At 41.0% G+C, this 71,325-nt stretch overlaps 2 protein-coding genes and 2 long non-coding RNA genes across 9 annotated transcripts; 3 read left to right on the top strand and 1 right to left on the bottom strand.

Moving 5' to 3' along the window:
• Window positions 1–41,508: 41,508 nt before the first annotated feature.
• Window positions 41,509–43,492, top strand: LOC140618039 (uncharacterized). Its single transcript, XR_012018179.1, has 3 exons — window positions 41,509–41,848; window positions 41,937–41,969; window positions 43,193–43,492. It is a non-coding gene; the product is annotated as an uncharacterized lncRNA (long non-coding RNA).
• LOC140618040 (uncharacterized) lies at window positions 43,123–44,510 on the bottom strand. Its single transcript, XR_012018180.1, has 2 exons — window positions 44,273–44,510; window positions 43,123–43,469 (listed from the first exon to the last, which is right to left on the bottom strand). It is a non-coding gene; the product is annotated as an uncharacterized lncRNA (long non-coding RNA).
• On the top strand, window positions 44,227–56,001 carry SNRPB2 (small nuclear ribonucleoprotein polypeptide B2). 5 transcript variants are annotated; one of them, XM_072799987.1, is made up of 9 exons: window positions 44,227–44,362; window positions 44,761–44,919; window positions 45,641–45,939; window positions 46,790–46,879; window positions 47,255–47,427; window positions 51,266–51,406; window positions 53,598–53,648; window positions 55,088–55,176; window positions 55,633–56,001. In XM_072799987.1, the coding sequence occupies exons 3-9, from the start codon at window positions 45,861–45,863 to the stop codon at window positions 55,790–55,792; spliced, it is 783 nt and encodes a 260-aa protein (XP_072656088.1). In that variant the 5' UTR covers window positions 44,227–44,362; window positions 44,761–44,919; window positions 45,641–45,860; the 3' UTR covers window positions 55,793–56,001. The 5 variants fall into 5 exon arrangements, with proteins under 5 accessions (XP_072656088.1, XP_072656089.1, XP_072656090.1 ...); XM_072799990.1 differs by lacking the exons at window positions 44,227–44,362; window positions 44,761–44,919 and adding an exon at window positions 45,159–45,369 and having other exon boundaries at window positions 45,641–45,935; XM_072799986.1 differs by lacking the exons at window positions 44,227–44,362; window positions 44,761–44,919 and adding an exon at window positions 45,160–45,369.
• Window positions 56,002–61,453: 5,452 nt separating this feature from the next.
• On the top strand, window positions 61,454–66,473 carry OTOR (otoraplin). Of its 2 annotated transcripts, XM_072799991.1 has the most exons (5): window positions 61,454–63,044; window positions 63,411–63,550; window positions 64,470–64,580; window positions 65,410–65,425; window positions 65,531–66,473. In XM_072799991.1, exons 1-5 carry the CDS (start codon window positions 62,930–62,932, stop codon window positions 65,674–65,676), a joined length of 528 nt encoding a protein of 175 aa, XP_072656092.1. In that variant the 5' UTR covers window positions 61,454–62,929; the 3' UTR covers window positions 65,677–66,473. The 2 variants fall into 2 exon arrangements, with proteins under 2 accessions (XP_072656092.1, XP_072656093.1); XM_072799992.1 differs by having other exon boundaries at window positions 61,465–63,044; window positions 65,410–65,672.
• Window positions 66,474–71,325: the final 4,852 nt, after the last annotated feature.

Raw genomic sequence — 71,325 nt, 5'->3', positions numbered from 1 at the left:
TTGTATCATTACGAAACTTCTTTCTAGTGATGAAAACTTCTAAGACCTACTTCAATCATCTTAAAAATGGCACAAGCCATGTTTAATATGAAGCTATTTTTAAAGCCATTTGGGGTGTGTTTTTTTTAAGATTTTATTTATTTATTCATGAGAGACAGACACAGAAAGAGAGAGAGAGAGGCAGAGACCTAGGCAGAGAGAGAAGCAGGCTCCTTGCCAGGAGCCCGATGTGGGACTCGATCCTGGGACTCCAGGATCATGCCCTGGGTGGAAGGCAGAAGCTCAACTGCTGAGCCACTCATGCATCCCAAGCCATTTGTTAATAATAAGGAAAATAGCACTGTAGAAAGCTAAGATCTTAAGGATGTCAAGGCAGCAGACACTTGGGGTAAGGTGTTATTTTTCTGTGAACTGAAATTATTCTGGCTATTTCTCATCACTGCTTCCCTTCATCTCTTTTACAAAAACAAACAAACAAACAAACAAACTAGATCACTTGACCTTAGTTCAAGCATCTTATTAGGTTTAAGGAAAACCATGACCTAATTTCCTTTATGGGTATTTATTAAAGGCCCGCTATAGTTCCAGGTTGTACCAGGCAATGCTCCGTCTCTGGTGGCCAGACTCTTGACTCTCATTTTCTGATGTGTGATGTCACTGGTGAAGGCAGTTATGGTGGTGATGTCACTGGTGAAGGCAGTTATGGTGGTGATACTCTCAACTTTGTGCAGACTGTAACATCCAAATGGGAGTTGACATGCCAGATTAAATTGGGCAAGGCATCAATAAGAAAAGCTACAAGAAAAGATAATCAGTCTTCAATAGTTTAGGTAATCTTTTCTTTTTGAAATGGCTTTCTATGATTTATATGTAAGGTAACTGCATCCTTGCAGGGAATTTATAAGCATAGGTAGTAGAGTTCATGGCCATGGCTGGAGTAGGCAAGTGGAGATGCCACTGGTGATGGTGTGGCTGGCCGTACTGTAACTATGATTAAAGTAGTAATAGCAGATAGAATTTCTTCTTCCTAACTAGTCTAGCTGTTTATAAATGCAGGCACTTGGGTTGCATTGTGAGATCTCAAAGATGAGTTCCGAGAAAATTTCCCTCCAAATTCTTTTGAGTTCTCAGGAAGGGTGTCTTTCTGTGGTAGTACTCACTTTCCCAGACGCTCAAGGGCTAAGAAGACTTTCTGGAGCAGTTTCCCTGTGGATCTGCTGCCTTTAGAAGGATCAAGTCAAGGCCGTGGTAAGCACAAGGGTCATTGGTGGAGACAATGACTCCCTGCTCTAATCTTTTGTTTCTGTGGCTTGTTCAGTGTCCACCACAATGGTCTGGGGTGGAGACGAGAGAGCATTTGAAAAATTGGTCTCTCCTGATGTATAGAATCAGACAAATTTGGGTCTTGGCTATAGCATTTGTTAATTACATAGACTTGAACGTTGACGTTGGGTTCCTTCTGAAAGCAGACTGAGAAAAAGCTTTGAAGACAAGTAGTAAACTTAGGAGGTTATTCTAGGGAGCACTAGAATGGGAGTGGGGAAGTGAGGCAGGGAAGGGAAGGAAACCTATACAAGATACGTTCATGAGTAATTGACTACTACAGGCAAGTGTGTCTCATTCTCCCTGGGGAACTCTGGGAGCCTGAGTAAAATATGCTTCTGTTATCCCACACAAGAGGAGAGGGAGCTATAGGTGTTGATCCACTGACATCTATCTTTGGGGGACTGAGGACTGCTTCCAGTGGCATTAACACTCCAGACTTTCCATTCTGTTCTGTGTGGGGCTGAGCTTACTTCTGTCACCAGAGAAAACCAGGCAAAAGGTGACAAGTGTTTGTGATAAGAAGCCACTGGCCTGTAGGTAAATCAGTGCATGTGAATGGTCAGGCTGCTATAAACATGTTATGCAACATCTCTATGCCTTGGTTTCCAAATGTGAAAAATGGAGATCATGCTAGCTACTTCTCAGGGTTCTTGTGAAGGTCAAAAAGCTAATGTGAAGGGAAAATGCTTGGCATATATCATTTAAAGTAGGCATTTAATATGTATTTCTTTCCTTTTTCTTGTGGACACTCCACAGCTACAAGAGCAAATAATCTTGCAACCAGGCTCTGTGCTTTACAGAACTGGGTGGTGGGAGCAGTGTGTAGACACTGGGCTAAGCAATGTTGATGAATAGCATAAAAGCATAGTATTGTATACTGGTCCATGGGGATGTTTCAATATATTTGCATAGAAAGATGAGATTTCTGCAGTTTCTTCACAAAGTTTTCCCAATGGCACCTCTTCAGTATAATATGCAATGTGTTTCAAAAGCTAAATTGCTGCCTGGCATTTTAAAATGGAATCTTTGCTTTGGGATCAGGCAGCAGAACATGAATAATTTGTGCCAATATATCTTTTTCCATTCTTCAGAAAATAAGTACTTTCTGTCATTAACCTAGCAGATCCCACACTTCCTTTCAGCAGGAAAAAATCATCTCTTCAGACATACTGAAGAGATGGCTGTCACTCTTGCTTCCTCCATTTACAGATGGAGAGACTAAGACTAGTGGGTACATTCTGGTAAATGGAGTATGAACCCACCTTGGAAAAGTCAGGCTCCAGTTATACCAACTCTAGTCCTCATGAAATTGTAACATCCAGAGCCTCATAAAAGAAAACAAGAACATTATACTCTGTTTCTAAAACCCGACTCTGGTAAATGAGTTACATGTGGCTTCAAATCTTCTCTTGGCAAGGAAGGAAGGAAGGAAGGCAGAGTGGCTTGCAGGCATTTGTGGGTAGGTGGTGCTCTGCTATATCTTTTGTTTTGTTCTGTTTTTAGGACATGTGCACCTGAGTCTGAGCATGTGTGTGCTTGGTGAACAGTCAGGGCTAGAGAATAACTAGGATCAGAGACCCAGCCTATCGGGTCTCTGGTTGTCCTCAGTTCAAGATTAAAGTATCAGTCAGGTTAGGCTAGGTGATAGGACACCCAGGTGGCTCAATGGTTGATCACCTGCCTTTGGCTCAGGGCGTAATCCCGGAGTCCCAGGATTGCATCCCTCATTGGGCTCCCCTCGAGAAGCCTGCTTCTCCCTCTGCCTATATCTCTGCCTCTCTCTCTGTGTATTTCATGAATAAATAAATAAAATCTTTAAAAAAAAAAAAGCTTGGTTATGCCAAAATAACAAAGACCCTTGAAATTTCAGCAGCTTATACAAACAAAGATTGATTTCTTGCTCCTTCTACATGTCCATCAAGGGTCAGCTGACAAACTCAGATCTGTGTGATCTATTTCCCTGCAGGACCCAGGGTGATCAGCAGCCATTATCTGGGATGATTCTAGAAACTATGGAAGAACAAGGAGAGATCTCTGGCTGGTTTGCCATTAATAATTAAATGTTCAAAAAATAATAATTAAATGTTCAACCTAGAAGTGACATACCTCACTTGTGCTCCTAGCTTATTGACAAGGATTGGTCATGGTTCCTAATCACCTACAAGGGCTCTAGGAAGTGCAATGCTAATGTGTGCCTAGAAAAGAAAGAAAACTGGAATAAATGGTTAACAGCAGTAATGACTACCACAACTTGAGTTGTGGCCACATAGTAAGGGGTCATCATTACCTTCTGCTTTTACAGATAAATGGCTCTACCTCAAAGACATAGTATCATCGTATTCAATATATAAAATTTTAGTAACTTGTTTCTAGATCAGCTCTGTTTAGTAGAACTTGCTGTGATAATCAACATAATCTCTGCATTGTCCAGTATGGTAGCCACTAACCATGTATAGCTATTAAGGACTGGAAATGTGGCTAGGATGATTGAGTATCTGACTTTAAAAATTTTTTTAACTTTAATAAATTTAAATTTAAATTACAATAGCCATTAGTGACTACCACGTTGGCCAACACAGGTATAGACCATTCAAGAGGTATTGTAGGTTTATTTTATTTTATTTTATTTTTTTGCTCCTTGGCATAATAACAATAAGATTGCTATTCCCTTGTATTTGTATTACATTTCATAGCTTTCAATGCGGTTTTATATATACTACTCATCTCATACAATTCTCCCAACATCCTTACAAGATAGATAAGGAAGGTAATATTATAATACCCATTTTATAAATATGAAAACCAAGGGGCATCAGGCTTACTCAGTTGATTAAGCATCTGACTTTGGCTCAGGTCAAGATCTCAGGGTTCTGGGGTTGAGCCCATGTGAGGCTCCTTGCTCAGCAGGGAGTCTGCTTCTCCCTCTCCCTCTGCCCCTTTATCCCCTACTTGTGTGCTCTCACTGTCTCTCTCTTTCTCAAATAACTAAATAAAATCTTTTAAATAAACAAATAAGTAAATATGAAAACCAAGATTCAGAAACTTTAAGTGACTTGTTCATGATAATTGTATGATGAGTGGTACAGAGACCAGTACCAAGACCCTAGGCAGATATATGCCTTGTTTGACATTTTTATACCTTGTTCAGAGCTAGCTATGCTTGTCCCTCAGTAAATATCTAACCCAACACTTGACAATATCAAGAACTTCAACACAAACCCATTTCTTTCTGTTGAAGCACCTATTTTCATAAGCATTTCCATAGTGCTTGCTTTTAGCATTACTCCATGTTAATCATAGACTAAGTTTATATTAATCTCATTCCTTCTTGAGGTGGTATCTGCCATTTTAATGTGGATTTCTTTGTTTTTATATCCAATTAAGTTGTGAACTCCTTAAGTTTAGGAACTTTTCTTTCTTTGGCAATTTCCTCAGTGACCCATAGAGCGACCAATTGTCCAAGTTTGCTTAAGAGTGAGGGATCTCTCAGGATGCAGGACGTTAGTACCCAAACCAGGACAGTCCCAGGCAAATTGGAATAGCTGGTCACCCAGGTGCCCAGCACAAGGCTGAGTTCACAGGTGGAACTGAATTGAATATTAAAATGGCAAAGATGTGTTTCAATTACAAGCCTTAGCATAGTCACCTGAGCATTGTAAATACTCCATAAAGGCTTTATTTCAATTTTATGACAAAAATAAAAGGCAATAAATTTTGCATATGTTACCTATGTTCAAATAGCAAACTAAGGAAATGGATTTTTTAGATGCTGTATGATGCCAGTAGACCTCTCTTTTCATATTTCCACATCTGGTTTGAATGTTGTTTCAAAGTCAAGAGTAAAAAGAAATTATGTATTGCTGATCTTGGATGCAGCAGGCATTGTTAACAGCACGCACGTGTGTGCGCGCACACATGCTATCAAATGATGGGCCATTCTCAAAAGCTTCCATTGACTTTAGACAACCATTCTAAAAAAAAGTTCAAATGTTTATTTTCAAACTTTGATGCTTTCTCTTATTCTTTGAAATAACCATAACCTTTTATGTCTCTGGGGAACAAGGCCAAGCTTCTGCCTTGTATATTTTCCAAGTCTACTCTTACAAGCAAGACTGGAGCTTTGATTTTGATCTGTGGGTTTGGCGGGGAGGGGCTCATTCTCTATTGTGCCTTGAGCTTCTGAATGCCTCAGTCACTACAGCATATTGATTTCCTTGACTTCTTCAAATGAGAAAGTGCCTTTTGAATAGCAATAAGGTAACTCTCTACACACCTCCCAAATAACAATCTCCTTCTGCATTTGTGCGCAGAATAGCAATGTCTTGAGTGTTTCTCATTACAAGAGGCAGTCTCATTGTACTCCAACTCACTACCACCTGGTGAATTTCCTGAGGACCTCAAATGGCCCTCCTTTTATCCAACTGCTGTGTTTTTGAAAAGCTGGGAGTTAAGCTAATTTACATAAGTCAAATGCTTTGGCCACATGTGGGAGGGACCTCACAGTAAGGTAGAAAGGGATTAGTCCAAGTGATTCACTGCTCTTCCCAACGTTGGAAATCCTGAGTCTAGGTCTCCTTTAAATATTTTACTCGTGACCAATTTTAGAGATTTGCCACTTTCATTCTTCAGTGATCTTCAATTAGTAGTGACCCTCAATACTTTAGCTTTAGTTTAGATATACTGCCACTGCAATGCCTAGAACAAAACCACACAATTAAGCAGGTGTGTCATTCACATGTACTGCTGAATGGCTGTGAAGGAGCTAAAAAAATGGTGTTGCATGAACTGCCTGCATAAAGTTGGGAGAAGCAGAAAGTGCCCTCTCAGGACCTCTTGGGAAAGGAAATCGCAAGAATGTCAGGGTGCTTTTGGCTTAGATCACACAGGAGGTGCAACCAGAGTAGAATTTTTAAGCAAAACATGTGCAAGGAATGTAGAGTGTTGAACTGAGAAATAAAATTAAGACCCACTAAATGGGCTGCAGGTCTTCAGTTTGGCATTTAAACTTTTGTAATCAGAACACAAACCCTCATTTGAGATCAGCTGATGCCCAGGCTGAACTCCCCAGCCAACTGAGCCAGAATCATTGGGGTGGGAGCCAAACATTGTTATTTTTGAAATTCTCCAGGTGATTCCAATGTGCAGCCAAGTCTGAGGAATAAGAGACTTTTGAGTAAAAGACTGCCACATTCTGAGTTCCTTGAGGAAAGGTCGTTGAGGGAAGTTTCTATGGTACAATGGAAAAATCTCCAGAGGAGGTGTGTGCAGGTGTATATTGCCAATTATATTGTATATTCCAATTACAGAATTTGCTTCTGAGGTCAGTGCTTTATTTCTAATCCTCATGACAATGGCATGAAACAGATATTCATATTAAGTCCAATTTATGAACCAGCCCAGAATTCCTCAGTTTCAAGTCTCTCAATGGAGGATCTGGCTGCCACCATCATTAACTTATCTCTTGCAAATCCATGAAGAATGTGTTCTTGCCAGACTTGTCAAGGTGCCCCACACCTTGGAGTATGAAGGCAGATCCAGGCTGTAGACTTAGGACTTTGTGCCCCTTCCATTAGTCTTCACTCTTACGATTCTTCGCTGCTGGGCACCCTCCTGATTGAATAATTGTATTTTCTCGTAATAAACTCAGCAACCCACCACCTTAAAGTGCTTTCCTTCCAGCCCAGTCTCATGTTCTTATGCTCCTCACTCTCACTGCCCTGGGGTTGAACCTCTCCCTCAGCAGGATTCTAAGAGGAAGTTTTGCCACTTGTTTTATTTTTGAGGAGAACCAAGCTGAGACAGTATTCTTATCCCAACAAATGCTGGTCTGTCAGTCTCCAAAGTCCATGGCTTCTACACTCCTTTCCCTTTTCTTTCCTGCCTCCTAGGACTGAGAAGAAGTGGATCTTCAGAGGGGTCTGGGGGCCCAGTGGTTGAGCGTCTGCTCAGGGTGTGATCCTGAGTCCTGGGGTAGAGTCCCATATCTGGCTCCCCACAGGGAGCTTGCTTCTCCCTTGTGCCTATGTCTCTGTCTCTCTCATGAATAAAAAAATAAAATCTAAAAAAAAAAAAAAAAGAAGTGGATCTTCATCCCTGCTGTGCCACTTACAGTATAATCTCAGGAAAGCCATTTGTCCTTTTTAAGCCTGTTACTTGGTCCAGAAAATGAGAAGGTTAGGCTATCACATGTTTTTAAACCTCTGGATTCCTTGGACCCCTTAAAAAGTTGGGTGAAACCTATGAATACTTTCTCAGAATAATGTTTTTAAATTGTATAAAACAAAATACATAGGATTACAAAAAACTGCACTTATATTGACAATGCTTGTCAAGGTGACATATATCTGTGTATATCTCACAAAATATATGTGATATGTTTCTTTACTCATGTCTTGAATAACTGCTTGTTTAATCATTATAATTATCTTATTAAAATATCTAAGTAGTAAAAAATAAAAAATAAAATAAAATAAAATAAAATAAAATAAAATAAAATATCTAAGTAGTGATGAGAATACTATTTTGGGACACTTATGAGAAAACATTCCTGAAAACAATTAGACTATAACGATCCCAACTGAAATAAACAATGCTCAAAGAATATAAATGATCATTAGACAAATTCATTGTGTGACAATATTTTAAATTAGACAAAGACCAGGACACTCTAGAACCACAAAAGTGACTGGACTCTCTCTCCCCTCTTATAACTGACTACAGCTTCTTTGCACTTATAACTTTAGCCTTGCTTTAATGCTTTGACCCTGTAGGTAAAAATGATGTAGATTCCCAATCACTGAATGACTCCCTTGTATTTGACAGGACCATCCAAAAGTACCTTCTCCCCCAACCCCCACCCATGGCCACTTTCTTCAACCTTCCTAGAAACACAACAAAACCAATCCTACAATAATCTCATCCTAATTCCTCCTTACTCAGACGTCGTGGCTTCTCTGTGTGTTCCTCTTTGCTGCAACAATCTAATTAAACCTAAATGCTTCGACGATAATAATATTTCTGGTGGTCTTTGGATGGTGGCCTTCAACTTATGCAACAATCATAATATATGACAATACCTGTGGTTTCTATCCATGACAAAATAATTGTGAAGTTGAGATTCAAACCCAGGCATTCTAGTTTTAGAGACTGAACTCTTAACCTCTATGCACCATAGCTTCCAGGCATAAAGAAATAAAAAGAATAAAACACCAGTAATCACATGCCAGAGATGGACTGTTAAATAACTAATGCTTCCCTCAAGGCATACATGAGTTAGAGAGAAATTTTAGCTGGTACCAAAAAACAACTGCAACAACCAGTCACAGAAGAAAAAGAAATAGTAACCACAACAATAATCCTCCACTTGTATAGCCCTTGCACTTTATTGGACCATCTGCATATTAGCTTCAGCACAGTGAAGACCCCAGCCAAGGTTTTCTTGAACATAGATAGCCTAAGTCTACCTATAGGATCTTAAAAAAAAAAAAAAAAAAAAAGACATAACGCCTATAAGAGAAGTAGATGGGTCATTCTCAGCTCATTGTTGAAATTCCATTATTTAGATTTATATTCAATCAAAATTTATTAAATGCTGTTATTGACTGAATTGTACCCTTCTCCAAATTTATATGTTGAAGCCCTAACCCCCAATATGACTGCATTTAAAGAGATAAATAATGTTAAATGAAATCATAAGAGTAGAGCCCTGAACCAATAGGATTGGCAACCTTATAAGAAGAGGAAGGTATGCCAGGGATATGCACACACAGAGCAAAGGCTGTGTGAAAACACAGCAAGAAGGTGGCCATCTGCAAGCCAAGGAGAGAGGCCTCAGAAAAAGCCAACCAACCAGAGCTAGGCATCAAACACCTACCAGCATATCTCTGATCATAACAATCCCTCAAAAAAAGGCAGTCTAGTTCCAAGTTACTTAATGAGAAAACTCCAGCTCCTGAAACGCAAGATTCAAGCAAGAACTAGGTCCCCTTGGTTCCTGAACTAGAGATTTTGCATGATACCACACTGCCTCTCTATGCACACAGGAGGAAATGCGATAGCTCTTTTTCTCTCTCAGCCCAGCAGAAATCAGATCCAAAGGGTCTTGTGCATTTGGTGAGGGTCTTTGCCCCGCCTCTTAAATTTCTCTGCCTAGCGCCCAGCATTGGGTAATTCTAATACCCAGTAGAATGAAGGCCACTTGCTATAAATCTCAGCGTGCCGGGTAAAAGCTCTGGGAGGAATGGACTTTTACAGCTACAATTTGCAGTCCGCCGTAAAGTACTTTAATTGCTACTCAGTATAGGATTTGCCCTGCGTGTTTTTCCCTCAAAGCAAAGATTAATGAGGAGCAGAGGGCTGAGCCCAGGCACCTGCTGGAGCTGGGAGCAGAGAAGCCCTGACCATTCACAAATGGATTTACAGAAACGAGAACTGAAGACACAGCAGGAAGTCTTCAAAATAACTTTCAGAGAAGCTTCTTTGATGAGCTGAAGCAATTCAGCAGCTTCTGCACTGTGCATTCGTGCTCATAAATCACCAGGATTTGCAGGCCTTGCAAGACGTCTCCCAGTATGCCGTTAAAAAAAAAAAAATTGTACTTGCTGCAATAGCATTAAAAATCTACTGTTTTTTTTACTCAGGTAAATTGTCCTCTTAAGGGACAGTTTGATTTTTGTTTCTGTTGATTATTGGAAGCATGCAAGCTTTTATTTTTTTTAAAAGGCTATTTATGGAACCACTCCAAAAAAATCTTGAGGAAGTCATTTTCCCTGGAGCATATACCCAGGAAACCTTTGAAGACAGTTTAAATGTACTCTTTTAACCTCTGAAATGGAGAGCATCCACAGCTCTGTTGAACCTAGGCTGTGAGAGTGAACCACCCGGAGAGCTTTAGAAATCCTGTTGCCTATGCCCTGCCACCCCAGAGATTCTGACTGAAGTGGTGCAGCCTGGGCATTTGGGTTTTTAAAAGCTCTCCAGAAGACTCCTGTGCACAATCAAGTTGGAAACTTTTGTTCTAAAACTTTTCTTCTTGAAGTGTGGTTGATCCATGGACCTGCAGCATCAGCCTCACTAGGGAGCTAGTTAGAAATGCAGAATTTGGGCCCAGATACACTGAATCAGTCTGCATTTTAACAAGATCTCCAGATGGTTCACTTGTTCAGCCAAAGTTGAGATTGTCTAGAACTCAGATAAAGAATGCTAGAAGCTGACCACATGTCTCCCTTAATTCAGGCTAGAAATGGTTTTCCTCTCTTATCCCCCATCTCCAATTGGGTACCAAGTCCTGCTGATTTTCCTTTCAAATAAAACTCCCTTGTGTCTCACAGTGTTATCCCCCCAAGAACCTTTCCTCTTCTTCAAGGGCCCTGCTAAAATAAATCCTTTCGTCACCTCTGCTCAAAAATGTTCAATGGCTGCCTCTTCCCCACCATTTCAAATGTGAATTTCTCTGCCAGACTCCAAGGCAGTCCCACATTTGGATCCAGGTGACCTGTCTAACCTGATTTCCCCAAGTGTCTCTCTGGTTCCAGCTGGTCTTTTCCCCAAGTCACAAGAGGCCAGCCAATTCTTTTTCTTGGCTCCTAAAAAACCATTGCCTTTGTCTTCCCCCTGCCTCTCCAAGTCTTATTCATCTTTCAAGGCCACTTTCTTTTGCTCCGGCACTTAAAATTTGAACCACTTAATTATGAGCCCAGCATCTTTTTACATCAGGGACTAATTTTCATGCACCTAAGGGCCAACTGACCATGGAGCTGTAAAACAGGACTAAATGCACCCTGGAGATGAATCCAACTTCTTCCCACTCAGAATAGGTTTGGGCAAACCTCTCTCCTCCCAGAAAGGTACCTCAGCTGATGCTACCCCATGACCGCACCTATGATAACACTTTGCTCTCAGCACTTCAGTCAGGCCAGGTGGTTTTTCCTCTTCCAGCAGACTAAGGGCCCTTGAGTTGAGTCCTGCAGCTTCTATGGGTCCAGTGTTGTGATCACTAACATAGCAGGTGGGTCCTGGTGCCACTTATGGGCAGATCATCTTGCAAGGTGGTGGTGGTGGTGGTGGTGGTAGGAGAGGAGGAGGAGAAGGTGGATAGAGAGGCAGGGACAAAAATTATCCATGGAACAATGGTAACAACAGCTCCCACGTGTTGAAGGCTATCTATATGCCAAATGCAGTTCTAAGTGTTTTGTATACTATTTCTTTATTAAAAAATCTTTTTACTCTAAAATAAAATAGAGATTCAGAAAGTCAAACAAAATAAATAATGAATATTACAGGGCAAATATCTTTGTAAACGCAATCCAGATCAAGAAACAGAACCTGGCTGGGTCCCTAGAACCTCCCATGTGTTCCATCCCAACCCAAACCTCTTATTTCCTTTCCTCATGAAACAAAGCCATTGTTTTGACTTTTTTACTGTAGTAAAACACATAACATAATTTAACCATTGAACCATTTGAACCATTTTTAAGTGGTGTACAATTCAGGGACATTAAAGATATTTGCACTGTTGCACAACCATCACCACTGTCCATCTCCAGACCTTGTTCACCTTCCACAACCAAGGTCTGTACCCACTAAACAGCACTTTATTACCCCCTCCCCACCCCCTGGCAACCACCATTCTCCTGACTGCCCCTGTGGATTTGGCTATGTTACTGAACTCAAACCTGTCTGTGCACCACATGCATGTCTGAGACACCAGTTTTGAAGCAAAGAAAGTTGGACTATCAGAAGGGAAGCTCATTCCCAAAGCTGCCTTGCCCTCTTGACCTAGGAACAGCTTATAAACAGGAGGAGAGGGTAAGGCCTTTCTCAAAACCTTGAAGAGAGACGACTTGCACCAATCTGGAGGTAAGTATTCTTCTACAATCAACGGGTAAATGGGGTGGAGGGGTAAGAAGGCAAAGTTCATTAAATAGGGAATAAAACAATGCAGAGCTAAGTTAATGAGGCAGCTAATACAACTATAGTTCTGCTTATGCTTTTAAAACAGGTGTAAGGGGTGCATGGGTGACTCAGTGGGTTAAACATCTGCCTGCCTTTGGCTCAGGTCCTGAGCCCAGGGTCCTGGAATCAAGTCCTATGTCAGGCTCCTGGCTCAGCAGGGAGCCTGCTTCTGCCTCTTCCTCTATGCCCCCACCTGCTCATGCTCTCTCTCTCTCTCTCTCTCAAATAAATAAATAAATAAATAAATAAGTAAAACAGGTCTAGGAACAAAGGGTCCAGCCTCAACTACTCTAGGTATTTCATGTAAGTGGACTCATACCATAGTTTTCCTTTTGTGAGTTCTTTATCTCACTTCACATAAGGTTTTTAGGGCTGTTCCAGTTGCAGCAAGGTCAGGGCTTCCTTCCTTTATAAGGCTGAGTGTTATTCCATTGCATGCACAGACCACTGAGGTTTCTCACGGCCAAACAGCTAGAAGATGGTGAAGTCAGAATTCAGATGCAAATATACAGAAATACAAATATACCTAGAAGTGCTTCTTCAACAATGACTTTGAGTTCATGCTGTCAGCACCACCACTGAAAACCCTGGATACACATTAGTCATTAGGGCAACTTTAAAAACAAAATCATTAAGGGGTCCCACCCAAAGCCAATTATATTTCTTGCTCATGGGGCTCTAATATGTTTGAAAAGCATTCCAAGGAATTTTAATAAGCAGCCGGGATTGAGAAACACTGCATTAGCCCTTCCTCTAACTACCCGAGAAAGCCTAAATACTATTTGATCGACATGTAAATCTCATTCGGGACCGCCAGTGAAAAAAATTCAGGAAGTACTACCTGCCTGTTGCAAGTTAGGGGAAAAAATCTCCATCAAAGTAGTTCTCCTGCACTTCAGATATGCCCCTGTATATTTGATGAATCTATGAGGCAGTCTTCAGTTGTCAAGGCAACAGGGCAGGCTGGAAAGGAATGACGAAAGCACCATTCTAGAAACCTTAACTCCCCACTGCCATCCTACTGAGCTGAGCCTTTCTGTCACCCATTCAGGCAAATGATTGATTAACTGAGCCCTTCCAGGCCAGATCTGGGGAGACTGCTATTGGGGATTAGTTGCTTGGTTATCATAACCTCCAGCTTCCAGGGAATCAGTGGGGGCCAGGGAGGTATCCACTGGGTCACAGCTGTTCTGGAGCAGTTGCAATTCCAGGTTCCTGCCAGCAAAGCAACAGACAACAGTGATGTTGAGATCAGGGCTCCTGGTGTTTTGTGCAGAAACAGAAAAAGAAGTTAGGCTTCGTTACCTACTTACCATTGCCTATCTTCTCTTTAAGCATAATTCATGGAGATGCATTCTGCTAGCACACCATTACTCACCAGAACTTAGTGGCAAACTCTTGGCAAAAATAGCCACAATAATTTCCTTTGCTGCATCCACATACCCAGGCAATGTGACTTTGCAGCATCTTCCATCAAGAGATGAAGGCCTTGAGTGCAGGCCAGTCTTATGATTTATGTGGCCATTAGAGGCAAGAGAACTAGTGGTGTACTAGTTCCAAGTGTGGGAGTCAAAGGGCCCCACACACTTTTTATTTCTTTTGTGGGATCCTGTAGATCATCACTATGAGAACAAGCCCAGGCTAGCCTTCTGGAGGATGAGAGACCCCAGGATGTGAGATTAGCAGCTGAAGCACCTCTACCCCAGCCAACTCAGCAGCTGATGACAGCAGATACACGAGTAAGCCCAGCCAAGACCAGAAGAACCAATTAGATGAGCCCTAGCCCTAAGCCCAACTAACAGAATTATAAGGCAAGAATATGGTTATTGTCTTAAGCCACTAACTCCAAGGTAGTTTATTACACAGAAATAACTGTGTGATATGTGTGTATCCGCTAACATAGTAAAGTTTTTATGTTCTATTAAGTTTGTGGGACTTCAAACTTGCCTGAGTGGATACCTATTCCATCATAAAGAAATGAAGTAAGATCTAATACCTACCCTTCAGAAATTAATAGACTTCTTCGAATAGTGGGAAATTATGGGCCTTTTGCCATTTGGACAAACTAGTCCAGACTTGCTGAGGAGTTCTAGGAAGGATTCAAATTGCCAAAAAAAAAAAAAAAAAAAAAAAAAAAAAATCCAGCTGGCAATGATCTGGAATGTACTGGAGGGATGACTTTGCGATTTGCTGGTGGAAAAATGATGGGCACAGCTGTGGAAGTCAATGAGAACTCAGAGATAAGGCATATATAGAAAGAAGGCTGGCTATTACATCCATGTTGGGGGAATGTCTACATTTGGGGACAGGAGCAGAAAGAATATGGAGAGCTAGAGAGACTCGCAAGAGGTGGACAGCAGGCTACAAGACTGGGACAAGGCGGTGTCCCATACAGAAAATTGCATACTTCCTAAGCTTCACTCTTTACAGTTCATCTATTATACTCTTGTGCTGTGGATTAAATTAACTATATCCTCAGCTTATGGAACATATGTTTATATGAGGCCCTCTTGTTTTATGGCTTTATTTCCTTATACTCCAGCCTCCATTCCTGTTCATCCCCCTTAATTGCTCGAACCATCTTTGGAAATAGCTAAAACATTTGGAGGTAAATCTGGTGACTAGGATGGGTAACTGGTCAAGGTGATTTGTTCCAACACCAGATAAATGGCCTCTCTCAGTGATGGCTAGTTGTAACCTGTAATCTTTCTTTACTCATCCAGCAGATATTTCTAGAGCATCCATCCCATGCCAGAAATATTCTAGGCACTCAAGACTTAACAGGGAGCAAGAAAAACATGTGGGTTTTTTTTTTCTTGGTTTGTTTCCAAGGACCTTATATTGTAGTGGGGCTGCATGATGAAACTATAAACAAATGTATTGACAGGATAAATTCAGAAATAGATTCAGCAAGTATGAAACACAGGAGGATGTGACTTGTTTGAGATGGAGGTTATTTTAGGTGGCATCATCAGAGAAGTGCTCTCTGATGAAGTTATTTTGGAGTCAAGACCCAAATGACAAGAAGGAACCATCTTGAGTAAAGCCAAAGAAAAAGAGTTCCATGCAGAAAGACTGGCAAGGGCAAAGGCCCTGAGGTTGAATGAGAGAGCCTCGCTCAAGGGACAGAACAGTTACCATAACTGGAAGAGGAAGATTGACAGGAAAGAGCAGGAGGGAAGGCAGTTGGAGAAGAAGGCAGGGGTAGTCCTGTGGGCTGTGGTAGGTGACCTGGATTTTAAGTAAGTACAGTGAAGAGGAAGTCACTGGGCATTTAGGGGAATGCCTACATTTTAGGGGAATCATTTTGTCCGCTCTGTGGAAACTGCATTATGGAGAACTAAGAGTGGCTGCTGGGTGCAGTGAGGAAACTGTGAGTACAGTGTGGAGGAATGGAAGCTTGGAGCAGGGATTGGCAGGTGCAGGGAGGGAAGAGGACAAGTTTGGGAAATAGAAATGAGTACACACAGGAGGCGCTTTCAAGTTTTTAGAACTCAACATTATGAGCCTCCTACATGAAAGCTTAACACAACACCCTTAGCCCATACATGCTATAAATACATAATGAAATAGACATCTTCAAAGGTGACATGCTTACCTCATCATTTAAAAAATTTCAGTGGTGAAAACTAGGCAGTTGATTTAATTATTTCAGCTCCTCAAATTCTTTGAAGACTGTGATGTTTCTGAAGGGAAATGATTCTGTTTAACAATGAGAGTTTTCAAATTTTCACTTACGGGCCAACTGAAATGGATAGTAATTTTCCACGTAGGCTTTTTCCTCCTTTCTGGAGAGAAATTAATGCTGCTCCATGGTGTCATCGTGGTAGAAATAAAGAGGTCCATGTGATATGAGCTGGACTGAGGGAAAGTTGCTTTGCATACTGAACGGGCAGCGGGCCGGCTGTTGAAAATCCTCTCAACAGAGTGACCTCCCTTTTGAGTGTGTGTTCTCTCTTCAGGGCTGGCTTCGTAGCTAATTTAGTGTCATTTAGCTTTATACTCCTTGAACTCAAGAAACATCGTATCTGACAGGATTAATAGCATATAAAATTATTGTGATTAAAGCCATTTCACTTGAACACAACCATCACTCTTGCGGTAGGCCTACAATAGATACTAAATGATTCTCGTCACAAGAAAACGCTGGGTAAACCCCAAAGGAGGGACGGTTAGTACTCATCAGAATATCAAGGTCCTGAAGAACAAAGAAAGGCTGAGGAACTGTTCCAGATTAGAGGAGCCCAAAGAGGAATGTCAACTATGTGCAACGTTGGATCCGAGATGGGCTCCCAGAGCAGGGGGTAAAAAATGCTATAAGGAGCATTATTAGGAGAACTGGTATAATTTGGATATGGACTGTATGTTAATAATAGTATCCCAGTGTAAAATAACCAGGATTTGGTCATAGTGTTTTAATTACATGAGGGAATGACCTTGTGCTTAGGATATGTGGGCTGAGGTATTCAGGGGTAAAGAGTTATGATATATGAAAATTCGGATGTGGTTCAGCAAGAAAAAACAGGAAAAATACAGAGAGACATGTGGCAAAACACGGTGAGTCTAGACAAAGGGTATGCAAGTGTTCCTGGTTTCATTCTTGAAACATCTCTGTGGGTCTGAAATACACAGTGTAAAGAAAATGTTTAAGAGTTCTTGAAAAAGAAAAAGAGGGGCGCCTGGGTAGCTCAGTCCATTAAGCGTCTGCCTTGGGCTCAGGTCATGATCTCAGGGTCCTGGGATCGAGCCCCCTTGTTGGGCTCCCTGCTCAGTGGAGAGTCTGCTTCTCCCTTTCCCTCTATCCCTCCCCCTTGCTCCTTTGCAAAAGAAAAAGAAAAAGCCATTTTACCTTACAGATCACCTCATAGACTGTAAGGTGGACCCTGGACGAAGGTCATAATTAGGTATTTCTCACCGTGACTATTCACAGATGAGGCAACTGTGCCAGGAGAAAGGGGAGCCCTGGAATTCCAGCAGGAGCTTCTGGGATCGTTTTCATCCAGACCTTCTGGGGGTTGCTGACTGAAGCTACTGTCTCACGTGATCAGCCCTGCTTTTCTGCTATCTGGGTTCTCTCAGGATCTTTCTGTTCTCCATCTGTAGCTGTTCTTTGGTTTTCTCCCCTCAGCTCCTCTTTTAATGTCAGAGGTCCCACTTTCTGCTCCTTGACCTCCTGGGCTTCATTTTCCTCAACTGTAAAATGATTGCTGAGGTCTTCCCCCGTCTAAAACTGCTAATTAGGGTGCTTCACAATATCCAATTCAGATCCCTCCTCTTGACGTCATAGAGAGCTGGAACAGGAGGACTGTCCATGAGAGGTGAAATCAACCACTAATCATTGCAACCTATGTCCAGCAGGTTCTATGTGCCCAGACCCATTCACAGTGGTTAAAATTCAGAATCCCCAATCAAGCAGACTTATTTTCAAATACTGGTTCTCTCTGTTCTTATTTGCTCTGGGAATTTGGACAAGATATTTAATCTGCCTAGAAAACCTCAACTGCCTCATCTGTAAAATGGGATCCATACTCGTACTTATTCCAAAGGGCCATTGAGAAGATTAAATGAGATAATACAAAGTGCCACATAGTACGCACTCATTACAAAACACTATTTCTTTTCTTTTCTTTTTTTAAAAGATTTTATTTATTTATCTGAGAGGGAGAGAGGGCATGTGAGCACAGGGAAAGGCAGCACGAGAAGCAGACTCCTCACTGAGCAGGGAGCCCATCCCAGGGCTCAATCCCAGGACCCCAGGTCATGATCTGAGCCAAAGGCAGATGATCAATTGACAGCCACCCAGGCCTCTAGACAAAACACTATTTCCAAATACTATTAATAATATTCTGCTATTATTTAGAATATAAGAAAAATCCCTTTCATCCAAGATTAATCCAATTGAAGTTCCATGGTTGAAGTTATACACAACCAGATAACAGTGCAGAAAGGCAAGAAATTTAGTGATAAAAGCTGTGTGGCAGAGATGAACAAGATTTTAGTAGATGAGGGAGGAAGGCCAGTTTGGGCTGTGATTGGAATTATTCCTGGCTTAAACACGCAAAGTACTATCATGTATGGTACAACTTAAAATATATGTATTACGGGTGCCTAGGTGGTTCAGATAGATAAGCATGTGCCTTCCACTCAGGTCATGATCCCAGGGTCCTGGGATCAAGCCCCACATCAGGCATCCTGCTCAATGGAGAGCCTGCTTCTCCCTCTCCCTCTGCCTCCTGTTCCCCCTGCTTATGTGTGCCCTTGTTCTCTCTGTCAAATAAATAAATAAAATCTTTTAAAAATATATTTACTATTTTTGAAAATTTGTTAAATGCAAAATTAATATATGGATATATCTAACTTGTAAATATAATTTCGTGTAATGCAGACTTCGAAAAGTCTCCTTTATTGTCTAACCAAATCTCACCCTCCCCCCCAGATATAATCACTAGTATCACTTGGGATGAAGTTGTTAAAGTTTTTCTTCTTCTATTCATTTTTGTTTAAATAGCCTAAAGCAGGGTAATAAAGGATCTAGAATTTACTGTCGTAGTGGTTCGTTGTTCCTTTTATCAGTATGAAATCCCTTTTGTCCCTTTGATGCTTTCTGATTCTAATTTGCCTAGAAATACTGCTCTTCAGTCCTCTTTTGGTAGGTTTTACATAGTAGAGTTTTTATATGTATTTATTTTCAACCTTTGACATAGTTATGGTATAGATACATCATTTGTCAATAGTGTAGATCTAGGCCTTCCAGTTCTGGCCAACAATTGATGGTATATCAATGTCTATTTTGCTGTTCGTCCCATTACTCAGTTTTTAATTTTAAAAATGCATTTTTAAAATTTCCTAGATCTCTAATTGATTGGTTTTTATGACTACAGTACCCTCTTAGATTTGCCTAAAATTGGGATTATAACCATCTAAAAGTTTCTTCTGCTTGCTTTATTAATTGTGGTTCTCAGTTTGTTGAGTTTGGCGAGCCTTTCCATGTTGCTGATCCACTCAAAACAGATTCTTGTCCTGATTTCCTCCTGACCTGACTCGTGAATATTTTGTCTGTTTGTCATGGCCCCCATGATTGATTATGCTGGATGAAAAGGCTCTGCTTCTAGGTGGAGTATACCACTATCACCGTCCAGGTTTGGGAGTAGATGGTGGGCACAGTGTGTGCTGGTAGGCAAGGCATGACATCTTCTGGACATGAGTGATTTCCAATAGTCCTTTTGATCACTTCCTTCTAAGGACTGTGTTCTGTCTCTCCCATCTAACTGCTAGATTGACTTTACCTGGATTAAGACTCCAATTGAGCACCATCTAGCTGCTGCGGAGGCAGACCGGGAAGAGAAGTTAATGATCTGGCTTGTCTGTTGGCATTTTCCCAACCAGTGATCCAGAAGCCACCCCACCCAGGTCCTTGTCCACCCTCATTTTTGCTACCTTTAGGCTTAGAAGTACCCCACATTTTAAAGTAGTCCTCTCCTACATGGGTTTTTACTCTTTATAGGATAATTTTATTTCCTTCTGATCTACTGAAAACACCCCTTCTTGATTTCCAAACTGATTATGTGTTTGTCTTTAGATATATTTTCCCTATAACTTCTATGATTGTGCAGTGGGAAGGAGAAGTTACCAAATATTGTCAGAAGCCTATCTCTTTCTGAATAGACTTTAAAAACTGTTTTTCTTTTAGTTTTGTCCTCAAAGAATGGAGGAAATAGTGTTGCATTTATTTATTACAAGGAGTTATCTTTATATTCTATCAGAGTTATATTTCAACCCCTGGAAAGCATATTGCATTATAGAGATGTTCTTCTTAAAAGAGAAATCTTTGAAGAATGCCAAGGGTTATCTTGGCAGAAATCCACAGTAAACAGAGCTCTGGCTGGAAGAAATCACAACATGCAATCTCCCGGATAAATGATCCTGTAAGAGGAGGTACAATTCTGCCTCTGCCAGCACCGTGTGTGTACGTGCTGTGTGCGTGCACGTGTGCGCGTGTGTATGTGTCTGTGTGTGCTCTTAATAGAAAATTTTATTTGTAATTTCATGTTAGTTAGTGGCCAGTTATTGGCCAAGGCTTGAAATTAAATTAGGAAACAAGTACAATGAGAACTTGTATCCATCCCATGAGGGAGTTCCTCCTAGGAAGAAAGGACAACTTCTGCCTTTTCCTTCATAAAATAGCAAATTCAGCATTCAGGTTCTACTCTTTTATATATAAAGTGTAGGTTTCAGAAGGAACTCTAACCATTTACTCAGACTAGCAACACTGTGCTCTCCCCTCTCGAGCTCACTTCACTGATGGTTATTATTCATTCTTATATTCATTGCATTAGCTCATTTTTGCTTTGCAATGAACCCCCCAACTTTTATGGGACTTAACAGCATTTATTTAGCTCAGAAGTTGATTGGGTATTTTTCCATGCTAGGTTTGGCTGAGCTCAACCGGGCTTTTTCATGCATCTGTAGCCAGTAGGTGATCTGGCTAAGGACTGCCTGGGCTGTTGGCTGGTGGAGCGACTGGCCTGACTGGTCCATCTGTCTCTCATCATCCAGCAGGCTATGTTCACTCCTTTACATGGAGGCTGAGTTCCAAGAGCAGCCTGAGGGCAAGCCCCAAAGCATGAGCTCCCTTGTCTTCAGCTCACCTCATTCTTGTTTATGCACCATTAGTTAAAGCCAATCACAAAGTAAAGACTACATTCAAGAGGTGACAGAGTGAAAGAAATTTGTGACCATTTGTAATCTATCAAGTTATATATATATTTTTAAAGATTTTATTTATTTATTCATGAGAGACACACAGAGAGAGAGAGGCAGAGACACAGGCAGAGGGAGAAGCAGGCTCCACGCAGGGAACCCAGGTGGGACTCGATCCCGGGATCACACCCTGGGCCAAAGGCAGGTGCTAAACCATTGAGCCACCCAGGGATCCCCTATCAAGTTATATTTTAATTTATATTTTAATTAAATCTGTTAATGTAGCTTAAAGATTTCTCCACAAACTTGAAGGTATTAAGAAAAAAATATGCTGGGAAATTACAGCAAGTACATAGTAATTTTTTATTCTGAAGTAACATGAGATTGGGCAGGGAAATTGAGTTCTAGACCTGGTCCACCATTTTTTTTTTCAACATGATTTTAGGCAAATCATTTAGCTAGGGAGCTCAATTTTTCCAATATTTAAAATGAGGGGGTTGGATTATCTCTGAGGCCTCTCTACTCACTTTATTATTAGTAAAAAGAAAGTTGACATTTATCATAAGAGTTTATAAAAAAAATTCTTCTGAATTCATGAAAATATAGGAATTTCTACGCCAAGAATATGAGTTCAGGGTATTCCCAGATTCAGACTTTGAATACTTAATCCCCAAAGAAAAACTTTCATCTTCTCTTGGACTTTTTTCTATCTTTCTACTTGGTCTCTGACCAGATTTTTTAAGAGGAGGTCAAACCAATAAATTTAGGCTTAACCTTCTTGCCTTGCTATGCTGATCTGGTCTCCCACATCAACTTTGACCTCACATCAGACTGTGTCTGATACCTTCTTTTTATTCCTAATAGTTTGCTCCTAGTTCTGTCACACATTGATCATCAATAACCATTGGTTGAATGAATTGAATACAAAGTTGCCAGTTTGCATGGAGTAGAAGAAGAATATGTTCTTTCGAGGACTGTAGCAGCATATTTCTTTGGGAAACTGGAAACAGTGCAGGCTGTACCTCTAAGCCCAAGTTAGAGGTTTTCTACACTCAGGAAGAAACTGGTATGATTTGCTGTGGCCGTGAGAGGGGGGGAAAGCAGGTTGTTTGGTAAAATGAGGAGCTCCATCTTGCTTTCTCCAGGACACGAGTGAGTGGTCCCATTCTGTTTAGAATAGAATACGATGGTAAGGAAATGAAAGTTCAGCTACCCCCTGGGCATCACTGATCTGGAACATTAAAGGCCCTTGAACTACAGCTCTTTAGGGCTGAGCTTAGAACTGGCATCAACTCCCCCAGCAGCAGGAACAAATCCATTCATGCAGCTGTCTTGGTCTACATATGTGCACGCCAGCCCAACTTCCATCACAGAATGAGCACCAGGAGGGAGATGGGGAGGAAAACAGGTCATGTTCACCCTAGAAAACTAGCATTTGGATAATCAGCAGGGGATCAGAGATTTTTTTTTAAGTCATTGACTTTGCATCCAAAGTCTGCCACTATTCTGTCTTGGGTTTGGGCCAGAATTATCTCTGAGGATAAAAGATGGAAATAAGCAACCTCATATTGTATGGGATTTCTCCCATTTACCTTAAACATGTAACAACAACAAAAAAACCCACGTTAAATAACAAAGAAAAAACCCTTGTTATTTTCACTGACTCACAACAGAACTATGAAATTTAATGCAAGATAATTTATTGATTAACTCACTGAAGTAGTTAGTAAAGATCACTCTTGCAGGGGGGAATATATATGATTTGGGAAAAAAGTGTATTCAAGGGATTCGTGTTCATTTTAAACCTGGAAGTATGACTACTAATGAAAAATTGAGGCCGAAGCTTCTGATTAAAATTGATTTAAGGGTGGCCTTACCCAAGCCAAGGAAATGCAGTAGACATTCTCATTATCTCTCATGCTTGGTTGTTCTCCAATTAATTAATTAACCATTAATTGTTCCGCATAAGACTCTTGTGAGCCAGGAACCTGGTAAAGGACTGCCATTTTCATGGGAAAGAACGTGAGACAATGGGATGTAAAATGATCTCTTAAGTTATAGAAGGAATCTATATTAGCACTTGGCACAGAAGGTGCATCCTCCAGGCTGCTTCTTCTGCACCATAAGGGGGCTTCTCCTGAATAAGCAGATGGTTGCTCTTTGTTCTCCATCAAAGGCAGCCCTTTTAACTTAAAGCAGGAAGGAGTTAGATGATGCACCAAATTATCTGCAGCCTTTCCAGACAAGCAATTACGATGCCATATAGTACCTGGGTTTCCAAATCTTGCCTATTTACAAAGGGTTTAAAAAGGAGAGAGAAAAATGGGCATATAGAACCATACAATGATCTTTATCTTCTTATGACTGGCTGCATCTGAACTGTTTATTTCCCTGCCTTCTAAAGGGATCAAGAAATTTAAAGTGGAGAACGCATTTTTAGTACGTTGTGCAGGCAATGCATCATGAGTGCTCAGCCATGTTCACATTCTTTTTCAACATTTTAAAATATTCTTCCAAATCATCTTGAAAGATTGAAGTAAATGAATATTTTGGTGGATATAATACACTGCTAGGCCCAAAAGCTCTTTATTTCAAGATTAAGGAGACGAAGAGAAATTACAATCAGAATAAATCCGGAAAACCGAAAGGGGTGGGTGCTCTTAATGAGTTGGCAGATAGACCGTGAAATCCCACCCTGAAAAGCAGGAACAACTTGGCTCCACAGCCTTACCTTCATTCAGATTCATGGAAGAAGAAATCAACAGTGTTTGAAGTGCCTCAGAGCAAGAATGAATGTGACAAGCACCAAGGGGATTACTGAAAGCATGAATCCAGCTTTGTGTGGCAGGGTTACTGAAATCCACTTTATTCACTTTTAAAGCATTCAGAGGGGGGAAAAAAAGAAAAAAAATACAGTATAAGCAGATGTTTCCTTTTCAGTGTTTTTAGAAAACAGTCTGGGCAATTGGACACAGTTGCTTCCTTGGTCCACACAAGCCATCATTGTTCTACAGGTGGTGGACCGTTGGATCCCCATGTGGGAATTTGCCCCAGTGTACTTCCTCCACCACACTCCATGGGCATTCAGGATTTAGACGTTTTGTGAATCCTGATGTTGCTAGGGAAAAGAAACCTTCCAGCTCCAGTTTAGAGGGATGAAGCTAAGGTCCCATGACCTTGGCCAAAGGATCAAATTGTCTTCCCAGCTGTAACAGGCTGAGTAGTGTCCATGCCCATCTTACCTCCATTCTTGTGTTAAAGCCCTAACCCCCAGTATTTCCAAGCGCTTTCAAGGAGGTAATTAAGTTAAAATGAGACCCACCTAGAGTGGGCCTTAATCTGTCTGGAGTCTTTATAAGAAGAGATTAGGACACCAGAGGCAAAAATACATTCACAGAGCAAAGGTCACATGAGGACATGGTGGTCATTTGCAAGCTATGGAGAGAGACCTTGGGAGAAACCGCCTCTCTGAGGACTTTCAGTCTCCAGAACTATGAGAAAGTAAAAATTCTGCTGTTTAAGCCACTAGTTTGTGGTATTTTGTGAGGGCAGCCTGTGCAGACTAGGACACCAGCTCTTGATTGTGTCTGCTGTTCAGCACTGACCTGCAATTGAGTGGACTTCCTGTGTCTAGGCATGCAGTAGGAGCTCAAAATTACTTGCTGAATGAATGAATGGATGAATGAATGAATGAATGAATGAATAAAATTGACATCCCTCTTCTTCAGTTTCTTTATTTCTCTAAAACATGCATAGTGATAGTGATAGTAAGATCCAGTCTTGAGCATCATGAGTTTTACATTTCAAGCAGTTCCCATAGAACTTGGGCTATTTTTCTCTATTATACCCAATTGGTTTGCAGTACAGAAAATCACACAAATTAAAAATTGATGAGACAGGTCCTCTCACATCTGGCTCATCCTTTAATAGTTGGATTAGGTTGTCTTATGATATTCTTTACTTCCACCACTGTCCACCCCTGGAGTCCCAGTGAATGAATCAGACTCCAAGAAGTAGAACTTGGGCCCGGACCGTGCACTGGGGAGGGAGGAAGAAAGGCCAAGTCCTCGAATACTTCAAGTACAGTAAGTAGTAGAAGTTTCATGATTTTCATCCTGACGACTCTTCCACTATGGACTAGATTTGACTTCTCCTTGCTCACAAAATTTCCTCAGCTTCACACGGTCACCTCCCTCCCTAGGAAATAATCTTCCACAAGAAAAGCCCCTAAGTGCCATTCACAGGGCCAGGCTCTGGGCTGTCTATATTTCATGATTATGGAGCCAGCCTGCCACACACTCCATTAATCTCTCCAACCAGCCTCAGACTCGGACTGCATGGAAAGTGTATCCAATTTTAACCTGTCTTCCATGAGGCTTTGTTTATGCAAATGGCACTGTCTTGGGGAGCCCTGTGCCCTTTTTGTGTTCCCATGTCTTTTCCATTTCATCATTACATTATTTTTCATTTGCGACTTCTCATTGTTGATTTGCCTACATCCTGCATGCCCTTTAGGTCAGGAGCTTGTGAAGGCACACCTGACGTTGCTTGCTGTTCTTGTAACCTGTCCCCAGGTGTGAGCAGAGAGTGCTTAATAACTAAGTGATGGGCTGGGAGGTGCTGTTCATTGTCTATCTCTACCTTTGGTCCTTCTGCCCATCTTTAGTACTTGTATTCTTGATTTTGTTTCCCCTTGATGGTTTTTTCTGAGCTGTCACTCTAGTGGAGCACATCAAAACGGACAAGTATGCCATTGAGAGGTAAGCAGACAGGGAGAACGTTTGATGTTTTTAACTTTGAAATGCTGTGTGCCACCAGGAAAAGCCAATAGGATAATTTTAGCTGTACGGTGGGTGAGGAACACACCACACAAGGGATATATGAGCTCATAAGAGCAGCCATTACAAGAAGAACTAAGATGGATGCCAATAAAGGGAGAGAAAAGGGGGCATTTCTCCCAGCCAACTGTCAGACCCGAAAACCGGGGGTGCCAGGGAGGAAAGCCCTGACAAAATAAAGGAGACGGAGGCTGATGGCAGAGAAGGAGAGCAAGACATCTAGAAAGTGCCACTGGAGCCAGCCTTCTTCTTCTGCCAAGGATGCTCTGCACTACTATGCATGGATCACTCCCAGAACCTGGGACACCGAACAGCGAGCTCAGGTACAGAAGATGACTGGCCCCAGGGCTCCTCCTTGCTGATTAGAATTTCCTTCTGTGTCACATTTAGATCTTTCATCCATTTTGAGTTTATCTTTGTGTATGGTGAAAGAGAGTGGTCTAGTTTCATTCTTCTGCATGTGGATGTCCAATGTTCCCAGCACCATTTATTGAAGAGACTGTCTTTCTTCCAATGGATGGTCTTTCCTCCTTTATCGAATATTAGTTGCCCATAAAGTTCAGGGTCCACTTCTGGATTCTCTATTCTGTTCCACTGATCTATGTGTCTGTTTTTGTGCCAGTACCACACTGTCTTGATGACCACAGCTTTGTAGTACAACCTGAAATCTGGCATTGTGATGCCCCCAGATATGGTTTTCTTTTTTAAAATTCCCCTGGCTATTCAGGGTCTTTACTGATTCCACACAAATCTTAAAATAATTTGTTCTAACTCTCTGAAGAAAGTCCATGGTATTTTGATAGGGATTGCATTAAACGTGTATATTGCCCTGGGTAACATTGACATTTTCACAATATTAATTCTGCCAATCCATGAGCATGGAATATTTTTCCATCTCTTTGTGTCTTCCTCAGTTTCTTTCAGAAGTGTTCTATAGTTTTGAGGGTATAGATCCTTTACATCTTTGGTTAGGTTTATTCCTAGGTATCTTATGCTTTTGGGTGCAATTGTAAATGGGATTGACTCCTTAATTTCTCTTTCTTCAGTCTCATTGTTATTGTATAGAAATGCCACTGACTTCTGGGCATTGATTTTGTATCCTGCCACGCTACCGAATTGCTGTATGAGTTCTAGCAATCTTGGGGTGGAGACTTTTGGGTTTTCTATGTAGAGTATCATGTCATCGGTGAAGAGGGAGAGTTTGACTTCTTCTTTGCCAATTTGAATGCCTTTAATGTCTTTTTGTTGTCTGATTGCTGAGGCTAGGACTTCCAGTACTATGTTGAATAGCAGTGGTGAGAGTGGACATCCCTGTCTTGTTCCTGATTTTAGGGGAAAGGCTCCCAGTGCTTCCCCATTGAGAATGATATTTGCTGTGGGCTTTTCATAGATGGCTTTTAAGATGTCGAGGAATGTTCCTTCTATCCCTACACTCTGAAGAGTTTTGATCAGGAATGGATGCTGTATTTTGTCAAATGCTTTCTCTGCATCCAATGAGAGGATCATATGGTTCTTGGTTTTTCTCTTGCTGATATGATGAATCACATTGATTGTTTTACGGGTGTTGAACCAGCCTTGTGTCCCGGGGATAAATCCTACTTGGTCATGGTGAATAATTTTCTTAATGTACTATTGGATCCTATTGGCCAGTATCTTGTTGAGAATTTTTGCATCCATGTTCATCAGGGATATTGGTCTGTAATTCTCCTTTTTGACAAGATTTGACAAGATTTGACAAGATTCCATCAAAATCCTAGAGAAGAACACAGGCAACAACCTTTTTGAACTCGGCCACAGTAACTTCTTGCAAGATACATCCACGAAGGAAAAAGAAACAAAAGCAAAAATGAACTATTGGGACTTCATCAAGATAAGAAGCTTTTGCACAGCAAAGGATACAGTCAACAAAACTCAAAGACAACCTACAGAAGGGGAGAAGATATTTGCAAATGACATATCAGATAAAGGGCTAGTTTCCAAGATCTATAAAGAACTTATTAAACTCAACACCAAAGAAACAAACAATCCAATCATGAAATGGGCAAAAGACATGAAGAGAAATCTCACAGAGGAAGACATAGACATGGCCAACATGCATATGAGAAAATGCTCTGCATCACTTGCCATCAGGGAAATACAAATCCAAACCACAATGAGATACCACCTCACACCAGTGAGAATGGGGAGAATTAACAAGGCAGGAAACCACAAATGTTGGAGAGGATGCGGAGAAAAGGGAACCCTCATACACTGTTGGTGGGAATGTGAACTGGTGCAGCCACTCTGGAAAACTGTGTGGAGGTTCCTCAAACAGTTAAAAATAGACCTGCCCTACGACCCAGCAATTGCAGTGTTGGGGATTTACCCCAAAGATACAAATGCAATGAAACGCCGGGACACCTGCACCCCGATGTTTATAGCAGCAATGGCCACGATAGCCAAACTGTGGAAGGAGCCTCGGTGTCCAACGAAAGATGAATGGATAAAGAAGATGTGGTTTATGTATACAATGGAATATTCCTCAGCTATTAGAAATGACAAATACCCACCATTTGCTTCAACGTGGATGGAACTGGAGGGTATTATGCTGAGTGAAGTAAGTCAGTCGGAGAAGGACAAACAGTGTATGTTCTCATTCATTTGGGGAATATAAATAATAGTGAAAGGGAATATAAGGGAAGGGAGAAGAAATGTGTGGGAAATATCAGAAAGGGAGACAGAACGTAAAGACTGCTAACTCTGGGAAATGAACTAGGGGTGGTAGAAGGGGAGGAGGGCGGGGGGTGGGAGTGAATGGGTGACGGGCACTGGGGGTTATTCTGTATGTTAGTAAATTGAACACCAATAAAAAATAAATTAAAAAAAAAGAATTTCCTTCTGTGACCTAGAATCAAAGAACTTATCCTCTAGTCTTTTTCCAATGGGCTCCTAATAGGATTGTAGAATCATGGGATGTTAGAGCTACAAGCAAGTTAGGAGGTTTTCTGGTATACCACAGCTTGTCATTTCTGGGTTTGTTTTCTAGTATGCTTCTACTGAGACAGAACATAGATAAAAATGCACAAATCATGGGTGGACAGCTCAGTTTGTGTTTCATTATACTGACATCACAAGCACCCAGATTAGGAAGTACAATATCCCCAACACCCTCAAAATCCTCACTAAGCCCCTTTCCATGGGTGACACCTTCCTACTCCAGGTTATCTCTATCCTTTTTTTTTTTTTTTGGTTATCTCTATCCTGATTTTTAATACGATAGATCTATTTGCCTGGTTTTGAAATTTATATAAATGAAACAAAACAGTGAGGCCTTTTTTATAGTTGGCTTCTCTAACTCCACATTATGTTTATAAGATGTATCCATGGTGTTGCCTGTAGTGATAGTTTGTTCATATCTGTCATCATGTAATATTCCATTATGTGAATTTACATTTTATTCAATGTCTTTATCCATTATACTTTTGAAAGCCATATGGGTCGTTTCTAGTTTGGGGCTATTACAAATGGCACTCTGAACAACACAGCATGTTTGCTGTGTTGCTATCACTATTGAATTTGCATGTAGATAGGTGGAGTTGCTGAGTCATAAAATATGCCTATCTCCAACTTCAGTCGGTGCAATCAAATAGTCTTCCTGGAGTGGCTGTACTAATTTGCACTTCCACCAACAATATTTGAGCATTCCAGTAATTCCACATGTGGTGTTGTCTGTCTTTTCCATTCTAGCTCTTCTGGAATGTGTGTTATAGTTTGCTTTTGAGATTCAAGGATTTGCAGTAAAGAAGCACCTGGCTGGCTCAGCTGGTAGAACATGGTGCATCTTGATCCCAGGGTTATGAGTTTGAACCCACATTGGGCATAGAGTTTAACTAACAAAAAAAAAAAAAATTAGAGTAAGACTCTTTTTCCTTAGAGGAAACAGTCAATACATGGTTAGTATATATGCCTTTGGTTTCTGATGCCTAGTGCCAGAGCCATCTACAGGACTCTATTAACCGGGAAGTATTTAATGCCTAAAATGGAATGCTACAAAACAAGTGTGAGGCCTTCAATGAGCTCACATTCAACCTGGGAAGATAAGAATCCCACATATAACACTAACAGGCCACATCAAAGTCCCAAAGTGTTTGGGACTCATGTTAGAACTCTCTTAATGTTTGTTAAATATTGGGTATTAATTATTAAATGCAAACAGTAGAACCAGTACCTGAGTACAGAGAGGGGAGACATGAAAGTGTATATGCTGGGAGAAGCTTCAGGAATGAAATGGGACTTCAGCTGGGCCTTTAAGTGTAAGATATTTGCAGGTGGAGAAAGCTAGGAAAATATTTCCTAACGTTTTCCGGGCAGATGGGCATGTACACTCGTGTGTATATAACCCTGAGTAAGTGTCTTAATAGCGACACTTACCAAAATTGCCAGCACCTCGAAGAGAGTCTCAGGGATCAGCTCATTGAATGCTTCAGAGAGTTGGTGCCATCCTTTAGGTTTCAGATTGTCCTCTTATATCTTGCTTTAGCTGTGACTTCAGTCATTTAGACCGAAAGGGCAAATTGGGGAAATGGCAGGAGGGAGGGGCTGTATTGAAAAAATGATTCATATACTGTCATCCACTGTTCAGAGTGGAAATGGATTCCAACGAATCTAGTCCCCATCTCAGATTTTGAAATATTGAATTAAATCTCTCATTTCTTGAAGGCACTCAAAAAGTAGAAATGTTAGCACAATTACATGTCACTGGAAAGGTCTCTAAGATTCATTTAACTGGGTGGGTATCTCTTCTAACCTCTTAAGTTGAAATCTGACAGATAAGGCAAATATTAATTTTCACTTTTTGTGTTTAGGAAACAAGACCTTCCAGACATCTCCTACAGAGAAACTACATTTCCTGGGCCTTGCTTGTAACTAGGTGAGCCCATAAAACTAAGTTCTGTTCAAAAAGATGTAGATAGAAGTATAGTTTGAGACTTTTGAGAAGCCTACTTAAGAGACAGTGAGATACACCTCCTCTCCTTCCTGCCTGCTGCCAGGAATGTGGATATAATAGCTGGAACTCCAGCAGCCACTTTAAATCATGAGGTGATCTTTTGAATGGAAATGGAAAAATAGAGCAAGAAGATAGAGCAAAACAATAGAGGGAACATTGACCCATGAAGACTTTGTGGACCTGCCCTAGTCAGCTGTTTTTCAGTTGTATTTTATATAATACATCTCTGTGAGTTCAAGCTACCACAAATGAATTTCTGCTGTTAGCAGTAGAACACGATTCCCCACTGATGCAGATGGAGAGAAATGTGCGATCCATCTTTCCCAACCTATAGATTAAGGCTAATCAGTGGGTCCTGATGGTGTTCCCTCTCCATAGGAATCCCAGTGGAGAGGGATATGCACCTAGCCCCATGTTTGGCTCCCTGCACTACTCATGAATGTCACTATCTCTTCAGTTCAGGATTGATCTCAGGAACTGGGGAAAATAAGAAATATCTCCTCACATAAGACTGCAGACCTCTGTTATGACCTTTATATTAGAGACGCTCCTGGCCTTTGAGAGTTATCCAGAAATGTGAGAAAACTTTTCTTCTAGAAAGTTCAGGTGGAAGTTTGTAATTTCCAAAGTGAACACAGGAATACCTCTGGTCCTACGTGAATTTCAAGATATTTTCTGCTTCTGGGGTGCTTGAGTGACTCAGTTGGCTAAGTGTCCCTCTCTTGATTTTGGCTCAGTTCATGATCTCAGGGTCGTAGGGTCGAGCCCCACGTTGGGCTCTGCACTCAGCATGGAATCTGCTTGTCCCTCACCCTCTGTTCCTCCCTCTGCTTCTCCTCTACTCATGTGTATTCTCTCTTAAATAAATATTATCTTAAAAAAAAAAGAAATTTTCCACTTCTCTCATCAAGAGTAGAGTCTACATCCTCTTCCTTTGAACCTGGTCAGGTCTTTGTGGCTGTCTCAATTAACGGATGACAACAGAAGAGATTCTATGTGACTTTGAAGGCTGAATCATAATGGTAACACAACTTCTGCCTGGCACATGGGCTCTCTCTCTCTCATTCTCCTGCCACATGCATTTCTAGTTCTGAGCTGCCATGCAAGAGGTCCACTCCCCTGAAATCACAGTGCTGAACAGACCACACACAAGGAGATAGAGATGCCCAAGAATATCAGGCACTCCAGTCCTGCAGCTGTTTGCGTCTTGCCAACCCAGGTAGGGGACATAGGAGTGAGGAAGTCTTCGAGATGATTCCAACCCTGCCACTATCTGATGTGAGGTACCTCTCAAAGAGCTGTCTAGCTGAGCCTAGTCAACCAAGAGAGCTGTGAGAGAGAATAGTCAAATGATTATTGCAATCTCAAGCAACTAATTTTTAAGATGATTTTTCATGACTATAGAAAACCAGAGCAGCCTAACAGCTGTAGGTCAGGCTCTGAGGTGCCATTCATTCCTGCTCCACATTCCAGGCTTAGATACCTGCAGAAGTGTCCCTGGTCCTTCCCCTTTCACCTGAACTCCCCCAAGGATGAGGACTCACCACCCTGAAACAGCCAGCCTGATTCTCAGTGAGCTCTACAAAGTGAAACCTATCTCCCTGTGACTTCTACCTCCTGGTCTTTTTTTTTTTTAAGATTTTATTTATTTATTTGAGAGAGAGTAAGAGAGCATGAGTGAGGGGTGAGGGAAGAAAAAGCAGGCTCCTTACTGAGTAGGGAGCTGGATTTGGGGCTCAATCCCAGGACCACAAGATCGTGTCCCAAGCCAAAGGCAGCTACCTAACAAACTGAACCACCCAGCTGCCCCTCTACCTTCTCTTAAATGAAAGCACTGGGACTGTTCAGAGCAAGCCAGGTTCCCCCTCCACAAGCAAACTTTCAATTATATAAAGACCTCTTTCTTTCTTCTTATGAATTTTTGTTTCTCTAAATTTTGCTTTTTTTTTTTTCCTTTTCAGTGTGTGTTTAACTGCTTCCCCAAAGCCCCTGAGGAGCTAGGAGAAAAAGTGATGGGAGGCAAAAACTCTCTGTAAGGAAATATTCAGAGGGCAGTGATGTAATAGAAGATAAAAATCAAGATTTTATATGAATATTATGTATTCACTAGAATTATAATTATGCAATATAAGTATATAAAATAGATCATGAAGTAATACCCCTCCATAGAAACATTATATTAGAAGTGTGATATTCTGCTTGATTTTCAAAGTTTCCTATACTATCATTAAATTACCTCCAAAGAAAAATAAATAAATAAATAAATAAATAAATAAATAAATAAATAAATAACTTACCTCCAAAGAAGAACATGGTGTGTTGTGGCCTAAGGAAGGCAGAGATGCTAATGCTGAAGAGATATCCTGCCTACATATGTATGTGCCTCACTTTAGCTCTCAAAGGCTTTCCCTACACCCACAAAGATATAAAATGATTGTATTCATGCCCAGTCAGCCTGCTCAAGGTCAGCTGGACCATCTGACCTTTGGCCAGCTCCCAGAAAATCAGTTTACCCAAAACAAGTAAACTAAGATTCACTGTTTCCAGACTGTCCATAGTTTTTCTCTTTCCTTTCTCCTTTCCTCATAAATCCTCTTCCTGTCTTGGTTTATTAACAGCTTTGGATCATCTCCCTGGCAAAGGGTCAATTTGCATGCAAAAAATCCCTAAATATATCTGAATAATTTTTTTTTTTTTTTACTTTTTTTTAGCATTAAAATAAAGTCAGTCTGGCTTTTCATTTTCTAGCATCAAAGATACAAAGAAGCTGATCAGCACTATTTATTCCAGTTTATTTAACATTGCTTTCCAACTCTAACATTCTGCTATAGTCCACTCATTGTTCCTGAATATAACCTATGAATGCCTTACTTGTCTATTTATTCCCAGAGCTTCTTCTATGTGGTTTTCTTTGAGCTTCCAAGCTCAAATTCTCCCACTTCTCTGCATTCCACAGAGCCAGGGCATGTACCATTTTGTACATTTCATAAAGCGCCTCTTGGATCAGTTACGCTTTTGAAGTGTCTTCTCTGTTCAACAAGTTTGTCATGCCTGTGAGAGTGGAGATAGTGTATTGCACATGCCTGCTGTCCCCACCATAGAAAGCATGCACTTAATACATATTTTTTATTCCAATAGAAAGAACCTTTCTTAGTCAAACACAACCATGAGAAGAAATGGAATCTACCTTTTTAAGCACCTACTATGCGTTAAACTTGTAGTAGGTTATTTCCTATTACTTTATTTCATATAATCCATATGCTTTGACAGCATCCTCCTTAGGCAAGAGGGGCAAGAGAAGCGCCTCCCAGTCCACGGGGCCAAGTGGTTGTAACCACCAGAGCCTATATCCCTTTCCTTCATAGATTATGCTCTGGATCCAGGGACATCAGAATCCTCTGTCTAAATGGCCTGGGTCCCCTTTTTAGGGCTTCCACAGACCCCTTCACACCCAAGCACAGACCTTGTCCAAGGGGTAGCCTGTAGGTGACTTCTTGGGGAAAGGGCAAGGGCAAATTAAGGAGAGAAGAATAGAGCTTAGACTTGCCAACAGGACTCCAGAGAGTGAGAGAGCATTTTCCAGTCTTCCTCCTTTATGTGTGTACATATACATCTGAAAGCTAGGAACTGCTAGTCACAGAATAGGAGTGTCACTACTTATACCACTTATACCTCATCCATTCAGCTCTTTCATTGTAAAATACCACATACTCTGTTCAAAGGGTCCATGACCATCAGGATGGAACCAGACTTTACTGCTGGGATTATGCTATGTGAGAACAGGAAGGAGCATTGAAGAAACCATTAGGGGTAGCCATTCATTTCATAGATAAAGACACTAAAGCCCAGCAAGTATAAGCTGATTGTTCAGCATACACAGCCAGTAGCCTGAACCAGGGCCTTGACTTCAGGGATGTGCTGTAGCCAGCTTGTTCCAACTTGTAAGAAATCAGTTGTTAAATTTGCAGGAATTTTTCAAGCCTGTGACCATGGTAGGAGTATTTACATCACAGGAATTGGCTTTCTTCTCTCCTCCCCTGGAGAGCTAATTGTTAGACATTTACTAGAGCAGCATTGGCCTTGATTTTCTTTCCTATGTCTTGAGACATTGAATAGAAGCTTCTTAGGCTCTAGGCAGTTCTCATCAGCCAGTTATCCTACACTCCCTTGCTTCTCACTTTGGTTGAATGATTCCTTCATCATAGGGCTTTCTGTCCAGATTTCCCCTCAGAAATCTCTAGACTTGTCTATTCAACTATCTGCTTGACATCCCCACCTGGGCATCTCACTGTCATATGAAACTTGACCTATTCAAAATAAACACTGGATTCTCCAGCTGCTTCCTCCAGTCGGCTTATGCCTCAACACCATTCACTACTCCTCCAAAGATGTGCATTGGAACCTAGGAAGCATCCTTGGTTATTCCTTTTTTTCCCCTTCATACTGTGGGATTCAATTATGCCCCCCAAAATGTGAGCTGAAGTCCTTACCCCTGGTACCTGTGAGTGTGAGCTTGTTTGGAAATCAGGCCTTTGCAGATGTAAGTAGCTAAGATGAAGTCACACTGGAACAGGGTGGGCCCTTCATCTAATCTGACTGTTGTCCTTATAAGAAGAGAAGGAGAGACACAGAGAAAGACCCAGGGAGGCCACCATATGATGGCTGAGGCAGAACAATGTAGCTACAAGCTAAGGGACATCGAGGATCACTGGCATCACCAGGAGGTAAGAGAAAGACATGGAGTAGATTCTCCTCTAGAACATTTAGCGAAAGCATGGCCCTGTGACATCTTGATTTCAGATGTCTCTCCTCCAAAACTATGAGAGAATAAGTTTCTGTGGTTTTAAGCCACTTTCTTAGTGGTAGTTTGTGTCAACCAAGAGGAGAGGCAGAACTGAAATAAAAAGAAAGCATTTATTTGGGGTCTCAGAATTACAGTTCAGGGAGCAGAGATTCAGGTAGTAAACTCACATTATGTCGCACTAGGGAACAGAAGTTAGGAGTTTTTAAAGATGAAATGGAATGCTTATATAGGTTGTTTATGAAGATTTTGATTCGTGTTGGTGACAGAAAACATCTCGGTAGACATAAATGGTTGCTAAGGCAGTCACTAAGCAAAAGTCTGTTACTGAAGCAAGTTGCAGAGTCCTTGGAATATTTAGGATTTGGCCCCATTCAAAAGTTCATGGTTCCACCCAGTGAGAATGTGCAAAGAGCCCATTTCCTTAATGGCCTCCTGGTTCCATTTTAAAACCCCTTGATATAGCTGCCTCCATTTTATTTCACTTTTCACAATTATTACAGCAGCCATAGGAAACCAATACATCTCACAATCTCAACCCTCTCCATGTTCAATCTACCAGCAAGATCTCTCAGTTACATCTCTAAATAAAACTCAAATCTGTCTTCTTCTCTGTTACCATATTAATTTAGGCCACCCTCATCGTCAGCATGGATACTACTACCATTTCCTACCTGGTCCAGACTTGACTCCTCCAATTCATTCAGAAAGATCCATTCAAAGCCTCAAATCATGTTACTCTCTTCTTAAACATGTGATTTCCACTGCTCTTAGTATAGTGTTTGGATGTCTTAACATGGATTATAAAATAATACCTGATCTTTGAAACTCCCCCTCCCCCTCACTCTCCCTACTCCAGCTCCAGCTGTTTTGTTGTTGTTTTTAGTTCCTCAAATTTGGAAAATCCCTTTGCAGGAAGTATTTATTCTGCCTAGGGAGGTCTCCATTGTCCCCCTCCTACTTACTACCCTTCTAACTGCCTGCTCTTTACACCTTCAGTTCTATAAAGTCTTTCCCTCCAACTTTGTGTTTTTCCTTTCTTTCTTTCTATGGAAGATTGCATTTTTGATGATAGTCATAAATAAGATCTGCATATCACTTACCTTCTGAGTGCCCAAGACACTGTGGCTCTGAAGACATCCCAAATATCCTCAGAAGGGTACCCTCAGGAGAAACAAGTTTGACCCCTATGCCATCATCAAGCCCCCTGACCACCGGGTCAGCCATGAAGAAGACAGAAGACAACAACACACTTCTACTTGTTGTGGATGTCAAAACCAACAAGCACCAGATCAAACAGGCGTTGAAGCTCTATGACATTGATATGGTCAAGGTTAACACCCTGGTCAAGCCTGATGAAGAGAATAAGGCATATGTTCAACTAGCTCCTGACTATGATGCTTTGGATGTTGCCAACAAAAGTGAGATCATCTAAAAAAAAAAAAAAAAAAAAAAAGTGAGATCATCTAAACTGAGTCCAGCTGGTTAATTCTAAGTACAAAGTTTTTCACCATTAAAAAAAAAAATATATATATATATATATATATAGTCATATATATATGACTATAATAATATCTCCCTTCCCACAAGCTTTCTACAGTGTGAATTTGTTATTCCCACACCAAGAAATGGAATCCAATTTCCTTTTTCTTGAATCTAGGCTGGCCTTAGGACTCCCTCATTAACCAACAAGAAATTGCTTAAAGTTTTGTCGTGTGACTTTCCAGGCTAGGTTAAAAAATGTCATGAAGCTTCTGCTAATTTTCTTGAGACATATGGTCTGGAGGATCCTGGCCCCTATGTAAACAATCCAACTCCCCTGAGACCACCAGGCTGGAAACACCATGCATGGATGCTCCAGTTCCATGTGAGCTCAGTCTTTTAGCTACTCCTAACACCAAATGTATATGAAGCTGGTTGGATCCTCTACATCAGCCCAACCACCAGCAGAGTCCCACTGAGTGACTACAGTCACTCCAGGAGGAGTAGAAGAATCACCTAGCCACACTCTGCCTGAATTCTTGACCAACAGAGCCAATGAGACATAGTCTCATGCAGCTTGTTACGCAGCAATGGTAATGGGAATATCCCCATAGTAGGTCTTCACAAGCATTTATTTATTGGTCTGACACTTCTAAGAGATCAGAAGCTCCATGAGACCCACTAGCACATCTGTGCTGCTTACAATCACATCTTCAGTAGCTAGCACAGAATTTTCTAGCCATTCAATAAAGATAAGATTACCCCCAAAGTTTTATTCCTGTTTTAAGCTATTTAAAGCTTATCATTGTACAAAGATTTCTGGGATACCCTCTGCTGAATGAAGCAAAGGGGGAGCTCTTCCACTTTCAGTCACCTGTAATGAAATCTGACATTTGCAATTTCAGTCACGAGGAAATAACTTATAACTAATTTCTTTCAGACTTCTAAACTGACCAGTCTGACTTAGAATCTTCTACTGAACTGACAACATGTATTATGTTATATTAATATCTTTCAGAGGCTGAAGTAATTTGGTAACATTAAATGTTAGAAAGCAGCTTCCTATTAAAAGTGGAAAAATAAAAGCCTGATTAAGGAGAGACTTTTCCATAGCAATAAGAGATAAATATTATTTCTTATTTTTCAACATCCATTTTAATAAACTCATTAACCTATGTGATATGATGTTTCTGCCAGTGGATATTAGGGAAATTTACAATAGTTGAACTGATCCCCATTCACTTTAAACAAAATAGAGTAGGAAGTACTAGCCTCATTTACATAATTGTTTTGGATTCCCTAGACAGAAATAATTTCCAGGGTTGTCATGTCCAAAAATAATCTGCAATTCAAACTAGAGGCTTCATTTTTTTCTTTTTAACTTCTTTGTGATAAGAATCTAAACTGTCTGATGTTGTTAAATCTTGCCTGAACTGTTCTATACATATCTTGGTCTCTTGTTGCAAGATGATTCTGACCACTCTAAAATTAGAGTATGAGCATGACATTTCTTTATTTTTTTAGAGCCCATCTCTTAAGATATGTGAAAATGCTACCAACCACAGATTCTTCTCTCAGCTAGGCCTCATGATATTTTCTTATATAGTCATCTAATATATGTGCCCAATAAGTCTAGGATTAAGTTACTACATAAATGTCATTCAAAACATGGCTACAGTTGACCCTAATGTGGAGGTTAGGGGTGCTGAACCTTCTTGCAGTCGAAAATGCACATTTAACTTTCAACTTCCCCCAAATTTAACTACTACTGTTGATCAGAAGATTTACTGATAACACAGTTGATAAACATATTTTTATGTTATATGTATGATATATGGTATTCTTACAATAAAGTAAACTAGAGAAAGCTATTAAGAAAATAAGGAAGAGAAAATACATTTACAGTGTTGTACTGAATTTATTAAAAGTAATCTGTGTATACATGGATCCACATGGTATAAACTTGCGTTGTCCAAGAGCCAATTGCAGTTATAAATTGATTACTTTGATTTTCCATCAAAAGTAATGAGCCATCTCAGCTACATAACCTCTTATGCACTCAAAGACAGTCCCAAATTGTGGAACTACTCATGTAAAACTCTTGGAGTTTCTTTTTTTAAAAAAATATTTTATTTTTTTTAACTAATCTCTGCACTCAACATGGGATTCCAACCCACAACCCTGAGATCAAGAGTTGCATGCTCCACCAACTGAGCCAGCCAGGCATCCCAACTCTGAAACTTTCTAAGAATTATTTCTCAGAGATGGTTTCAATTATTATATAAGGCAGGACTGGTTATGCTATGTCACCTTAACAAATAACCCCTAAGTCTCAGTTAATTATTTCTTGCTTACGTGACATGACCAATTTGAAGTGGCATATGTGTGTAGGGGGGGTTTCTACCCATTGAAATCACTCAGTCACCTAAGCTTGACAGAGATCCCATCTTGGGATGTGTTTCCAAGATCACAAAGCCAGGAAAAAGGGCACTTGACAAATTGTACACTAGCTCTTAATGTTCCTGCCTAGGGGTGATGTGTATCTCATGTCCTCAGACTTCAGTAGCCAAAACAAGTTACAGTACTGTGACAATTTTCAAAGGGTGTGGAGAAGTGCAAGCTCTCCATGAGCCTGGCAGGAAATAAGAACCAGAATGTTTGTGCACTGATATAATGGTTACCATGAACAAGGTGACTCTGAGCCTCATGAACGGTGAAGCAATCTCTCTCTTCAGTATGGCATATAAATTCCAGACTTTGTCACTCTCACCTAAGATTTATTTCTAAATGGCCAGTGGAAGGCAGTTAAAATAAAGCTACAGAGAAATAGTACTTCCTTTGAAATAAACAGTTGATTTGTGTTTGCATAAGAAGATAGTATTCTGAAAAAAAAAAAAAAAAAAGATAGTATTCTGTATCTGATAGTAGCTCCGTGACCTCAGAGCTAATTATTGTGAGATACCGGATAATCTGTGGATTAATTCTCTTAAAGAGGAAATGCTTTGGATCTTACTAGTCAAACTATCATAAGGGACCATCAGCATCAGCATCACCTGGAAGCTTGATATAATTGTAGATTCTTAGGCTGTATCCCAGATTTACTCAATCAAAATTTGATTTTAACAAAACCCTTCGGTGATCCATGTGTACACTAATGTTTGAGAAGCACTGGATTGAGATATCTGGGGTATGTCCATGAAATCGATGATATACCACGTGTGAAATTCCATAACTGAAGTCCAACATTTAAAAACGAACTTTCCTTTTTTAAATTTGGATTTTTCCAATTGTCATAGGGCTGAGACTAAAAAAAAATTACGGTTTTAAATCATAGAAGCAAAACGTGCTCTACTTAAAAATTGCTATCTGCATAACGTTTTGCTTGTTAGGTGGCCCTAATGAGTCTGGCATCTTATTTTTCCAGTCTCAAAGAGAATGGCGGTTGTGCGACATTATTACCTCAAGGGAGGTCAGATGACACCATGCTGAGCACAACTTGCACATATCATAATACTGAGCAGTGAGAAGTTCAGGTTCCCCTCCTACCGCAGCCCCACACATTTCTTTGGATTAATTATCAGGTCTTCAAAGGCAAACTACTCCTTCCAAACTTTAAGGAATGCATATATTATCATAGCTTATCTCAGATTCCACCTGTCAGGGGGAGATGCTATTATTCTTGTGGGTGTGAATGACACCTCGTTATTAATATTAACACAGTGGTACATATCAGGAATGATAGTCACTTCTGTTTTTTTTTCCCCTGAAAACAAGAATATTTCCAAAAAGAATAAAATGTAAGGGCTGATGTGAACTGAAATAATCATACAAAATGATTTCCTCCCCAAATTGCAAAGGTGGGGTGCTTTTTAGGAAGTTTTAGCAAACAATCTCAACCAGCTAGGAAAAGGTAAACCTAATTTAGTACTCAACAATAATGTCTGGGTTTGTTTAATGCTTGTTGTGAAAATAATTTCACTCTACATAAATTTCTTAATATAATCGCCACCTGGGGAGAGAAAGAAGCTACGAACAAATCGTGGTACACCTTTTGGCTCCATCTCACATAAATAAGCTAAAATATATCCACCAGTTTTATGATGCATTTTCCTGTAAACATGGCTTCATCTCAGAACTACTGCAGCAAGACCCTGAAAACATTTAATGAGAGACATAAAACATGTACAGATAAGGTAAGTAAATATTTGTGTATTCTGAGTCACTAAGAGACACCTCAGTTATCATCCTTGTAAGTTAGATGTCTTGACACAGTTTTATTCCCAATTGTTTGTAGACATTCTTCTGCTACTGCTAAAATAAGTGAATTTCATCATTAGTAGACACGTAAAGCCTGGCTAAGGTGTTATAGCGCTGCCTCTGGGTTTGGTTTGATAAAAAACCTGTTCCACAGGAACGTAAATCATGTTGCTTAACTGGAACGTGAGAGACTAGACTGAGCAGAACTCCGAGGAATACCATTTGCTCTTCTACTATTTTAGAAAATCATGTAAGATTTTGACACTGATTCCTGATCTGACCCTCAAGAGGTGAATTTAGCTCTAAAGGAATGACAGTTGTGATACAGAACTCAAACTGGTCCAGGCACCTGATGCGCAGCCAGCCGATGTCTGAGACACCAACTCTGAAGCAAGGAGAGCTTTGTTATCAGAAGGGCAGCCCAAGGAGAAGGCAGGGGACCATTCCCAAAGCTGCCTTGTACTGTTGAGCCCAGGGACAGCTTTTGTATGCTTGGGGAAGGAGGTGAGTACACAGAGGAGGGTGAAGGTTTCTTGAAAACTTGACCAGGGGGTGGGGCCTTGAAACAATCTGGAGATATGCCTTCTTTCAGACAATGAAGCCCCCTTTGGGACCTGGCAATCAGGTAAGCAGTTAAGTTCAATACAAATGTTAGCATCATAGGGTCCCCGTTGGGTTACTACAATCAGTGGGTAAACAGGGGGTGGGAGTGGAAACAGCAAAGTTAATGGTTAATAAGAGGCACAGAAAAGATAAATAAGTAGGGAACAAAATGGAACGTGGAGCTGAGTTAATAACGCAACTAACGCAACTATAGTTCTGCTTATGCTTTTAAAGTAGGTCCAGGAACCAGGTGTCCAGCCTCAGCTGCCTTATAATACATCTGACCAAGGTTTAGATATTCTAATGCTCTTAACATAGTTCTATAAACCAGGCCAGGCAAGGCTTCTCACAAAACCAGAAAAGCTCCTCTCTCCCCGTCATTCCTTTCTCACTCCTGTTTTCAATTACTGGTTTCTCAAAATCATTCAGGAAACTATGGAGGACCCTTAATAGGCTATCGGAAAGCCCAGAGCAACTGCCCAAGGACAGGCAAAATGCACTAATTCTTTTTAAAAGAACCTGGGAAATAGCCTGCAAATCATTGTCACTGAGTTGGCATTAGATGATTTCTTTCTTACGGAGTAATGTATAGTAGCTGTTATTTAGTTGTTAATGAAACGTGCTGCATAGTCTGTCTTTAGCTCTCTGTGTTTTCTGTGGTATTTTCTTCTCATCTTTGCAAAGTCCTACCTCATTCTCTTTCAATAGTTATGATGAGTTCTTGGCCAGAAACAGTTGCATAATACTGTCAGGTTATAGCTTATTTTCAGAGAAATAGTTTGGTCATCTTCAGTAGCATTAAACGGAATGAATTAATTGTTCAGATGCCCATAGTAATGTGCAAGGCAGCTCTTCCTTTGTTATTCAGAAATTATTTTCATTTTATTTAGTTTATATTCTCTTTTAATGTGTTAAGAATATGCCCTTTATATTCACTCATATTTCCTTAACTAAGACAGAACTACTTACATTTCTTCTAATATACATATGAAAATAATGCTTTTCTGTGATTGTGTATCATCATGTCCTACACTTAAGTGCATCTTTGTAGACTATCACATTTGTTTAGTGCTGCCTAATTTTCCATGAAGCTTCATTCACTCATTCAATACATGTTTATTGAGTATCAGTTACTTAGGGTACTTGAGTGAACAAAGTAGACAGAAATCTCCACCTTTAAGAAGCGTACATTATTTTCAAGTTGTTGCAACTTCAGGTGATCTTTTATTTTTATTTTTTTTTCAGGGGGAGAGGCTGGTTTATTGGGGGCTGTGTCTCCCCATTAGGAGCCACGTGTGCCAGCCCCTCCAAGGGTGGCAAGGCGGGCAGGTGATCTTTTAAAAAATAAAAATCCCCAGGACGCCTGGGTGGCTCAGGGGTTGAACGTCTGCCTTCCTCTTAGAGCGTGATCCCAGGTCCAGGCATCAAGTCCCACGTTGGGCTCCCTGCATGGAGCCTGCTTCTCCCTCTGCCTGTGTCTCTTCCTCTCCCTCTGTGTCTCTCATGAATAAGTAAATAAAATCTTAAAAATAAAAATCCCCATTTAAAAACCCAACCTATTCGGCTCCTTCATTCATATGTACAAATCATAACCAGAATTTAGATATAACATAAAACATTTATTTTGTGTCCGACAGTGTGTTCACCACTTTACATCTAGCTAGCTCACTTAATCCTCACAACAGCTCCAAAAGGAGGTACTACTATGATCCTTAGTTTACAGATGAGGAGAGGAGGCTCCGAGAGAGTACTTAAGGAGAAGTAGGAAAATTAATAAAGAGAAACCTCACTAAAGTGGACTGGGGAGGTTAGAGAGGGGAGTACCACTCAATGTCAATGACAGGAGGAACTGCCAGTCACAAACTCCGATTACAGACCAAACTACAGAATCCCCGCTGGTGAAGGATCCTCACTTACAGGGCCCGGCAGAAAAAAGATGCACACCGCATCTCCTCCAAGGAATTCATGAGCTCTGCCGGTCAGCCGATGAGCAACCCTCATCACCCCGAGATCTTGCTTTTTTCCAGTGGATTGTCCTTCAGAACGACCCCTTCCAATTTCCTCCTTCTGCTCCAGAAAGATAACTTTCCCTGGCTGTGTTTGTGGGGTTCACCAATGGTCTGACTGTACCTTGCTTGTCTTGAAGGTTACAATTCCCTGCCATTCCCCACTAAATCCACTTCTCTGCTAGTGAAATAAATTTCGTTTTCAAAAAAAGTCTATCAGAAGACTCGGGCTTAGATTCCCCTTGGCTTAGAACAGCCGTCCCATACCGCAGATGCTACTTCACACGCATTTGGGGAGTAGAGGAATGACTGCACGTACTTCTCGGATTCCCATTTAGTGAAGCATCAACAACTCGTATCATCCTGGAACACTCTGGGCATTTTGCGGGGCGCGAAGATGGGGAGGCTGGTAAGGAGCTTTTCCCTCCACCCAGCGAGTGCAGCAGGGGGCTCGGGCGCTCTGTGCTCGGGAGGTGGTTCCCGCGGCGGGTGGGCGGGTGAGCGCGGGGGAGGCCGCACCGGAGCCGGCCCGGGGTCAGCTCAGCCCCCGCCGCTCGCAAAGGGAAGTCAGCCCCGCGGCCCCCGAGCCCTGAGGAGGGCGAAGCCCACGAACTTCCCGCGCGGCTGGCAGGAGGAGCCGCCTGCAAAACTACACCGGGTCTTTCCTTCGTGCGGGGTACGGGGGCACGACGTCGCGGCTCGCTAAGGAGTCACCGCCCCCCCCCCCCCCCCCCGCGGCAGGACCCCGGGCGCCCGCGTAAGCTTCTTCCCAGTCCCCAGCCACCCCTCCCGCCCGCGCATGCGCAGGGAGATTCCCAGCTGCCGCCCCTGGAGCGGGAGCGCATCGATCGACTCTGAGCTCGACTGCTCGGCTTGCCGGCGCTCGATTGAGGCGCGTGGAGCGTAACTTCCGGTAGTGGCTCCGTTTCCGGCCTTCGGTTCGCCCGGGACCGGCGCAGGCCTCCGGTGAGTCGGGACGCGTTCTCCGGTTCTCTGTTTCCGCTCCCCTGGTGGCCGGCCGCCCCTCGGCCTGACGCCCGCTCGTGGGATCAGGGAGTGGACGCGGCCGGTGGCGGGGCTGCAGGCGTCCCCTCCTGGGTTCGCGGAGGGTTGGCGAGACGGTGGGGGGAGTCGGAAACCGACGCGCGGGTCCTGTGAGGCCCTGGGATTCAGAAGTCTTGTCTCCAGTGGGGCGGGGCGGGGCGGGGTAGCTGGCCGCGTGGCCGCGTCCTGGGGCTTCGGCCGGCCGTGCCTGTGGCTGGAGAGGCAGGAGGCCCCTTGGCTCCAGGTGCCCTTCACCCAGTGCACACCGCCGTTGAACCTCGCGCGAGGTCTTTCAGAGCCTCCCCGTTGGGAACCCGGCCTTCGGTTTGACATTGCGCTTGTTTCCGTGACCCCAGCCTTTCCAGGTTTCAGGTAAGAGGGTCGCAAGCCTGAGAAGCGTTACCTTTCCCTTGTTCCCGAACAAATGCAGTGCCGACCTGTAGGCTTCTTCCCTATGGGTTTCCTTTTTTTAAAAAAAAAAAAAATTTTATTTCTGTATTCATGAGAGACACAGAGAGAGAGGGAGGAGGAGGCTTCATGCCGGGAGCCGACGTGGGACTCATCTCAGGTCTCTAGGGTCACGCCCTGGGCGGAAGGCAGCCGCTAACTAAACCTCTGAGCCAGCCGCGCCGCCCCCCTGTAGGTTTTCTATACTCTTCACAGACGGTGGGTTTAAAATGGTGAAATGAAGGAATATGTGGGGCACCCAAGCAAATAAAGCAGAGTCACGGTTTGCAACTAAAAACAAGGTGAAAAATGAAACAGCAAAGTGTGTGTGTGCAAGAAAAGTGCAAACGACGAAGAGACGAGGGCGGAATGCCCAGCCCTGCTGTTTACTAGCTGAGGCCCTCCACTAGCCGTTGATGCCGCTACTCCAAGTGCTCACTGCCCATGTGAGAGCTTTGCTGCGACGCCTGTCATTTTGTCTCCGAGTTCTAGTAGGTAAATGCTGTGAAACCAGCCCCATTTTACAGCTTTGGGCCTGAGAGTTTAAGGAACTTGCCCGCTGTCAAGCTGCTAGGAATAAACATAGATAGCATTTGAATTCAGATGAGGTCGGTACTAGAATCGGAGCTCTAACCGGCATGCAGTACCGCTCTATCTGAGCCCCATGATTTCAAGTGGGTTAGAGTTGACCTTAGAGTCAGGACAGCTGGTGATGGTGTCTGTAAATCTAGTAGGGGTGAAAACACTTTCTAAGTGCGGACCCGTTAAGTATTGCTTGGTAAACTTCGTTAATAGTCTGTCTTAGTGATTTTTACTGGGCGCAGATTTGCTAGTTTGTTTCTCATTTTTCTTAAAATCCAAAGACGGCATTTTAAAATAATTTCATTAAATGGGGCACCTGGGTGGCCCAGTGGGTTAAGCATTGGACTCTGGGATCTCAGCTCAGATCTTGATCTCAGGGTGGTGAGTTCAAGCCCCAAGGTGGGTTCCGCCTACCTAAAAAAATAAGTGAATTAAATAATTTCATTAAAAACGTTATTTTGTTAGGCAGGTGAAGAAACTATTGCTTGTTGCAAGTGAAAAATAAATATGAAAATAAATGTATTGGATGAAATAATGTTATTAAAATCTGCCTAGGTACTTGGGCTCCACCCATGTTTTGAACCTGAGAACTGTTTTGTTTAAGAAGGAGGGGTAGCAAGTGCTGGAGAGGTTTTAAAGACTACTGACAAACTGGAATTTTCTGACATTTGGGATTGAAAGGAAATTGTGTAGATCCCTGTGTTGTATCCTTACATAGTGTGTGTGAATGCTCTGCTTATAACAGTATTTACTGTCTTTTTAGGCAATTTGAACAGTTTAACTGCAAACATGGATATCAGACCAAATCATACAATTTACATTAACAATATGAATGACAAAATTAAAAAAGAAGGTAAGTGCTTTTAAAAAAACATTTGTTTACAACCAAAGTGCATTTAATTACTAGCATCTTAAAAATTGTGCTGCTTGAAAACTTCTGATGTAGTAATCTTTGTCAGTACCTGAAATAATATCTTCTTCCTTTTTTGTGAGGATTTTAAGGCTTTTTAAAAACAAAAATAGGGACTGAAAATCTGGTGAATATGTTTTCACTCATAGATAAAATGGTTTGAAACAACTTAAAATTAGATAGTATAATGTGATTTTATTAAAATATGTAACTTTGTATAAATAAGTATGGTGGGGGGCCCTTGGTGCAGTGTCATTGTATAAAGAAATCTGTCGTTTCTTTCACAAATAAATTGTTTTCCCCTCTATTTTTGCTCAGAATTGAAGAGATCCCTATACGCCCTGTTTTCTCAGTTTGGCCATGTGGTAGATATTGTAGCTTTAAAGACCATGAAGATGAGGGGGCAAGCCTTTGTTATTTTTAAGGAACTGGGCTCATCCACAAATGCCTTGAGACAGTTACAAGGATTTCCATTTTATGGCAAACCAATGGTAAGATGATATTATTTTGGTTTGATCACTATTAATAATATGTTAAGTTTGTAGATACACACTTGAAACTTTGGCCATTTCTTTTTGCTTTTAATTAAGTGTTAAAGCAAGTTTAGGTTTATTTTTTTATTTACACATTTGGGTTTATAGAAAAGTTGTAGAGTTTATAATTCACTAGTTTATGTTAGTTCAGATAGGCAATAGCAAAATATATTGAAGTATACGATGTTTAAAAAATAGTGGCAGTATAGGCAATATTCTCATCTCAGGAACTAGAAGTTAACTCAGAAGATTGAAAAGAAATCTTTGTAAACTTGTAAAACAATACAAAACACAGAAATTATGGGTCAAAGAGGAAATCAGTTTGAAGTTTCAGAAAATCGCATAGTGAAATACCACATATCAGAAGCCGTGTGGCCTAGAAAAAGCAGTGATCTAAGAAAAATTCATAGTTTTAAATTCATAGGTTTTATTGACGAATAAACAATGAGCAGCATTGAAATAGTTATGCATAGAAAATTTTAATCTCAGGAATGACATAGTGAGATTCACATTTAGCTGCTGGGTGAAGACTGGATTATGGAAAGGCTGGGGCACTTGGGAACTCAGGAAGCCATTGGTGTAGGCAGAGATGGTAGAAGATTGGATTAGGGTGGAAACCGTGTAGAGCAAGGGGTTCTACATCTGTGAGTACGGGGTACCTTGGTTATGGATTCCTAGTGCTTTTTCCTGAGACTTGGGATGAGAAGAAACCTTGAAGAGCGAGCCACGGGCGCAGTTTCCCAGGCTGTGCATCCTCATTCTGATTCTGCCATTAACTGGCTGTTTGCCTGTGTTCATCTTTCACTACCTATAAAATGTAAGCAAATTGGCTGTCCTTGAGCTAATTCAGAGGTCAGCAAAAACTATATAGGACTGGGTAGTAAATATTTGAGGCTTTGTGGTCCACGTACAGTTTCTGTCGCATATTCTTGTGTCTGTGCATGTTGTTAACAACTCTTTAAAAGTGTTTAAAAAAAGAAAAAAAAGTCCTTGATTTATAGACCATACAAAAACAAGCCGTGGGCTGGCTGGAGTGTAGTGGCGATAACTGATCTAAACCCTTTTTTTTTTAGAAATGAAGAATTAGGCTCAGCAAGGTTAATTGCCAGACGAGATTATAATAATATAACCTATGGCAGTACAAGGCCTTGAAAGCTAACCTGACACCCAGTATTATGGTTTTCCCCCACCTTGAAACTAGGAGTTGGCAATCTGTCCTAAAGGGCCAAATGGTATTTTAGGCTTTGTGAGCCAAATGATCTCTCCTGCAGCTGTTTAACTCTGCCTTTATGACAGCAAAAGCAGCCATAGGTGTGTGTAAATGAATCATTGTGGCTGTTTTAGCAAGATCAAATTAGCAAGACCTAATTTACAAAAACAGGCAGTGTTGCTGTGGTCAGTGGTTGGAGGACCTTTATATATAGCACATTGTTTAGTTCGGGAGTGGGCACTTTTTCTCTGTTACTGGAGCAAGTTTTCTTTTCCTTTTCTATCCAATTCCCTTTTTCCCATCACTTCCCATCTGATGGGTACCAGCTGTGCGGAAGGCCTACATGCACTCTTTTTAATAAGTTGGAGTTTTCTGAAACCAGTTTGTCTGTCTTAGTAAGTACGAAGAAAAGGCATAATGGAGATTGCAGTTGGCAGGAACATAAGACTGGGTTTTAGTTTAAATTTAAAATTATGTTAATACGGAGGAACGATTTCCTGTAGAGGATTTTAGGGTTGTTTTGTTGAGTTGAAATGACAAGTTTGAATGTGCCTGTTTCTCAGATAAAGGAAAGCTAGAGATTGTTTGCTGTGTTTGCTGCTGGCTTCACTTTGCCAACTAATTATTTTAAATCAATGGAAAAAGTCCAATAGACTGATAATGCATTGAAAGTATTTTTGAGTTCCATTTTCTGCCTTCAGGAAGATAGCAGATACTGCCAAATTTCCAGCATCCTGGAAGAGGAGGAAGAATATTCTCTGAGCTGTCTTGTTTTGTGTTTATTTAGGTGGTTAGTTGCTCTTATGTTTTAACTCCCAACATACCAGATCAGAAACAAGCAAAATTTTCTATAACTTGGAACTTATAACAAAGTTATAACAAAGTTATCAAGGATATTTGTTTTTTTTTTTTTAATGCCAAAAACACCTTAGTAATATAGAACCACCTTCCTGTTATGAAACCTTTGACATAAATGTAAGCCTTGCTCCTTTTCTAAGCTGCGAGTGTACTTTTTTTTATCCCTTATGGGTGTTTAGTCTAGACCACGTTTTTTCAGCATTGGTACTTTTGACATTTTGACCTGAATAATTCTTGTTGTAGGGGGCCGTCTTGTTCATTGTAGTGTTTAATAGCATCCCTGGTCACTACCACATGCCAGTAGCATAACAACCCAGAGCATCTCCATTCAATAGCACTAGTTATCCCCTGTGGGCAAAATCACCTGGGGTTCAGAACCAGTAGTGTGGATCAGCCATTTAAGAATGATGATTGAGATCAGAGATTTTCACAAGTGACTGTGTGTTAAGGACAGATCACTTAAGATCTGTTCAGGTCAGGGAGAAGGTTGAAGACATAAGGGAGATGAGAGGGAGTCCTTGGGACCAAGTCAGAATTAATCTAAGTCTGTTCCTTCTGGTCAGATGGTGACATGTAAAACCAGCAGTTGCTTGCAGGGGTAAGTCCACTTAGGGACCGTATGGTATAGCAGTCCAGGGCAGCCAGGGGTACTGAGCTTTGGGTATTGATGTGAAGGACAGCATGCTCCTCTCTGTTTCCCCAGTACACTCATCTCTAGCTGAAGAGAAAGACTTACTTTTGGTTTTGACAGATTTACTGCTTTCAAACCCATGCTACTTTAGAAGGTCACTTCTTTCCTTTCAGACTGAGAGGAAATTCATATTCTGTAAGGCAATTTTAGATAGTAATTTGTAGGACTCTTGTGTTTTGATATGATCCAGAGAGATTGTTTCAGCTCATTCAGCTCCAGAGAAGAAATGCTTCCTAGAAATGGAAGTTGCAGTTTGCAAATAGATACACCCTAGAAAATAGTTTAACTCCTAGCAAAAATTTGGGGATGGGTGCTTGAATCTAGCTGTGTAATAATGCTTTAGACCAGGGCCATGGTATAGGTTCCACCATCCACTTTCTGCTTGTTAGAATTACAGAATCTCAGGCTTCACTCGGACCTGCATCAGAATCTGCAGTCTTACAAGCTCTCCGTGAAGTTCGGATGCACGCTAAAGTTTATCCTGGCATACTGTTCCTTCTGGCTGGCAGGAAGAAGCAGCAGCTGGCCTGGTTGCACTAGCTGCAATGCCATCCTTTGTTTCTTTTCAAAGCTTTTTAAAGTTTAAGTTGTTGCCACTATTAGTCATTGCATTTACAAATTATAGATGGGGTTCAGAGGAAAATCATTCTGACTCTTTAGTAGTTTAACTGTGGAAATAATAAATTCCGTATGATACATTCCACAACTGATCAGTACATCTTGACTCTCATTGAGCGTCCATACTAAAGAGTAGACAACTTTCCCGTGCATTTTTCTATTTTATGAAATTGAGAGCAACATTGGTGCAGATGTTTCAAAGTTCTATTTTTCCCATATGAGAATCTATGGGTTTTCTTCTAATAAGCATAGCACAATTTATTTTCATTTGGTGCTCAGTGTATTTGACAGATTTCCTTAGGGATATGTTTAAAACCAGCTTGTCGTGTATTTGTGTAATGAAATTTGAAATATTAATGAAGAGTGTAAACAGCCTTCAGCATAATGAATAGTAACCTGTCTCCATATAATTAAAACAGCGAATCCAGTATGCAAAAACAGATTCGGATATAATATCTAAAATGCGTGGCACTTTTGCTGACAAAGAAAAGAAGAAGGAAAAGAAAAAAGCAAAAACTGTGGAACAGACTGCAACCACTGCAAGCAAAAAGCCTGGTCAGGTGAGATGGACAAAAGTTCCTTGGTTTGTTGGTGTTAAGAACATGATGGAGATGTCTGTTTTCCACTTAGGAATGGTCTTTGAGGTGTGTGTCCTATGTGTGTTTGTTTAAAAGGTGCACTTGTAAGAAGCTGGAATCGGTGGAGTTCAAAAATTCCAATACTGGGCAGCCCGGGTGGCTGAGCAGTTTAGCGCTGCCTTTGGCCCAGGGTGTGATCCTGGAGACCCGGGATCGAGTCCCACGTTGGGCTCCCTGCATGGAGCCTGCTTCTCCTCTGCCTGTGTCTCTGCCGCTCTCTCTGTGTCTCTCACGATTAATAAATAAAACCTTGAAAAGAAAAGAAAATTCCAATATTTATATTTAATCACCAAATTAAAATATAAACTTTTATATATGCAGATCTATATTAAACAGTTTTATTTGAATCTGTATAACCTTTTAGTTCCATCATTCTTCAAAATATGTATTAATATCTTCAGGCTTATTTCTCAAGTTCTACTGCCCGTAAATAATGTTGTAGGTATTATCTTTAATTTTGAGTGCTACACACAAAGCTGCTTTCTTTGAAAATTCAGAAATTTAAAAATCTAATTTAAAATAACAGGTAACAGGGAATCCCTGGGTGGCGCAGCGGTTTGGCGCCTGACTTTGGCCCAGGGCATGATCCTGGAGACCCGGGATCGAATCCCACGTCAGGCTCCCGGTGCGTGGAGCCTGCTTCTCCCTCTGCCTATGTCTCTGCCTCTCTCTCTCTCTCTCTCTGTGTGACTATCATAAATAAATTAAAAAAAAAAATTAAAAAATAAAATAACAGGTAACAGTGAAATTATCATCCAAAAAATAGCTACTTCTGGATTGAAAGTGGTTAGAAATCCAGTTCAAAAATTTGACTTTTGTCTAATTGTTTAAAAAAAAGAGACTGGTTCTTGTGTTTTGTATATATATTTCTCTATAATTTTATATTTGCATATTATAGTTTTATGTATTTCTCCATAATTTTAGAGATTACAGGTTAAATTTTATGACACAGTCTTTAAAATTTAGATGAGATCTTTCAAAATTAACTGAAAAAGTTTGTCAGTAACGATGTAAATTCTTAATGTAAAATAAAAAGGAATAAGAAATCTTTCAAAAATAATATTTTTTTTTAAGTTTTTTATTTTAATTCCACTATAGTTAGCATAAGTGTTAACATTAGTTTCAGGTGTACAGTATAGTGGTTCAACAGTCCTGTACATTACTTCATGCTCATCACAATAAGTGCCCTCCTTAATCCCTCACACCTATTTGACTCATCCTCCTACCGTCTCCTATCTGGTAACCATCAGTTTGCTCTCTGTAGTTAAGGGTCTGTTTCTTGGTTTGTCTCTCTCTTTCTTTCTGTTTTTCCTTTGTTTGTTGGTTTTCTTAAATTCCATATATAAGTGAAGTCGTATGGTATTTGTCTCTGACTTATTTCACCAGCATTATACCCCCTAGTTCCATCCATGTTTTTGCAAAAGACAAGATTTCTTTTTCTCTCTCTCTTTTTTTTAATGGCTGAATAACTCTCCATAGTGATTATCTATCGATGGACACTTGGGTGGCTATTGTAAATAATGCTGTTATAAACTTAAGGGTGCATACATCCTTTAGAATTAGTGTTTTTGTATTCTTTGGTTAAACATTCAGTAGTGCAGTTACTGGATCATAAGGTAGTTCTATTTTTAATATTTTAGGGACCCTCCATACTGTTTTCCACAGTGGCTGGACCAGTTTGGTTTCCCACCAACAGTGCATGAGGTTCCTTTTCCTCTACATTCTCCCCAACGCTTATGGTTTCTTATGTTTCTGATTTTAGCCATTCTGACAGGTGTGTGGTGACACCTCATTGTAGTTTTGATTTGCATTTGCCTGATGATGGGTAATGTTTGTCATCTTTTCTTGTGTCTTTTGGCCATCTGTATGTCTTTGGAGAAATGTCTTCATGTCTTCTGTCCATTTTTAGTTGGATTGTGTGTTCTTTGGGTGTCTTACCTGTTTGTAATATACTTTGGATACTTAACCCTTTATCGGTTATGTCATTTGCAAATATCTTCTCCCATTTTGTTGGTCTTTTAAAAATTAATGTTATTTTTATGCAGTTATTAAAATTATAAACCTGCTTTTTTAGAGCAATCAGAAACCTTAACTCTTTTCTATTTTTTTTTAGGGAACACCAAATGCAGCAAATACCCAAGGAAATTCAACACCAAATCCTCAGGTAATCTTTGTATCTATGTGGTGCTTGCTTTTTAAAATAAAATTATAAACCAGTGAGAATAATATACAACAACTTGTATTGTCACCAAAAACTGAAAATAATTCCTTATATAAGACATTAAATTATATTACACTTTAATATAAAAACTCACTTTTCAAAGCATTTTAATTTTTTTGAGGGAGGGAAAAATGAAACCTGACTCTGTTCCTTGCTTTCCATAATGTTTCAGTGATGGAATCAAAATGACAGATTTTGAACTCTGTGAAGGCAGGGAGTGAACATTTTTATTTTCCCTAAAGTACCTGCAAAGCCCAGGGCTTTACAGATGCACAGGTGGGGGGAATTGGCCAGGTCGACGTGCTCTCTTTCCATACCGGTTTGCTTAAAGCAGTGAACCATCTTTTCTAATAGAGCAGCGTTGTTTTATAACTACCATTGATCTGGTTTCTGAGAACAAATATATGTCTCTTTATATAGAGTTTTTAGAAATCTCTTAGCAAATCTCCTTGCTCAAGGCCTCAAGGAGAAAGATTTAGTGGTTCCTCTTGGTTCCTGGGATGCTCGACAAGATCCTTAAGGCCAGAGAATTCCTTGCACCTCAGAGCTTTCCTTCTTCAATTTGAAGAATTTCAATTTATGTGTATTTTCCTAATGATCTACCTTTTCCTCCTTTGGAATCTTTCAGCAATTATAGTATAGTTTACAAATGCTAGCACTTAATTCTCTAAGCCTTATGTTATTTTTAACACATCATCTTTTCTCTTTATGAAAGACAGAGAGCCTCTTAGGTACAGGACGACCCTGTCCCTATAGTTCCACATGATCCCAGGTCAGGATATCAAATAATTAGTTTAACATCTGATAATGTTTGTTTCTACTTATTTGGGTATAACTAGATGCTCTGTATATCTCATTTACTTGGAGAAAAGGTTAAAAGTCACCAAGTAGTGGCTTTAAATGGTAGTTCCAAATTTTGTTAAATGCTGGGAGACTGTAAACAATAATGCAGAGGATTGAAATCTGAGTGTTATTATTCAGGTAACCAGCTGAATATGGGCGATGCTGCTGCCTTCTCTAGTTTTGTTAGGATCTTTCAGTTATGTAACCCAGCTGACAGAGTTCTCCCATTACAACTGACTCCTGATGCTTAAAACTTAAATATTGTTTTAAATGCTATTAAATACTTTCAAGTTAATTAGTTTTGTAATTGTCCAGATTTGTATCAGGTGATTTGAGTGTCTGCTGAGTTACTGTTCAGTTTATGTTTATTTCTCTGGTGTCCTTGCTTTTCGACTTTAGTGTTTGATGTAGTGCTACGATTTCATAGTCCTTAATAAACTGGAATGTCGCTCTCTGAAGTTCAGATTTTAATATAAGAGCTAAATGGCTTACTATACTTTTTATACTTAAAAGCTAACTGCCTTTTTTCTTTATAATAGGTCCCTGATTACCCTCCAAACTATATTTTATTCCTCAACAATTTACCAGAAGAGACTAATGAGATGATGTTGTCTATGCTGTTTAATCAGTAAGTTTTTTCAGAAACCAGTCTGTGTTGTGAAAGCCTCCCAACAGGACAAATAGCACCTGTGTGGGTTAAATCCGTTTGTGTATCACACAGCAGTAATTCCTATAGGTTCCTTGATTTGGTCTGGGATTAATCATGTGAGTTGAAGCCAATCTGCAGATTTAGCAAATAAAAAGCTAAATTACCTCTGATGTTTTACTTACCAATTAGAATTATTTAAACAAGAAATAAAGCTTAGATACAATGACAAGATTGAACTAGCTTATACCTACATTTTTTTCATGGTATTATTTATATTTTAGACTCTTTCACCCTATTCAGGATTCTTGGTAGGATATGATACTTTTCCTAGACTGGTATCAGAAAGTTGTTTAACAAATTTAAACACAGAATAGACACTTATGTATTTGATATCCTTTATATATTTACATATATAAATTATTTCTCCTCTTATAGGTTTCCGGGCTTCAAAGAAGTACGTTTGGTACCCGGAAGGCATGACATTGCTTTTGTTGAATTTGAAAATGATGGACAGGCTGGAGCTGCCAGGGATGCTTTACAGGGATTTAAAATCACACCGTCCCATGCCATGAAGATCACATATGCCAAAAAATAACATATGGCATAGTTGTCTTTAAAGGACTTGGTGTTATTTAAAGTGTTTGTCTTGATAACATTTGGTCAGGCCATTTTAATAGTTGGGATGTGGGTGAGTGAAAGAAATTCTTGTGAATTTTAAAAAATAACTTAGTTTTTGTTTAGCCTTATTGAGCTATGAAATATGAAGGCCTCAATTTTGTACAATAAACTTTTATTCGTATTCTATACATAATTCTACATTTATTCCATCGTCCTATCACCAAATGTTTATGCTAGACTAGAGCACCTCTTAAGATATATAAAACTAATAAGATGCTTTCCTAGTATTATTTTGGAGCAGCTAATGGCAGAAACATTTTTTTTTTTAAGATTTTATTTATTAGAGAGCATGGGGAGGGGGGAGAGACAAACGGAGAGGGAGAGAGCGAATCCTCAAGCAGAGTTCTTGCTGAGCAGGGAGCCCAATGTAGGGCTCCATCCCAGGACCCTGGGATCATGACCTTAGTCAAAATCAGATGCTTAACGTACTGAGCCCACCATGTGCCCCCTTTGAATCTTTGTAATAAAAGAGAATTAGATCAAGCTCTTGATTACATTTTCTGTAGTTATTTAATTTTTTTATTCAAATAAACTACTACCCTGGAGGGTTTTTTGTTGTTGTTTTTGGTGGTGGTGGTTTTTCTTTTTTTTTCCTTTTTTTTTTGAGTTGTATTACTGGTAAAAACAATGCCCTAGGTGTTAGGGGGAAATGAGACCTGGGCAGTATCTAAATTTTAATTTATACCTAAGGCTATGATTCAGGCATCTTTAGAAATGGACAATTTTTTGCATGTACAGTAAATTGATCATTTTTCTGTTTCAGTATTTCCTTGAACAGAAGTTTGAATTTATTCATTGTATACTTAATGGGAAGACTACTTTTAGACTAATGTAGATTTTTGTCCCATCACTCTTATGAATACATAAGGAGGAAAAAGCAAAATAGTTTTTTTTCCCTAAAGCTGCCACATTTAGAATCTGACTCTTACTTGTATAACTTTAACTTAGTTGTCAAGTTCATATACTCCTGTAAAATGTATTAATTACTAGAAAGAGGACTGTGCTCTTGGGATGATAGAGCAATGCCAGTTGGCTATTGCATTTTCTACTTCCTTACTCTCAGGGACTGTCCTTACCTTGTCTCTGAAAAGATTTCACAGATGCCCCTGCTTTGAGTGTCTGTATGAGAGGAAGTAGAAAGGTCAGTGTGGCTGGAGAGTGAGAGGGGGATATATAGGTCTTTTTAAGGACGTGTAACATAAACTCTGAAATGGGAAACTTGAGATTTTTTAAAATTTAGTTACAATAAAATTCATTTTTAGTGGTTTTTGGTGAGTGACCCAATTTGATGAGTTTTGACCATTGTATACAGTTGTGTAATAACCATAATGAAGATACAGAGTATTCCATCACCTGTCTGAAAGGAAGGCTCCCTTTGCAATCATCTGTTCACCAGCCCCCAACCCCACCCCTGAACCTAGGCAACCACGTTCTGTTTTCTATCACTATAGTTGTACCCTGTCTAGAATGCTTTTGGGGGTGTCTGGCTGGCTCAGTCTGTGGAGCACACAACTCTTGATCTCAGGGTTGTGGGTTTGAGCCCCATATTGGGTGTAGAAGATTACTTAGAATTTTAAAAACATTGTTAGAATGCTTTTGAAGTTCATCTCTATTGTGTGCAACAGAACAGTTGTAACCATGGACAGGCATTTGGGTTCTTTTAATTTGGGGCTGTATAAAGGGCTTATGAACATTTACATGCAAATCTATGGACATGTTCTGTCAGAAGATTTTGATCACAGGAGTGACACCTGATTACTTCTGAAAGCTTTTTATTTTGATATAATTTTCAATTCATATCAAAAATGCAGAAATCGTATGCAGCTCCCACAAATGTTTCTGAACCATTCAGGAATTCTGCTGCCTTGATCCTCTATTACCCCTTAATATTCAGTGTGTGTTTCCTAAGTACAAGACCACTCTGCTACAAGACTGACTGCCATAGGACCAGCAAAATCAGGAAATAACATTAAGCCAGCATTCAATCTTATATTTTGCTCATGTCCCAAAAATGACCCACAATTCCAATCCAGGATCATGCCACATGCATTGTCTCTTCAGTGTCTTGTCTGTCCCTTGGCCTGTCCTTACTTTTCATGATCTTACTGGTATGTAGAAATATCTCTATGTCTGCATTTGTGGCTGCATCTATATAATTATATTAAAGAATGTATAGCAGTACCTCTAACTGCAATCGGACAACACAGTTTATTCTGGGTTTCCCCCTTTCCTTCCTTGTAACTCCTCTGCTCCCAATGATGGATGCGTTTACTTATTTGCTTAAATCTCCTGGAATGTTATCAAACTCTGGAAAGCAAGGCTTCAAGAGGGAAGAGGGGTAAGAGAAAAGGAGCTAAGTCCACTTTGAAGATGGTGGGATGAAGCTGTGATCTTCAGTCCTTCCTCCCCTTCCCAATCTGGGAGTTGCCAGGAGTTTCCAACGAAGTAGATGATGTGCCCATCTCATGTAGTGGTTCTCAGCTTCTCAGTTTAAGGCCGCAGATTGTTTCCAAGTGCCCACATCTCATCTACACCCTGTATCAATTAAATCCCAATCTCTAGGTGTGAAACCCAGTCAGCAGTACTTTTAAGGTCCTTAAGTGATTCCAATGTGAGCTAAGAACTAACAAAGCAGATTTCTATGTTTCAAAGTAGGTTGTAATGATTAGTTCAAATTGTATTTTTCAAAGGCAGCACATTGATAAGTAGAAGATGGTGCAGGAATGGAAAGTGTGCAGGACGCCTGGGTGGTTCAGTCAGTTGCTTGTGTCTTGACTCCTGGTTTCAGCACAGGTCATGATCTTGCGGTTGTGGGATCGAGCCCCTGCATCAGGCTCTGCTCTGCAGTCTGCCTCAGATTCTCTCCCTGTTGCTCACACTCACTCTCTCAAATAAATATATAAATAATCTTAAAAAGAAAAAAAAAAGGAAAGTGTTGCAAGAGGCTCACATCTCCATTTTCAACTTTAAGGCTTTAAGTATAGTCTGTTGGGTATTTAGCAAGCATTTTGTCCTTGGGAATATTGTATCCCAGTAAAGATCTAATGAAGACTGTGAAGCCCTGGCTTAAAACGTGCGCTGTAATTGATTTGCCCTTGAGCTGTACTTCTCAAACTGTCCTGTTCTTCCAAATCACTTGCGTAGTTTGTTAAACTGTAGATTGATCTAGTAGGACTGGGGGGAGGGGTGGGGTTTGAGAGGCTTTGTAAAGTGACGCTGAAGGTGCTGGGTTGGGGACCATGCTTTGGAGGCAAAACCTCAGTCTCTGCCCTGATGGCTTAGTCAGTCTTGATTAGGGCGTGTTATGAACCTCTTGAAATCTGGTAAAACCTAACGGCCTTCCTCAGGGAAAACAAAAATAAAACCAAAAGCATTCATGTATACACCTAAGCATACAATTTCAATGAATATCTATTTTTGAGTACTAAGGGTTTTTCTAGGTGCGAATAATGATAGAGCAAAGAGAAAACTAGACAAGTTAGACAAGTCTCCACCTCCTGGAGCTTTCATTGTGGTGTCTGGAGACAAATCGTCACCATGTAAACAAATAAGGCCTGTCAGGTAATGACAAGTGACGAGGCAGGGCACCGCGATCACACGATGGACAGATTGAGCTGAGGAGTGCAAGAAACCAGTCTGTCTGAGGAGACATCTTGTCCAGAGCCCTGAGTCCCAGGCTATGGAGCAAGAGCTTCCCTGACATTAAATAAACTCCGGAGGGCTGGAGGTAGAAATGAGCTTCGAGTTTTCCAAAGACAGGAGCAGCTGGTATGGCAGGAACAGAGTGGGTGAGGCAGAGAGTGACAAGGAGGTGACGTGAAGGAGCAGAGGGACCAGATCACGCAGGGCCTTGTAGGTCATGGCTTAGGAGGCTGCTTCCACCCTATCCCCTGCCTAAACCCATTGTTCAAACCTTAAAGGAGCCCCTACCCCCGTTTTAAGAACTACAGATCGAGAACTAATTCAGGAAGGAGAGCAGAAAAAATGTCATTTGGGGATTAAAGGCTCAGAGAATGCACTGGAAAATCCAGAGGAAGGAGGTGAGCCTGCTCAGGACTGAGCCCCTCCCCGGACCCCCAATATCTTGCAGGGCTCCAGGTCCAACTGCTCACTATTGTAACTTTAAGTTCCAAATTGCAAAACATTAGTTTCCATCCCATCTCTGCATCTCTGCCCGCAGCCGAATGCTAGGACATGCCAGGCCTGCTGCAGATGCTCTTAGATGGCTTAACATCTCTTTTCTTTACTTCTCCACCTTCCAATAGCCAATAATGGCTTGGTGTAGCACCAGCCTTAGCTTGCTAAGTTGCTTTGATGGCTTGGTGGTGGCTTTATTCTTGGTGGTGGCTTTATTCCACGGTTCACTCTGCCTCGGGGGCGGGGGGTGGGGCGCTTGGACACGGTGTGGCAATCTGAGTTGGTGCAGTCCCGGTTTCTGCTAAGTGCCTCTTAAATGGCAATTGTCTTTTAACTTTCCTGTGTTGAGGGCTGGCTTGAGACCATCACAATCTGTAAAACAGCTGCCTGATCAGGCTTAAGAACATTTAATCAATGCTTCAGTTTTCCCGGAGACCCTCTTGGGTTCCTAGATTATAGGAAGGAAAAACACACTGGCAGCCTGCTTTCAGAAATAATTTCTAATTTATCCTTTCCTCGAAGTGAGACAGGAAATGATGAATTTAAAATCTCAATTCCGGGGCACCTGGGTGGCTCAGTCGGTTAAGCATCTGCCATCAGCTCAGGTCATGATCCCAAGGTCCTGGGATCAAGTCCCACATCGGGCTCCCCATTCAGCTAGGAGCCTGCTTCTCCCTCTCCCTCTGCCTGTCACTTCCCCTGCTTGTGTGTGCATGCGTTCTCCATCTCTCTCTCTGTGTCAAATAAATAAGTAAAACCTTAAAAAAATAAATATATAAAATTGCAGCATGCATGCAGCTACCAAACACTTGAAATGTGGCGAATGCAGTGGGAACATGGAACTTCTCATTTTTATTTAATTTATTGGTTTAAATTTTTAAACTATACTCAATTGGTATACTGGAAAACTTTTCAATGTGTTTGGAATATAGTTAATATGAGAATCTATTTTTCAACTGTAAATTTTATAAAATCAAAACACTGATCAAGTGTATCTTATACAAATTTAGCATCTGAATTGAGATATATTGTAAATGTAAAATTCATGAGTGTCAAGGACTCATAAAAGAGTATAGGGCAGCACGGGTGGCTCAGCAGTTTAGCGCCTGCCTTCGGCCCGGGGCATGATCCTGAAGACTCAGGATCAAGTCCCACATCAGGCTCCCTGCATGGAGCCTGCTTCTCCCTCTGCCTGTGTCTCTGCCTCTCTCTCTCTCTCTCTCTCTGTGTGTGTGTCTTGCATGAATGGATGAATAAAATCTTTAAAGAAAAAAACAAAAACAAGCACCCTCCTCAAAAATTTAAAAAATAAATAAAAAATAAAGAATATAAAATACTTTGGTAATAATTTTTATATTGATTATGTCAAAGTGGTAATTTTTTATATAATAGTTTAAATAGAGGGTAGTGTTAAAATTAATTTCAGCTATATCTTTTTATTTTTTTAATGTGGTTATTAGAAAATTTTAAATCCCTACTCTGTGGCTTGTACTATACTTCTATTAAACATTGCTGACTTAGACTAACACCTAGCAGCACTGGACCCAGTCCTGCTGGAGAACCTTTAGATAGGGTGCTTAAGAAAGGTGGCTCTAGCCTTTGCTGGGCTGTAGTTTCTTCACCCATAATGAAGATATTAAATTAAACAAGCCTCCAAATCCGGGCCAGCTGTATAAAAGATTGTCCCCTGAAATTACAGACACATAGTCACACCCCCACCTCCAAATAAAACCTTTTTGAAACATAGTACTATATTTGGCTTTACCGGTTTATCCTCAGTTTTGTACAAAATTATTTTGTAAGTTGAATGCTTGTCTTCATCTTGGGAGGTGACTGTATTTTGGGGGGAGGGAGGAGGAGGCTCGGCTCTGAAATCTTATCATCACCAAGTTTACAGAGCATCCTGACAGAGACCTCTATTCTAGAAACAATGAGGGGGATGGGGGTTGTGAATCTTATGAAAGAAATACCAGCCCCAAACACTAGAAAAAGCAGCAGCCTACTTTCTGTCTTTCCTCATAGAAAGGAAATCTTTGGGGTCAGGGAAGTTTTTTATTCAACGCTGCATCTCTAGTGCCTAGAACAGTGCCTGGCACACAGTAGGTGCTCAATAAATATTTGATGAATCGACGGAGCTGCATATTGGCACTTGAAGTGATTTCTAGCAGCGCCCCTCTGTCCATCGGAAAGATATCTGGAAGCAGGGAGAGGCTCTTACCCAGGAACATTTTGAGATTGAATTTCAAATGTTCCAGAGATGAAAACAAGATTGTTCCATTCTTTCCAACTCACCTATCTCTTCCTTTCCTCACTGATAGGGTCTAGACGTGTGGTAACAGCTCATGTGTTACAAACCATGTCTGCCTCAGAACAGACTCGACTTCCAAATATCCTATCATGGCTGATTTGTAAGCTTAAGCATCCTTGATTTAGCTATTAAACAAATCCACATGTTTATTAATTGGATTCTTTTCAAGGAAAATTATGTGTCCAAAGGATATCCATCTACAGTTTCAGCAGATTCCTATAGTTAGTACATCTTGGCTCATAAGTTGAAAGAAATGAAAATTGAGCTTAAAAACTGTTTTAAATGATTCAAAATTCTGATACTTCTTTCCACAATGCCCTGCTAGTGCAAAAATGCCACAGCTGAAGTGGCTTTACCAGTGGTGGGCTGTCTTGGATATCATTTGTGTTTTAAAAAAAAGACACTGAGTTTGAGTCTCCTTGGAAAAACAGATGCAAATTAGCCCCTGGAGCCCAGCAGCTGTTATGAAAGCAGAGGACTGGTGGGCTCCTTCCCATTGGCTGGGGGGATTTACCCAGATGTCTGGCTTCCACATAAAAGATAGGAACCACTGCAGTCAGTTTCCACTTCCAGTTAAAGGACGACAGCAAAAACAGCAAAAAAAGGAAGATGGCCAGACTATTATTACTTTTCCTCCCAGGTCTTGTGGCCATATGTGCCGTGTGTGGAATATTTATGGACAAACTTGCTTCCAAGAAGCTCTGTGCAGATGATGAGTGCGTGTGTAAGGACATTTTTATGCCTTTTGTTATTTTTCTATTTATATAATTGAAAAAAAATCTGCTAATAGTCAAAAATCTGATTGGGCTTTAAGTGAATCTTCTCTAATGTCTATGTCGTTAGCATTGCTTCTCCTGGTCTGTACCTCTATCTTACTACAGAGAATTCTCTTGGTTAAGATCCTGTTGGGTGCAGCTCTCATACCATGGCTATGGCACTCTTCTTCAACTGAACAAGAGCTGTAAACTGAGAGTTATTACTCACTCTGATTTCCTAGTTTTCTGATATGCTTGGCCTTTTTACTGTTAGAAAAGCTAGGAGACTAAAATGTAGTCATTTCAATGTGTGTGTGTGGTTTTTTTTCTTCCAGATACTATTTCTCTGGCCAGAGCTCAAGAAGATTACAATGCCCCAGACTGTAGGTTCATTAATGTGAAAAAAGGACAGCAGATTTACGTTTACTCGAAGCTGGTAAAAGAAAATGGAGCTGGAGAATTTTGGGCTGGCAGTGTAAGATGAGATCCTTACAAATATACACACATCTTGACATATGTTGCTCTTAATTTTTTCTCTATGACCTACCTTCAATACATTTTAGTCTTTAAAACTAGCTCTTAAGAACAATGTAGAGGTTGTAAATGCAAGTTGCACAAATTCACATGTATTTGCTTTTCTTGCACGTTGAAAAAACAAAATTTCCTAACAAGACCAAACACAGGTTTATGTGATGTGTTGGCAAGAACTAGGCAATCACATGGGGACTCGAACATCCCAAAGAGTTTGAAATTTACTCAAATGTTTGAACAGGTTTGCCAAGTAAAAGGCATGCGTGTTGGCTGCCAGTCTCCACTTCAATATTTTAAAGGAAACTAACACCCTCTTCAGTTCCAGAGAATCTGCTTTCTTCAGTGAGAACCTGCTGGGGTAGACCCTCCGGAGGGACGAGGCAGGGCTGGTTTCCTGTCTGCATTTGCAGATCCACAGATAGATTCTCAAGTAATGAAGAATCAAATCTTAAATTCACTCCAGTATCTGTGCCCTTGAATTTTTAACGACTGAGAAATGCCAGTTCTTTAAAATACAAGTATCTATTTAGTTTCTTCTTCTTCTTCTTTTTTTTTTTTTTAATCTACCGACTTTGTCTATGGGTTCCAAAAAGATTTTGGGTGGCTCACAAGATTGCATAAAATAAATGCTCAATGAGACTGGGAAGAACAGGCCGCAGAAGAGCAGATACACACTTTCTGTGGGTTGACTTAATTGCTGTGAGTGAACTTCAAATTCGGGTCTGAGGCCCCTGGAGCCCAGAGTAGAAAATTGAGGCATTGCCATTATGTAATTCTCATTAACAGCACATGTGATGCCAGAGGGTTTCTAGAAGTGGACTCACATCAGCAATCCCCTGACTGTTACTCTTCTGGGTGCTCAGGTTTATGGAGATGACCACGAGGATGAGATGGGAACCGTGGGCTATTTCCCCAGCAGCTTGGTGGAGGAGCAACACGTGTACCAAGAAGCCACCAAGGAAGTCCCCACTACGGTAAGTGTCTCAGAGCAGGCCAGAGGAGGCCTCAGACTCTGGGGTCATGCAGGTGTCAACAGTGCATCATGTCACTTACAAGATGTATGGAGCAAACCCCTTGCCTTGCAGTGGGTGCTTCCCTGAGACTGGGAGCTTTGGGAGAGCATTTACCCCTACTCTAGGGTTGAAAGGTTACTGAACTTTCTCCACTGGCCCCCTTTTGTTTTTAGATCCAAATTATCCTGTTAAAGAGTCCACATCACAAAGAAAAAAACTAAAAAGTATTAATGGACTCTTAACTGATGTTGCATTTATTTACTAAAACACTTGGGCTGGGGAAAAAAATGGTACCTGTGTTTAATTGACTCAAAACATCCTAGAAAAAAAAATCTTTAGATACTTTATTTCTGTGGTAGATTCTACTTACGTTTGAAAAAGAAATTACGCTCTTTCCAATGCCCTGGGGTCTTGTGAACCCCAGAAGAGAAATAAAAGATCCCCTTTGAGCTACTTTGCAGGGTGGTTGTTTTGAAGAGCTTCTCCTAAGAACTAACTGCTGCGTGACATAATGCAAAACATTGCCCAGCCCACACAAACGGGACTCGCCTGTCATCACTTCTGAGCATTGAGCTTGAAGGTGTCCAATAACCACAAATTAAAAGTGTATTTGAGAACCTTCATTTTTAAGTAGTTTTTGACTTAAAGCGATAATTAGATCATATTCTTTGGGGTTCAACCTTATTTAAATTCCAAATTTCCCTTTGATTACCTATGATTTTTAAATAAAGAAACTGCCTTTGTTTTCAGGCCCTGTTGCTCAGTTCAATCTTGTTTGTTTGTTTTCCAGGACATTGACTTCTTCTGTGAGTAAGAAATTAGACAAACCTGCAAATAGAAAGGAAAAACTAAAAAGAAAAAAAAAAGTCCCTAATTCCTGACTTTTGTTTCAAGGCTGTGTTACCTTACAGGCCGGCTGGGCCTTCAGCGCCAGAGGTGGCAGATGACAGAGGGGGTTCCACTCAGTTTTCTGCTGGCCTGGTCTTCCCACCACCTGGGCAGGGTGACGTTCAACTCAAGTGGGAGAACTGAAAGCAGAAATTATGTTTCAGCCTAGAGAATCTTCTCTTCCACAGGGCTGCATACAGATGATAGTACAGTTGTGTGACTTCTAAATCGTTCTTGCCAGCTCTTTGGCTCTTTATACAAACTTGGTAGGTCACAGGTCTTCCCTTTGGACATGCTGTTTTGTAATTATTTGTCTCACTGGCCATTTGGAGTGTTATAATGTACCCAAAGGGGCTAAATCCTCAAGGAGTACTCTAGGATTGTTGTTACTTTTAATATTTGATGCCTTTGGGTTGTGAAACTAGTGGGAGTAGAGGAGCTCTTTGGACTCATAGATATTTAGACTATGCCTTTTGTTTTTAAAAATAAATCACAAATTATTTCAATTGAAATTTATCTTCTAATGACCAATTTACCTCTCCCCAAATTTTAAATATGTGTGTATGTAATAAGGATGGAGCAGCTTATGAAATATTTGTAATGGAATAGTTCCCCCTTCATATGTGCTGTTACTGCAAACATTCGAGCTTCAAGTTCAAAGACTAGGTGTGGGGGGTAGCACAGAAAGTCTATGGGTTGTTTCTCTACTTCTCTTTCAACTTTGAATATCCTCTTCCTGTGCAAATTCCCCCAGTCAAGGATAATGTGTGAAGCAATCTGGTAAGGGGATTGGTGGTCCCAATGGATGTATAAATTTTTCTACATTTAATTGGATATTTGCTTTGACTGTGTATTCCTCGTATAATTCTTTTTATGTAGTCATGAGTCTTTGTTTACATGTAATTAAAATGCCTATGCTCAAAACAATTCCCAATTTCTGACTTAAAAAAAAATTGTTTTAAGAAATTTTTCACCCTGGGGTGTCAAAAGTCATGGAGAAGCTTGGAAGTGGGGTTAGTCTTCAGTTTTCTGTGGTCTGTTCATCCCACCAGCATGAGGAGGCGGGCATTTAGGACAAGTTGGAGACTGGGACCACCCGGGGTCATTTTCCCAGCGCTGTCCACTGTGGTTTGGGGTGAATATGTTTTTGCCAAATTCCTATGGGATTCCACCATGTGAAATGGTACTCCAAAAGAAGCCCCCTCAAACCCAAACCTACCTGTCCACGATCTCTGTCTTACTGTACTCCATACAATGTTTCAGGAAGCATCTAGGGTGGTCAGCACAATTTTAAGTAAGAGGCATTTGGTCTACCTCTGTTTCTATCTGCCTCTCACTTGCTGGCTTCTCTAGTCCAGGTACCCCATTATCCCTCGAGACACCCAGCACCCCCATGGCACTCCCATGGCCAAAGCCCCCATGCATCTGGCCTCGTGCTTCCAGCCTTCCTCCCCAGGCACAGGGCTCTGGGCCACAGTCCCTCCTGGCAGCACCTGGCTCCCACTCACCAGAACCAGTCTCATCCAGGACTTTTGAGGTCACTGATTGGTTTCCATCTCCTGGGGGCCTAGCTGCATCCACAGAATGAAAGCACCTGCAGGGACTTTTAAACACCGTCTAGCCATTGGAAGATAAAGTGCCACCCCTGACCCAGCGGCAGCTTGGGCCTCTCCTGGGAGCTGGTTAGAATGTAAGGGACACGCTGCAGACTCTCTGAATTACAATCTGCATTTTAACAAGACCCCAGACTCGAGATCCATGTATGCATTGTAGGGCAAGAGAAAAACCTCCTTCTACCCTCCTTGGATCTCTGGCAGGGCCTCAGAATTAAACTGACATAGACAGATTATCAGGAGAAAAGCATGTGTGTTGAATGTAATATTTTTACATGGAGATGGGAATCTTCAAAGAGAAAATGAAGACACAAAGAAGCCATTAGAGCCACATGGCTATATACCTTTTCAGACAATGAATAATAAATTGTGTACATGACAAGACAAAGTGGCTCGGACTCAGGACAGTAAATTGTGGCCCAGTGACTAGGAATGTATAAGGAGACCTGTGGAAGATAAAGGTGATTTCAGCAGGTTTGTTTGTACAGGCCCATCCCAGGGCCAGCTCCCAGTGCCCAGTGATAAGAGCATTCTCTTCCCAGCACACGAAGGGCACCTTCCTCGTGGGAAATTTTATGGCCTGTTTTAGGGCAGAAAGGGGGAGGTCGGAGAGCCCTTCTGGCATCTGTGCTTTCTCAACCGCATTCAGCTCAAAATGATCAATATGCCACAGTGACATCTTTTGGGGTAGCGTGCTCTGAATCCCTTGGACATGAGAGGTTTTGAGAACCACTGATTTTAGTTTTCTCCTCTCATCTGACACATAAATAAATGAAAAAAGCTTGAGTACCGGAGAGTTGATGCAGCTCTCCCAAGGTTAAACAAGCAGGGTTTCAACATTCCTTTTTTTTTTTTAAAGGATTTTATTTATTTATTCATGAGAGACACACAGAGAGGCAGAGACACATGCTTAGGGAGAATCAGGCTCCCTGTGAAGAGCCCGATGCGGAACCCCAGGATGATGACCTGAGCCAAAGGCAGATGCTCAACCACTGAGCCACTCAGGTGTCCCAGGATTTCAACATTCCTAACCCGGTATCCCTACCCCATGTTGCAGACACTGGCTCAGTAGTCTGCTCGTCTCTATGTTAGAGGAAAGGCAACCCTGGGGTGGAGAAGTGAGAATCTGGAGGGCAATGAGGCCTTCCAGGACCCATTCCCACTTGGAGAATCTTCCTTCCCTCCCTCAAGGAGCAAGGATATCTTGTACCTCGAAGAGGTTCTCAATCACTGACATTGCTGCTTGGCAACCTCAGGAGCTCAAGAAATCGGAGACTAGGCCCTGGGAGGGCATGAGGAGACAGGGAAAGAGGTAGAGCACTCCAGATGGGTAGCTGGCAGTTTCCTGAAGCAAGGGACATAACACGAGGTTTGTTGTGGCAGCTGCAAGGCTGTTCGGGTCCACTTCGAGGGTCAACTGTTGGTCACGTCCTCTCTAAGACCTCCCCCAACAGACATTAAAGAAAACAAAAAACCCCAAACAACTGGGCCTAGGGATTCCTGAGGGAATTCCAACTTGTAGGTTTCCTCTGTACTCCCCAAGCTGAAGGTGTGTGTGTGTGTGTGTGTGTGTGTGTGTGGAGTGTGGTGTTTAAATTTTTCTATATAGTTGTCCTGTTTCCTCTTGGGAGAGAAATAAGGATTTCACTGTCCTTTATGTATATACAATGGAACATTCCTCAGCTACGTAAAAGAATGCAATCTTGACATTTGCAACCACACGCATGGAGCATTATGCTGAGTAAGATAAGTCAGGGGAAGGCAAACACCAATCTGATTTCACTTATGTGGAATTTACGAAACAAAGAAACAAAGAAGAAGGAGACAACCCAAAACACAGGCTCCTTTTTTAAAAACATCTTTTTTCAAAAGACTCTTAACTATAGAGAATCAAACTGGAGGTTGCCAGAGGGGAGGTGGTGGGAGTTGGGGGAAGTAGGTGCTGGGGATTGAGAGGACGCTTACCGGGATGCACCCTGAGCCACGTACACAGCTGTTGAATCACTATGCTGTACACCTGAAACTAATTTAAAAAAAAATAGAATTTCCTCATCCCTGACCTCACAGAACATGGGAGACAATATGCACAGTGGCCACAGGTAGTCGAGGCAGGTAGATTTCAGGAGCCAATTTAGTGCGAATAGTGAGAGTTGGCCTCAAGCAGATCTACTCGATGGGGTTAACAGAGCAAGATGAGAGAAGCGGTGAGGCCCATCAGAGGTGAGAAGAGTCGGGGCATGGTAGACACCAGCAGGCAGTAAAAAGAAATGTAATCTTGTTTAAGGGAACTGAGTAATTGGTGGCTCAGAGGGGTCCAGGGGACAGAGCCCGGGGCACCGCGGAGCAAGGTGGGCTGTTGCTCCTAGGTAGGCCGTGCATGCTTGAGTAAGGTTCTGACCTTGCTGGAGCTCGGTTTTCTTGTCTATCAATGAGGTAAACAGCGTCTTTCTTGCTGGGTTGTTGCGAGGCATAAATATAATGTGGGGTGAAAAAAAAGGGGGGGCAGCCTGGGTGGCTCAGCAGTTTAGCACAGCCTTCACCCCAGGGCATGATTCTGGAGACCCGGGATCGAGTCCCACATCGGGCTCCCTGCATGGAGCCTGCTTCTCCCTCTGCCTGTGTCTCTGCCTCTCTCTCTCTCTCTCTCTCTCTGTGTCTCTCATGAATAAATAAATAAAATTTATATATATATATGTATATATATATATATATATATAATGTGGGGTGTAAAATAGAACACAGGGGGCTCTGGGAGTGGGACCCCTAAATGGCAGCCAGTAATATCTGACCCGGGGGGTTGGAGGGAGAATGGACTTCCCTCAAGGAGTTGTGCTGTAATCTGCCAGATGCTTCACTGGTAAAAAATTATAATTTCCCATTCAGGCCATCTGGAATTTCTAAATCAAAGATATTTCCAGATTGCATACTTTTTTTGTTGTTTAATTTATTTAAAAAAATAGACCTGAAATTACCTGAAATAATCCATTAGCAATTTGGTGACATGGCACAGAGTATATGAGTGTAATTTTGATGAGTGGTCCACAGGCCCTCATTCACCCCGATGTGTGAGGGTCACTCGCATCCCACTAGGGACCACCACACCTTATAAGAATCAATATATTAGGTTCTCTCTATATTTTTTACCTTTGAGACCTACAGCCAGATGGGTATCAGTATGTAGATTAATCATATTTAGGCTCAACAAGGTTGCATTGTCTCATTTGCATAAAGCCATCCTAGCAAGGATGTCAATAGCAACATCTCTTGGGAAACCTATTATTATTTTGGAGGGGAGGAGGGGCGGAGGGAGAGGGAGAGAGAGAATCCTGAGCAGGCTCCGTGTGCTGAGGGCACAGCCCCGGGCAGGGCTCCATCTCACAACCCCAAAATTACAACCTAAGCCAAAATCAAGAGTCAGTCACCCAACCAACTGAGCCACTCAGGTGCCACAGAGTATCAGATTTCTTATTGGCTACATCTTTGTTATGTTAAACGATCCTACAATAAATACAAGTGATTTTTATAAATACAAGTCGTTTTGGCTATATGTGGTGGTTTCCCTATATTATGTTGAAGCCAAAGGACTGACTGTAATGTGAATTGTTGTAGACTTGAGACCCCTTGGGGCTCTTGCGCGCCATGTGGCATGATGGCTCAGGCTTCTGTCATTTGTGTGGCCATGTTCATGTCACTGAACCTCTTGCCTCCCATTTAAGTCATCTACACATAGGAATAATAATGCCTTTGAAGATAATAATAACTAACTTTGGGGGGTAACTATGAGGATTAAATTAAATGAGATACAGTATGCAAAACCACCCAGCCCGTACACAGTGGGTGTGTAGTCAATGGTAGTAAAACTCACTTCAAAATGAGAGGATTTTAAAGCGTTTTTGAAAATTTGAAGAACTGCACTTCTTTTGTTTATTTGTTTAGTGAATCAAAAGTATGTCTTTAGCATCTTTTCTTTCTAGAATACTTTCTTAATTTTCCTTGGCTTTTTGGAAGTTGTATACAAGGCATCCTGCAAATACTGAGCATGAAGATACGAACACACATGCACACATACACGGATGCAAAACTTGGCAGATGCTCTATCTAATGTGTGCGATGGCACATCTCCCCTGCCTTCGTTATCAGCGGAGTGTCTCTGGTGCTCTGTCAAAGAGACATTTAAAAAACACCTGGCAAAACAGAGCCCTAGT

Source organism: Canis lupus, chromosome 26, assembly GCF_048164855.1.
Source record: "Canis lupus baileyi chromosome 26, mCanLup2.hap1, whole genome shotgun sequence".
Lineage (NCBI taxonomy): Eukaryota > Metazoa > Chordata > Mammalia > Carnivora > Canidae > Canis > Canis lupus.
Note: the sequence above shows the minus strand (reverse complement) of the source record. Positions and strands in the feature narration are given on the sequence as shown.

Excerpts from the sequence above, each read along its gene's own strand:
- SNRPB2 (XM_072799987.1), top strand. The coding sequence starts at position 45,861 with ATGCCGCTACTCCAAGTGCTCACTGCCCATGTGAGAGCTTTGCTGCGA. Across the intron at positions 46,880-47,254 it reads TGACAAAATTAAAAAAGAAG|AATTGAAGAGATCCCTATAC; the intron begins GTAAGTGCTTTT and ends ATTTTTGCTCAG. Across the intron at positions 53,649-55,087 it reads ATTCAACACCAAATCCTCAG|GTCCCTGATTACCCTCCAAA; the intron begins GTAATCTTTGTA and ends TCTTTATAATAG.
- OTOR (XM_072799991.1), top strand. The coding sequence starts at position 62,930 with ATGGCCAGACTATTATTACTTTTCCTCCCAGGTCTTGTGGCCATATGT. Across the intron at positions 63,045-63,410 it reads TGCAGATGATGAGTGCGTGT|ATACTATTTCTCTGGCCAGA; the intron begins GTAAGGACATTT and ends TTTTTCTTCCAG. Across the intron at positions 63,551-64,469 it reads GAGAATTTTGGGCTGGCAGT|GTTTATGGAGATGACCACGA; the intron begins GTAAGATGAGAT and ends CTGGGTGCTCAG.